The 72,089-nt window shown below is 38.7% G+C and overlaps 2 protein-coding genes across 2 annotated transcripts; one reads left to right on the top strand and one right to left on the bottom strand.

The window, feature by feature from the left end:
• Positions 1-13,798: 13,798 nt before the first annotated feature.
• On the bottom strand, positions 13,799-39,130 carry TWNK (twinkle mtDNA helicase). The gene is made up of 5 exons (XM_053691721.1): positions 37,677-39,130; positions 24,500-24,740; positions 20,150-20,257; positions 18,388-18,529; positions 13,799-14,071 (listed from the first exon to the last, which is right to left on the bottom strand). The coding sequence occupies exons 1-5, from the start codon at positions 38,971-38,973 to the stop codon at positions 13,820-13,822; spliced, it is 2,040 nt and encodes a 679-aa protein (XP_053547696.1). The 5' UTR covers positions 38,974-39,130; the 3' UTR covers positions 13,799-13,819.
• A 308-nt stretch (positions 39,131-39,438) lies between these two features.
• On the top strand, positions 39,439-65,198 carry MRPL43 (mitochondrial ribosomal protein L43). The gene is made up of 3 exons (XM_053692471.1): positions 39,439-39,641; positions 46,031-46,137; positions 64,116-65,198. Exons 1-3 carry the CDS (start codon positions 39,511-39,513, stop codon positions 64,346-64,348), a joined length of 471 nt encoding a protein of 156 aa, XP_053548446.1. The 5' UTR covers positions 39,439-39,510; the 3' UTR covers positions 64,349-65,198.
• Positions 65,199-72,089: the final 6,891 nt, after the last annotated feature.

The following is a 72,089-nucleotide window of genomic DNA, read 5'->3' as shown; positions in this document are numbered from 1 at the left end:
AGTAGTCTTCTTCTCCCAGCGTCGATAAGGAAATATCCCAGAACAAAATAAAAAGGTTGAGGAAATGAGGTAGAACAGGAACATAATAACCATAAGTTTCAGCAGCCACCAAACAGTTCAAAAGAAATACTCACAAGACAGAAAAGCAAATTGTCCAATCCTTCACAGGGGTTAAGCAGAGTTTTGTAATGAGCAGATGATCCAATTCTCACAGTAGTGAAGGGGTAAAACAGGAGAGTAGTCAGTGACAAGCAGGGTCAGGAATGATTGAGCAATCCACTGTATCACAGCAGTTTAGGGGTTAAACTGGATAGTCAGTGACAAGCAGAGTTCAGCAATGAGTAAGCAATCCAATGTAGCACAGCAGTAAAGGGGTTAAACAGGATAGTCAGTGAGAAGCAGGGTTCAGCAATGAGTAAGCAATCCAATGTATCACAGCAGTAAAGGGGTTAAACAGTATAGTCAGTGACAAGCAGGGTTCAGCAATGAGTAAGCAATCCAATGTAGCACAGCAGTAAAGGGGTTAAACAGGATAGTCAGTGAGAAGCAGGGTTCAGCAATGAGTAAGCAATCCAATGTATCACAGCAGTAAAGGGGTTAAACAGTATAGTCAGTAGCCTGGCACCTGACCGCATGACTGTTTGACACTGTCTTTAAAGTGAAGGAGCCACGTATGATGCCCACCAGACCATTACGGTTACGGTACACTAAGTGCACACTGAACAGGTAGGAGGGCGGGCGGGGGTATGGGGGTGGGCAGAGTGCAGAGGTGATTGGCCATAAGAAGCGGTAGGCACGCGGCCCGGGCTGTGCACTGACAGACTTGGAACAGAGTCAGAGAGAAGAATTTTCATAGTTTGTGCCTAAACCTTTTCTTTAGTGATTTATTTTTATAGTGCTCTGTTTATCTTTCATTTGATGCTCTGCTGAGCCAGGGAGCAGCTCTAGGCATGAGCTTCATAATGAATGCAGTGCAGTTTACATATTTTGTAAGTGTGTGTCTGAGTTTTTGTGTGTGTGTGTCTGAGTGTGTTTCCGAGTGTTTGTGTGTGCATCTGAGTATGTTTTTAAATGTGTCTGGGTGTTTGTATGTGTGTGTGCCTGTGTTTTTGTGTGGTCAGTGACAAGCAGGGTTCAGCAATCAGTAAGATATCCAATGTATCACAGCAGTAAAGGGGTTAAACAGTATAGTCAGTGACAAGCAGGGTTCAGCAATGAGTAAGCAATCCAATGTATCACAGCAGTAAAGGGGTTAAACAGGATAGTCAGTGAGAAGCAGGGTTCAGCAATCAGTAAGATATCCAATGTATCACAGCAGTTAAGGGGTTAAACAGGAGAGTAGTCAGGGCAAGCAGAGTAGGCAATTAAACATATGCGCAGGCAAGATAGAATATGGCACCCAGGAAAACACTAAGTAAACCTATACTTGGGCATCTAAAAAAGGAAACGGAGGTACTTAAATAGGCGCCGGTTCACCCAAAGGAGCAAAACACAGGTGAATGAGAGCGGCAATCTTACACAAGATGTTTTCACAGAGAGCTTGTAATTTGGCCAATGACTGAATTGCACTGCAATTGTACACTTCATTCAATCAATCAATTTGATTTTGTAACCTCTGAAGTGTGCTGATATAGGCCACATCGCCCCAGATATAAAGCAGCAAATTGGTTGTATCAGGTATTTTGGAGAAAAAAATAATAGGTATTTGACTACACGTTAAAAGGGACATTGTACACTAGATTTTTCTTTGCATAAATGTTTTGTAGATGATCCATTTATATAGCCCATCTGGGAGTGATTTTGTAACAATGTGTAGTTTTGCTCATTTTTTTTAAAATGATATTGTGCTGATTTTCAGACTCCTAACCAAGCCCCAAAGTTTCAGATGTAGACCCAGGTCTACGGATTCCTACGGCTACTGTTTGTGTAATCTTTTTTTTCATATGCAGGGAAGGTGGGAATGTCTGCTCTTTCTTTTTTCCCCAGCCCCTTTCACTGGGTGGAAAAGGTTTTATACTGGAATTTTATATTAGTATCTCAGCATATTCGTCTTTATAGTGGTGTCTATTACATGCAGTTATATGAAAAATTGGTGTGCACTGTCCCTTTAAAGTGAAGGTAAACTTTGGTGAATGAAAGCCCGTTTTTTAAAAATACTATGAAAAACAGGGGCACTTTCATTCAACAAAGTTTACAAAGCAGCCGTTTTGCTTACCTGATAAATTTATTTCTTTTTTGACACAATGAGTCCGGGGATCATCTAATTACTATTGGGAATACCTCTCCTGCCCTGCAGGAGGCGGCAAAGAGCACCACAGCAAAGCTGCTAAATATCACCTCTCCCTTCCCTTCCAACCCAGGCATTTGACCGAAGTAAAGGAAAGAAAGGAAGTAACAAGGTGCAGAGGTGTCTGAAGTTTATAATAAACAACAACCTGTCTACTCAAAAACAGGGCGGGCCGTGGACTCATCGTGTCAAAAAAGAAATAAATTTATCAGGTAAGCATAAATTTTCTTTTCTTTTTAACGACACAATGAGTCCACTGATCATCTAATTACTATTGGGAATCAATACCCAAGCTAGAGTACACAGATGATACGGGAGGGACAAGACAGGGAACCTAAACTGAAGGCACCACTGCTTAAAGAGCCTTTTTCCCAAAATCGACCTCAGCAGAGGAAAAAGTGTCAAATTTATAGAACTTTGAAAAAGTGTGAAGAGAGGACCAGGTAGCAGCCTTGCAAATCTGATCCACAGAAGCTTCATTCTTGAATGCCCATGAGGAAGCAACAGCCCTCGTGGAATGAGCCGTAACTCTCTCTGGAGGCTGCTGTCAAGCAGTCTCATATGCAAAACGTATGATACTCTTCAGCCAAAAAGAAAGAAGTAGCCGTAACTTTCTGTCCCTTACGTTTTCCTGAGAAAACCACAAACAAAGCAGAAGACTGACAAAAATCCTTAGTCGCCTGCAGGTAAAACTTTAAGGCACGAACCACGTCCAAATTGTGCAGAAGCCTTTCCTTCTGAGAGGTAGGATTAGGACACAGTGAAGGAACTACAATCTCCTGATTAATCTTCCGATCAGAAACAACTTTAGGAAGAAATCCTAATTTATTACGTAAAACTACCTTATCTGAATGAAAAATATGGTAAGGGGACTCATATTGCAATGCCGAGAGCTCTGACACTTCCAAGATAACAACTTAATATCTAAGGAATGCATAGGCTCAAACGGAGCCCCTTGAAGAACTTTGAGAACTAAATTAAGACTCCATGGAGGAGTAACTGGCTTGAACACAGGCCTGATCCTGACCAAGGTCTGACAAAAGGATTGTACATCTGGAACATCTGCCAAATGTTTGTGTAACAAAATAGATAAGGCAGAAATTTGACCCTTTAGGGAACTTGTCGATAATCCTTTCTCCAAACACTCTTGGAGAAAAGACAAAATTCTAGGAATCCTAACTCTACTCCAGGAGTAGCCCTTAGAATCACACCAATAGAGATATTTACGCCATATCTTATGGTAAATCCTTCTCGTTACAGGTTTGCGAGCCTGAATCATGGTCTCTATGACTGATTCTGAAAAACCCTGCTTGGATAAAATTAAGTGTTCAATCTCAAAGCAGTCAGCTTCAGAGAAACTAGATTTTGGTGAAGGTCTTTCCTCAACGGAAGTCTCCAATGTGGCAGAGATGACATATCCACCAGATCTGCATACCAAATCCTGCGAGGCCAAGCCGGTGCAATGAGGATCACCGAGGCCCTCTCCTGCATGATTCGAGCAATGACCCGAGGAAGAAGAGCAAACGGAGGAAATAGGTATGCTAGCCTGAAGATCCAAGGTACCGCCAGGGCGTCTATCAGTACCGCCTGAGGGTCCCTGGACCTCAACCCGTACCTTGGAAGCTTGGCATTCTGCCGAGATGCCATGAGATCCAATTCCGGCTGACCCCATTTGAGGATCAGGCTGGAAAACACTTCCGGATGGAGTTCCCACTCCCCCGGATGAAAGGTCTGCCTGCTCAGGAAATCTGCCTCCCAGTTGTCCACCCCTGGGATGTGGATCACCGACAGATAGCAAGAGTGGGTTTCCGCCCACTGAATTATTTTGGTTACATCTGTCATCGCTAAGGAACTTCTTGTTCCTCCCTGATGATTGATGTAAGCCACTGATGAGAAAATTCTGGGAGCTGTGGCAAGACCGAAGGGCAGAGACACGAATTGGAAGTGTTTGTCTAGAAAGGCAAACCTTAGAAACTTGTGATGGTCCTTGTGAATGGGAACATGCAAGTACGTGTCCTTTAAATCCACCGTTATAAATTGACCCTCTTGGACCAAAGGAAGAATGGAATGAATAGTTTCCATCTTGAAGGACGGTACTCTGAGGAATTTGTTTAGACTCTTAAAGGTCTAAAATAGGCCTGAAGGTCGCCTCTTTTTTTGGGAACCACGAACAGATTAGAATAAAATCCCAGACCCCGTTCCTGAATCGGAACAGGAACTATCACTCCCAGGTCGGAGAGGTCTCTTATACAGTGCAAGAACGCCTCTCTTTTTGTCTGGTCTACAGACAATCTTGAAAGCAGAAACCTGCCTCTGGGAGGAAAACTTTTGAACTCTAGTTTGTACCCCTGGGACACTATTTCTACTGCCTAGGGATTCTGAACATCTCAAACCCAAGCCTGAGCAAAGAAGGAAAGTCTGCCCCCTACAAGATCCGGTCCCGGATCGGGGGCAGAACCTACATGCTGACTTTGGTTCAATGGCAGGCTTCTTGCGTTGTTTTCCCTTATTCCAAGACTGAATGGGTCTCCATGAAGGTTTAGACTGTTCCTGCTTGGAGGCGGAAGAGGAAGAATTTCCCTTGAAATTTCGAAAGGAACGAAAATTGCTCTGTCGTCCCTTTTGTGACCCTTACCTCCCGTAATATCAGAGATTATTTCCGTCAAGCCAGGTCCAAACAAGGTCTTCCCCTTGTAAGGAATCGTTAAGAGCTTAGACTTAGAGGATACATCCGCAGACCAAGGCTTTAACCATAAGGCTCTGCGAGCTAGAACAGAAAAACAGGGCTTTTATTCTATCCTGGATTTCATCCAGATGAGTTTTTGTCCTAATAGCATCGGACAATGCATCAAACCAATATGCCGCCACACTAGTGACGGTAGCAATGCACACAGCTGGCTGCCATTGTAAGCCCTGGTGTACATACATCTTCTTGAGTAATCCCTCTAATTTTTTGTCCATAGGATCTTTGAAAGCACAACTATCCTCTATGGGTATAGTAGTTCTCTTGGCTAAGGTGGAAACAGCTCTTTCCGCATTGGGGATAGTTTGCCAAGCCTCCTTAACCGAGTTGGCTATGGGAAACCATCTTTTTAAATATAGGAGATGGAGAAAAGGGTATCCCCGGTCTCTCCCACTCCTTAGCAACGAAGCTCGGTCTGGTACCGGAAAAACTTCTATCGAAGAAGGTACCTCAAAATATTTGTTTAGCTTACTGGATTTATTAGGCTTAACAACGACCGTGGAGTCGCTGTTATCCAAAGTAGCTAAAACCTCCTTAAGTAACAAGCGGAGGTGCTCTAGCTTAAACCTGAAGGATACAACTTCAGTATCAGCAAGCGGAATTACACTGTCAGAATCTGAAATTTCACCTTCAGATGCTACTACGTTATCCTCCTCCTCAGGCTTCTGTGAGGGGACATCTGGAATAGCAAGAACTACGTCAGAAACCTCGCTTACTGAATTTCTAATTTTCCTCTTACGCTTACCCTGCAACATTGGGAAAGCAGACAACGCATCTGAAACTGCAGAAGACATGAGAGAAGCGATGTCTTTTAAAGTAACTCCTTTGGGAGTTAGAGAGGAAACGCAGGGCACTGCATGTGAGGGCGTTTAAATTTGGGACGCTTGAGGAGAAAGCTGCGGCATATATTGAACCTCATCATTAGACTCCTAGACAACATCCGCTTTAGAAAATGCTGGCTCAGAAATTTGTTTTCCCTATAACTTAAAGTTCTCTCAATACATGAGGAACAGAAATGGATTGGTGGTTCCACATTGGCATCAAAACACAAGGAACAAGTGACATTTTGTAAGGCCTCTTGGTCCATACTGGTTCACAATGGTTCAATTATCAATTAAAAACCTTTTTTTATAAAAATTTCTAAGTGAAAAAACGTTACTGTTTCTTTAAATTTTAAAATTAACTTTTTTACTGAAGCTTGCAAAAATACAAAATCAGGAGATTAAATAGAAATATAACACATCTAAACCTCAGCAGCTTTGCTGAGGTGCCTACCTGACTCGCTGTACCGGGGCTATACTGCTTTGTTTCAGAAGACGATCCGGAACTCAGCAGGAGGAGAAAGCAAGTGTTTCCCGGTCCTAGAAAAGCATGCTTGTACCGAGAGTCATGCTTTTCTAGGCAGATTATGAAGATCTCTTATCTGTGTATCTCACACTGAGGCTCAATAAAAGTGGCGCGCAAATCAGCTATGATCCGCCCACCGTGGGCGTCGCCATAAGGAACAATCTCCTGGTCGGTATTTTACTAAGTTAAACCGCCGGGAGAGTAAAACCACCAGAGCCATTTGCAATAACTGTCTCCCAGCCCCAGTGCCTGCATCATAAGGCTGTCAAAAGTCCTCTCCATCTAGGAGAGTTTACGTGTCCCACCACAATAATGAGCCCCTCTTCTATTCTGAGCCCTTCATTATGTGAATAATTGTTTGAAATGTAGTGCTCACTTCTTTCTGAGAGTTGTTTCTGTTGTCCCCAGAAATAATAAAGTTAGCACTTACCTTATACATCTGCCTGACAGCAAGGCAGCTCACAGGCTTGAGAGAGTAATTTCCCTCAGGCTTTGGGAGTAGGGCAGCATGAAATACATGGGAAGCGCAGTGAGAATTATGTCCCACCAGTTCCCATTGCTCTAAAGCCACCACTGCTCTACTGAAGAGACTGATGTGGACTACGGCTACACCCTAGAACAAAGCAGCACAATCTTGTACTACTTTAAAAATAAAAAACTCTTGATTGAAGAATTTTTTCTAACACCTAAATTTACCACCTCCTTGCACTTAACGTAGGCAAAGAGAATGACTGGGTTGGGAGGGAATATTTAACAGCTTTGATGTGGTGCTCTTTGCCGCCTCCTTCAGGGCAGGAGAGGTATTCCCAATAGTAATTAGATGATCCGTGGACTCATCGTGTCATTAAAAAGAAACTTACCTCTCTTCTTTGCACAGCCAGAGCAGCTTCCCCCTCCTGGAAATCCTCTCTTCACACGTCAGCAATGACTAATCCGGCTTCCTCCAATCACAGCTTTCCCCCCAGGGTAGTCATTGCCTGAGGCCATGCTGTGATTGGAGGAAGCCGGATTAGTCATTGCTGACGTGTGAAGAGAGGATTTCCAGGAGGGGGATGCTGCTCTGGCTGTGAAAAGAAAAAAAGGTAAGTTTTTAATCAAAACTGCCGCTTTGTAAACTTTGATGAATGAAAGTGCCCCTGTTTTTAATAGTAATTTTTTAAAAACTGTCTTTCATTCAAAGTTTACCTTCACTTTACCGTGTTCTATTAATATGAATTGATATAAACACACACATTTATACACAAAGCTAACAAACATCCATTAAACTGCTCTGCTGTTCATCCTACAGCTTGACTTTAGAGCAAATGCCCAAAACAAAAAGGGATTGGCCAAGAACACACAAGGTACATACATACGACACTGCCCACAATTCTCTGTCACACAACTTATATCTCCAGGTCGCAGAAGGCATACAGGAAACAGGGAGGTGTGTAAACATAGCCACAGGCAGCACAGACAGGTATATTAACCACTGGACGCTGTTAGGACGTTCCATGCAGTCCTAAAAGCGATGGGCTTAAACGCCTTTAGGACGGCATGGAACGTCCTAACGTTTGCAGTGTCCTACTCCATACTAAACCTAAACAGCGGTTGTTCCTACTGGGCGTGCCTAACATCGCAGGCAGTTCCCCAGGAGCCAAACAGCTCCGTTTTTGAAGCACATGATCGCAGTGACGATCATGTGCTTCATTTTACTTTGTTTACAACTAGAACTTGGGCAGATCAGTCCATCCTAAAGGGGTTAAATAGCAATTCATATATACAGGATTCACATGTTCAAACATAGTAATGATATACAGACTACATATAAAGAGAAAGTGTTAAAAAAAAAAACTGTTGGTGCAACCTTGTTATGTATGCCAAGAACCATTGTTTTAAATTTTAAAAAAAAAGTATTTCCAGTGCAGTAAATCCTAGTATTCTGATGTGGCATTTTCCCAGAAAGCATAGTTTTACGCACTTTGATAAAGAAATGCAAATTTCCTCTTTAAATAGTACATTAAATAACATTGCATTGGGGAACATGCCCCTACATTGAGTATTTTCAATCACAAAGGCCACTTTTCAGGTTCACCTCTATATATTAACCCTGCCTTAGCCACTCTGACAGACATCTATTTCAACAGACTCATCCTTAAAGGGATAGGAAAGTAAAATTAAACTTCCTGATTCATATAGAGCACACAATTTTAAACAACTTTCCATTATCTAAATGTGCCCAATCTTTTTATAAACCAAAGCAATCCAAAAGGAAAAATAGTCACTGCAGGGCTCAACTGTAATAAAAGCATTACTTTAATCCAGGTAGGGGCTGGTGCACACTTTCTGAAGCACCACCCCCTACTGAATATATTATATGCATTTTGTGATTGACTGATGACTGTCGCATGATGCATTGGGAGGGAACTTTGAAATTTGTCAGATAAAAATCTACTACTCATTTGAAATTTAAACTAAGTGCTTATGCATTGTCCTTTTATTATGCATTTATTGATTATGCTATTCTTCTGTGTTCAGTGGTCCTTTAAACACCCAAATGTAGTTGTATTCTGACAACTAGGACTCAGAATCAGTCTTAGTGGATAAGCAAATGTTAATGCCTATGTTAGACAGCAACGTCGAAATTAAACTTTCATGATTAAGATAGAGGCATCTATTTATCAAGCCGTCAACCACAAATACACTGGAATTCCGTAGCGTATTTGTGGCAAGCCTGATTCGCCTTAGTTATCAAACCCTACAGACCGGCAAAAGCAGAATTTTGTGACGTAACATACGATCCGCCGTGTTTGGTGTAATTGTAACTTAGGTTAGGTTTTATTTTACAGGTATATATTTGTATTTATTTTAACTAGGAAGTTATTAAATAGTTAATAACTATTTAATAACTATTGTACCTAGTTAAAATAAATACAAACTTGCCTGTAAAATAAAAATAAACCCTAAGCTAGCTACAATTTAACTATTAGTTATATTGTAGCTAGCTTAGGGTTTATTTTATAGATAAGTATTTAGTTTTAAATAGGAATAATTTATTTAATGAAAGGAATATTTATTTAAATTATATTTAAGTTAGTGGGTGTTAGGGTTAGACTTAGGTTTAGGGGTTAATAAATTTAATATAGTGGCGGCGGTGTAGGGGGGGCAGATTAGGGGTTAATAAATATAATGTAGGTGGTGGCGGTGTAGGGGCGGCAGATTAGGGGTTAAGTATAATGTAGATGGCGGCGGTGTAGGGGCGGCAGATTAGGGGTTAATATGTGTAATGTAGGTGGCGGTGGGCTCCGGGAGCGGCGGTATAGGGGGTAAACAGTATAGTATACAGGGAGTGCAGAATTATTAGGCAAGTTGTATTTTTGAGGATTAATTTTATTATTGAACAACAACCATGTTCTCAATGAACCCAAAAAACTAATTAATATCAAAGCTGAATAGTTTTGGAAGTAGTTTTTAGTTTGTTTTTAGTTATAGCTATTTTAGGGGGATATCTGTGTGTGCAGGTGACTATTACTGTGCATAATTATTAGGCAACTTAACAAAAAACAATTATATACCCATTTCAATTATTTATTTTTACCAGTGAAACCAATATAACATCTCAACATTCACAAATATACATTTCTGACATTCAAAAACAAAACAAAAACAAATCAGTGACCAATATAGCCACCTTTCTTTGCAAGGACACTCAAAAGCCTGCCATCCATGGATTCTGTCAGTGTTTTGATCAGTTCACCATCAACATTGCGTGCAGCAGCAACCACAGCCTCCCAGACACTGTTCAGAGAGGTGTACTGTTTTCCCTCCTTGTAAATCTCACATTTGATGATGGACCACAGGTCCTCAATGGGGTTCAGATCAGGTGAACAAGGAGGCCATGTCATTAGATTTTCTTCTTTTATACCCTTTCTTGCCAGCCACGCTGTGGAGTACTTGGACGCGTGTGATGGAGCATTGTCCTGCATGAAAATCATGTTTTTCTTGAAGGATGCAGACTTCTTCCTGTACCACTGCTTGAAGAAGGTGTCTTCCAGAAACTGGCAGTAGGACTGGGAGTTGAGCTTGACTCCATCCTCAACCCGAAAAGGCCCCACAAGCTCATTTTTGATGATACCAGCCCAAACCAGTACTCCACCTCCACCTTGCTGGCGTCTGAGTCGGACTGGAGCTCTCTGCCCTTTACCAATCCAGCCACGGGCCCATCCATCTGGCCCATCAAGACTCACTCTCATTTCATCAGTCCATAAAACCTTAGAAAAATCAGTCTTGAGATATTTCTTGGCCCAGTCTTGACGTTTCAGCTTGTGTGTCTTGTTCAGTGGTGGTCGTCTTTCAGCCTTTCTTACCTTGGCCATGTCTCTGAGTATTGCACATCTTGTGCTTTTGGGCACTCCAGTGATGTTGCAGCTCTGAAATATGGCCAAACTGGTGGCAAGTGGCATCTTGGCAGCTGCACGCTTGACTTTTCTCAGTTCATGGGCAGTTATTTTGCGCCTTGGTTTTTCCACACGCTTCTTGCGACCCTGTTGACTATTTTGAATGAAACGCTTGATTGTTCGATGATCACGCTTCAGAAGCTTTGCAATTTTAAGAGTGCTGCATCCCTCTGCAAGATATCTCACTATTTTTGACTTTTCTGAGCCTGTCAAGTCCTTCTTTTGACCCATTTTGCCAAAGGAAATGAAGTTGCCTAATAATTATGCACACCTGATATAGGGTGTTGATGTCATTAGACCACACCCCTTCTCATTACAGAGATGCACATCACCTAATATGCTTAATTGGTAGTAGGCTTTCAAGCCTATACAGCTTGGAGTAAGACAACATGCATAAAGAGGATGATGTGGTCAAAATACTCATTTGCCTAATAATTCTGCACTCCCTGTAGTGTGGGTGTTTAGTGACAGGGTACCAATAAAGCTGGGAAAAAGCCGAAGAGCAGCGAGATCGATGACTGTTAGTTAACAACAGTCCGCTGCTCATCGCCCCGTACTTGGTGCACGGCTTTTTGACAGCTTTTTTTTATAATTTTGGAGAACGTATTCAGGTCCGCGGCAGCGATGTTACGCGATCTTAGGCGAGCATATTGGTGCCGTCGAATGCAAGTAAGTTGACTGCTTGATAAGTAGATGCCAGAGCGTGCAGTTTTAAGCATGTTTCCAATTTAATTTGCTCTTTTGGTATCCTTTGTTGAAGAGCATATCTAGGTAGGCTAAGGGGCTTGTGGCCATGCTTTGAACACTATATGGCAGCAGTGTTTGAAATTTGTTTATATAAAAAACAAACAAAAAAACAACAACTTACCTTTCTACTATTCAATGACCCTGTGATTTAAGAAATGTATTAAATATTTATTAAAGTACAGGTGTGCTGTCATTTACTGACTTTCTTAGCATTGTCATTGCCAACTTACAGATCAAATGAAACCCAAAATGTTTTCTCTTTCATGATTCAGATAGAGACAACAATTTTAAACAACTTTCTAATTCACTTCTATTATCCAATTTGCTTCATTTTCTTGATATCCTTTGCTGAAGAAGCAATGCACATGAGTGAGCCAATATTATGAGGCATATATGTGCAGCCACCAATCAGAAGCTGATGAGCCTACCTAAGTAGGTTTTTCAACAAAGGATACCAAAAGAACAAAACAGACGATAATAGTAAACTGGAAAGTGGCTTAAAATTGTATGTTCTATATATCATTAAAGAACAAATTGAGTTTCATGCCCCTTTAACTAAACTTATAATAGACTAGGTTACAACTGTAAAAAAAAAAAAAAAGTGGTGTATGAAAATATCCGTGTTACTACTAATTAGGTTTACAACTGAACCAAAATGAAATCTTCATCAGTGTTTAGGAGGGTGTCTGCTTTGTGTATTAACCTTTTAGGGCCGTTATGGCGTTCTATTCCGTAATAACCCAGCCGGGCTTTAGCACTGTTAGGATGGAATAGAACGTCCTAGCCTTTTGGCTGTCCTGAAGACAACAGCGCTTCCTGGATGCAATTACGGTCTGGAGGGCGTGCCTAGCGTCATAGAGACGCCCCCCTGACCGATCCCATCATTAAAATCTTGTGATTTCAATTTGTTTACATTGGAGCGTTGTTCTGATGTAGACAAAGTAAACCGGTCACCAAAGGGTTAAAAAAACCCAACAACAACAACAAAAACAACACAAAGAAAGTAAACGACAATAGAACTTATAAATATAAAACACCATATTGTATTTCACATAATTAATCCAGTGATAGTGCCTCTAAGTGCCATTATGCTACACAGTAGCCAACCTGCTGAAATGTTTCAGTTATTTTATATGAAATTAAAAGGACATATAAACAAAGAAAGTCAGTTTCAGTAAAACAGAGGAACACTGAAAATGTGGCAGTTTTGTTGTCTTCGGGGCTCTTGATATCTGGTGTTTGCTGACATCACTATAATCATATTGTATCTTGAGTGAGGTAGGGAACAAGTGAAATGTATTGCTGGTGAGATCCTTAACATTTTATAAAACAAGATGTGCTTTTTACTTACGCGATGGTAGAATAAGTCACTGCATACATATCTAGGCAGTCAATGCAACCACAGACAGGTACATAACACTTTTAGCAAACATGGGCACAAGCATAATGATTAAAGAAACCTATGAAAATGTTTCTCTATATTAAACAAAGCCTTCGTCTCTCTCTCTCTCTCTATATATATATATATATATATATATATATATATATATATATATATATATATATATATATATATATATATATATATATATATATATATATATATATATATATATATATGTTCAAAATCAGCTATATTTACAACACCCCAGGCCCAATCTTTAGAGTATACAAACACTATGGTGCATTCCCACAGTGTCTGCTAAGACTTTGATTCTGATGATCTGTAAATAAAGATAATTAAATACAGCAGAAGGTATTTCTTTTTCAGAGAAACCTAACACAAAATTTCTAAAATCATTATTGCTGTGGGTGAATATCCCTAGTTATATTAATTATCAGTATTTTAGTAAAAATGTTACCTCAAAAAACTTGTCTGCAGCAGATGCCCCCAATAGCCCCCTGGGAGCTGTTTTTTTGTTTTAAATTTAAAATTAGCCGCTTGCAGTTCTTCCAATCGGAAGGTGACTGCACCCCCCAAGCTTTTCTTCAGTAGTGAGCTCACAGACACAGAGCTGCCGCACATAAGTATGACTTGGGGCAGGAGGACGCCTTCTGTTAGGCAGAACCAGACGCAGCCAATTTAAACTAAAAAAACAGCAGCGGCTACGAAAACAAGCGGCAAAGGACTTTTTTATGTGTAATTTTACTAAAATACTGGCACTTTAAATACTATTAAACGAGGCATGTTAGATTATTGCCTCAAAGCTATTGACGCAACGTTTTTCAGAATGTTGATAACATTAAAAAAAAGTGTTTTTATTTCTTATTTTTCAACGGTATTTCATCCGAGGGATCCTTATTTGACATTTCATTGTCTTTATTAACCTTCTTAACTTTTGCCTTGCTCTTTGCAGATGAGAAAGTAAGAGATGATTTGTTAAACTCCAGAGAGAATATACCCACATCTCCATCAAATCGGTTTTTAGCCACTTGCAGGTGCCTTTTGCCTGGCCCTGTAACCAGCTTCTTGTCTTGAAGTATGAGAACATTATCAGCCTCCTGACTTGCCTAGAAAAAACACAAAAGTTATTACATTGGTGTATCTGAAACTGTATGAGAAAAAAAGGTTAAATTAATTATTGTTTATATTTAATTATCGTAATAAAAACACGAGTTACTATTCTGTATATCCTATGACTCATATGTCCTATAAAATAGTATACTCTCATAAGTATTGTACTGGGTACTTGTAAAGCGCCGCTAATCACCCGTAAGGGTCTTAAGGCGCTGCTCATTTTATCAAAGAAAAAAACCCTATTGAGAGAATAGGGAAAAGTATGCTCTTTCCACACATAAAGTATATATTTTTCCACTTAAAATTTAACTTTTACTAGTATTAATTAAAAAAAGGCAGCAGAAATAGAAGTATCTGGCGTGCCAGAAAAATAGTTAAAAACACAACTCTGTAACTGTGACTTGTATAAAATACTTCAATGTTGCTGATTTTGAGTTGTTTATCACATATGAGGAGGGGGGGATAAAATCAATGATATTAGGTAAATGTAAGACCCTCTATTTAGGAACTGTGTCCTGCATTGCTCTATATTAGGGTAGATAAGCCACTTTTTTTACACTAAATAAGCTATAAATCCCTTCCCCACAATATGTCCCGCATGTTACAACAAATGTTACAACAACAAATAAAAATATCATTTAGTAGATAGTCTAAAATTAACAGAGTGCAGTTAAAATAAACACGAAGCCCCTGACACGGTCGCGTTTCACTTACACGCTTCCTCAGAGGGGGTGCTCATTTTATCGACCGCAGAAGGATGAAAGGCTGAGTGGACCTCGCCGGGGATCGAACCTGCAACCCTTGGGTTGCTACAGAGCTCAGCCGAATTACTTTGCATATTACCCGGATATCAGGTGAAATTTATTGTTACCAAGTTAACTATTTATTCTATCTATTAGCTGCATATGACCTCTCAACTGTAAAGTGTGTACTGTATGTTATTTATATTTTAACGCAGGTTTGGAACAGAAAAGCTTCACATGAGCTACTATAGCTCATCAAACTTTAACTGACTTATTTCACAAATTTGATCATACATAACACGAGCCTAAATATATCCCTGATATACTATTCAAAGCACCACTTTAGCTACATTTACCTGTAAATGAATCGCATAAAATAGAAACACTTGATCCCAGATGAGTATGGTCCACACTAGGGCTGCACGATTAATCGCATATGCGATTTAAAACGATTTTAAAACCGCGAGGAGTCGCAATTTTTTCCTACATAAAAAATTAATTTAGAAGTGGCTGTAATGCATTGATTTATTTGTGATTTCTTGCAAATCAGCTCCATCTAGTGGTTGCTTTTAGCACACATTTGTAAAATGGCTCTTTTACTTTCACTTTCTGTTCTCATAAGCAGCCGATCAATCTAGAAATCTAAAAGTAGAGCCCATGCAGGAATGAAGAGCAGAGAAAGCTACTTACTTATATTTCCCCCTAGGGACGTTTGCAGTCTGAAACTTAGGGTATGTAAACATTATGGAACCTCCCACACAATCTCCTGCTCTCTGAGAAACGGCTTAAATACATAGCAGATGCAGTTAACCCCACGGCTCCCAAAAAGGCTAAAACTGCAGTCCCCTCTGCTGCTGGGTTAACTGCATCTACAATGTATTTTATATCAGCAAGGCACAGCATTTCTGAAAGGAGCAGCCCCCCACCCCTACTGCTATATGCCTGTAATGGATTCCCGGACAGGAGCAGGGCTCATTTTCAGTCAAATTTAAAAAAGAAGAAGAAAAATAATTTATATATATGTGTGTGTGTGTGTGTGTGTGTGTGTGTGTGTGTGTGTGTGTGTGTGTGTGTGTGTGTGTGTGTGTGTGTGTGTGTTTGTATGTGGCTTACACTGCTTCATTTGTTAATCATACCACTGTCCACAGTTAGAATGACTATCCAAGAAAACATGAACAATGTTGTGTGTCATAAGACCTAATAACTGGCAAGTGGCTACTATTTAATCACATCACAGGCAGCAAATTTTATTTGAACTATTTTGTTGTTTGTATTTTTATGCTCCAAGAGTGTATTGGACATCAAGAAACATGTACATTAAGATTCTGTAGCGTTAAATAAACTTTATAATGCAAAATGAAGGTGTTATAGTTATTTATAAGAAAATCGCGATTAAATCGCAATCACGTTTAAAAAAAAAAAAAAAATCGCAATTTTTTTTTTGCCCATATCGCCCAGCCCTAGTCCACACTTTAGTTAAACTTACAGGGCACTTCTCAGAGAGCCATATACTTATACCTTATATGGGATCTCATGAATATAAAGGCTCAACTCATTGACAAAAGTAATATCTCGTTCATAATCCAACACCCCTGATTCACCCTTTTAGGCATCATTAAGTTTACACTGTGGTACTTAAGTGGGTCGATGTAGAACTAACTTATCAATTTTCAATAGCCAAGTATTAGCAGTACTCCTTAATTTTATATTACCTTAAGCAGTGTTTACCTGCTGAAAAACTAAATTAAATATCATTAGATCCCAGAGAGACCTTACATTATACTACATAACTCTCAAACTGCCTATTTGGTACTGGTTGCTTCTCAGATAGGATTCTATATCATTCACTATATGGTATATTCTTAAACCTAGGTCCCATTGGGATCAGCTAGTGGTTACCAAGTGAGTATTGTCACACACGAACCAAATGGCCCATATGTGGTCAGATCAGTAAACACCCATATGAAAATGTTATTTACATAAAAGAGGATCCAGAAGCCTGTCGTATCACAAGTTACATCATCTTTAACCCCTTGAGTGCTAATGATGGCTCTGAGCCGTCACAAATTGTCTCAGTCAGGTGATAATGATGGCTCAGAGCCGTCATGAGCACTCTCCCACTTTGAGGGAGATCTGGGGGCTCCCACCGGCTCCTACCCCGGCGATCGGGCCTGCATAGTGACAGGCATCGCCGGGGCTTCACGTTATGTGCGGTGACGTCATGCGCAATGACGTGATGACGTCACTGCGCAACTTTATTTAACATTAACAATGTTAAATATAGGAGCAGGGGGCATGCTGCTTAGAAGCCTGTATCTCAGGCATCTAAGCAGCTACAGACCCCCAAGACCAACCGTTGGAAAGGTAATCGCCTAACCTTTCCAACAGTGTAAGTCTTGGGGATCTGAAATAATAATAATAAATAAAAAAAGTAAAAAAAATATATTTTTAAAAATATAAAAGAAAAAGAAAACTTTAAAAAACCTTAGCACCCAGGTGGGAAAGTGCTTAGCATTCAAAGGGTTAACTCAATGTACGTATTCTACTGTTATATTTCACTTTTGACCTTTGTAACACAACTTTCGTTTGCTTATTGTTCTTTGCACACAACCTCAATAAAAGAATATTTAATTAAAAAAAACAAAAACACGAGTTACACATTTATATGGAAGCAATAGAGCAATAATAACATTTTCTTACACACAAGAGCACTTTTATGTCAATTTAACTTAAACACAAGTCAAAATAAACTCTTATGATTTAGAAAGAGCAGCAGTTTTAAAACACTTTGCAATTTACTTCCATTTTTAAAGTTTGCACAGTCTTTTAATATGCACATTTTCTGGGGAACAAGATCCTACTGGGCATGTGCACAAACTCACAGGGTATACGTATACTAGTCTGTGATTGGCTAATGTTTGTCACATGGGGCCAGAAAAAGGGAGAAAAACAAATTGTCAGAAAAAAAATCTACTGCAAATTTGAAATTCAGAGTAGGTGTTAAATAATTGTCTTTTTATAATGCACTTGTTAATTATGTAATTCTACTGCACTGAGTGGTCCTTTAAGACCATATAGCAATGATATTCCTTTTAGAATTTAAAGGGTCATATGACCCATTTTTTCTTTCATGATTCAGATAAAGCATACAATTTTAAATACCTTTCTAATTTAATTCTATTATCACATTTTCTTTGTTCTCTTGGTATCTTGTTGAAAAGCAGGGACGTGAGCTATATGCTTGTACATGTCTGAAACACTATTTGGCAGAGGTTTTGCAAAAATGGTATCCATATACAAGAGCACTAGATTCCCTGCCACATAGTGCTGCAGACAGCTACCCAGGTATCCCTTTAACAAAGAATCCCATGGGTATGAAGCAAATTTGATGATAGAAGTAAATTGGAAAAAAAATGATATGTTCTGTCTGAATAACAACAAGAATTGTGTTTCATATCCCTTTAAGAAATAAAATAAAAAAAATCAAAAAAAATCAGCAGGATCATAGAAGGGAGGAGAGGACAACACTTGGGCTACATTGGCAAATTCTTGGACTAGGAACTTACTTTTGCAGAGCCAAAAATAGAGGATGTTTGTAATTCCTTGTCATCGTCTTCTTTTCGTGGATGAATAACCAGTGTCACGTGGCAATTATGCTCTGTAGCAAATTTCCTGAAAGCCCCAACCATGTAATCCTGAAATGCAAATCTAGAATGGAGCAGATGAGATGAGAGGTTGTTAACTTATATTTAAAAAGGAACAGGAAATGTACTAGGGACATAACAATGGGTAGATGTCAACACATAAGATGACAGAATTCCTTGAAACATCCCTTCATAGTAAATTATTAACATTGGGAAGAGATCTGTAGGCATTTTTCATCTAAACCAGTGTTCTCCACGGAAAATTGTGGCATTATTAGCCAGAAAGGGGGAATAATACTCTGCCATATTATAACTTTTTCTGTTATTTATAAATGGTATTTAAGCTATCCAAAGCACAGATACATTACGTAATTTACCAAAAATAGATTTAATGTTAATTTGTTTAACAACCATTAATAAAACAATATTAGCAGAACTACATTTTAGCTAAGTGGTCAGTAAAATCAGTCAGGTGGTGTGCCCATTAAATAGGTCATAGGGAGAACACTGTAAAAACTCAAAATGTACAGCTATTAACACATACAAGTGACATTAACCCCTTCCAGCATCAGCCTTCATATGGCACGATCAGTGCTCCATTACCATATGAAGCCAGATCGTTACAGACCGCAACACTGTTTGTAATGATCATCTGTTGGTGACAATAAGAGGTGTGGGAGGGAAGGTAGGAGGGTTGGGTGGTCAGCCCAGCGGGCAAGGGACGGGAGTGGTGGGACCCTACACTATGGAAACAAAGAGAGAGGGATAGGTCGCTAAAGTACAGAAAAAAGGGTACGTCAGAGGGGGTCCCAACAAAATTATCGCAAGGAGGGACCCCTTCATTACAGAAACAAAATTAATAAATAAAACTTAGCTAAGATAGCTGCCACTAGTGGGAGGGGGAACGGTTAGAGAGCTGTTTGGGAGGGTTGAGGAGGGATCCCTGAATTGCGAAAAAAATAAAAAAAATAAAGAGGTGACAAGTGTGGGAGAGAATGCGGGAGGAGGGTAGGAGGTCCAGCTGGGTGAGAGGGGCGGTACACTACAAAAACAAAGTTTGGTAGGGAGAGGGAGGGATGGGTAACTAAACTACAGAAAAAGGGTATATCAGAGGGGGCCCTACAAAATTATGGTTGAGGGGGACCCCTATAATAAAGAAAAAACAAACAAAAAAAAACTATGTACTGGCAGATGGTTGCCACTAGTGGGAGCGTTGAGGAGGGATCCTTACACTGAGAAAAAAAAAAAACCCTAAACTGCATACTGCCAGTACTTAATATGGTGGTGAGGGGTGGGGGAGAGACATTTAGGAGGGATCAGACAAATGGGAAGTGTCAGGACGAAGGGTAAAATCTAAATAACAATACTTTTACCCTTTCTAGCTAACTAATTAATTCCTTCACTGCCAGGAATTCCAGAAGTGTGATGCGCAGCTGAAATAAGCGGTCTTCTCATTACCAAAAAGCAAAGGCAAAGACATGCATGTCTGCTATTTCAGAACAAAAAGGATCCCAGAGAAGTTCTTACAACCATTTGTATTATGACTGCACAAGTGCTATGTAAATGATTTCAGTGGGAAACCCAAAGTTTGTGAACAATTTTTTTATATAAATTGCATTTGGCATTTTTTTTTTTTTTAAATAGAGAGTTGTTCAGGGTTACACCCTGGAGATGATTCACTTACTTATCTGTAGAGAGATGCTCTTGTCCCATCATAAACTGAAGATTATCAATGATGATGTGACTGATGTCATGCATGTACACCGCATGTTGCATTGTATCTATCACTGCCCTGAAGACAAACAAGAAGTGGCACAAATAACAGGAAACACTAGGTTAGACAGGAAAATAATGCTGACAGTAAATGATGTATGGTCTCTGCTTATGTCAACATAAATAATACAGACAGACTTATTTATATAACATTATACCAGTTTAAATGGACAGTAGACAACTTGAGATTTAAATATACTTATTTTGCCACCCATGCATGTTACTTAGCTCTGGATTTTCTAATTCTCATAAGCTGTAAATGCACCTTGCTGACGTCTCAGGGATAACCTTGCTACATATCTTTCCCTAACTGACTTAAACAGGTAACAGGAAAATAATGCACATTATATTAACTACTAACATAATGAATGGGGTTAGCCTTGTCTATTCCTCTAATAAGCCCTGATTGGCTCCTCCAAATAAGTTAAGGGGTGGGTGGAGTTTAGCTATAGAAAAACAAATGCAGCCAATAAAAAGGAATTTGTTTTACAAGTGTTTGGAAATGGCTGATTTGCTATCCGATGACAAGGTAACAGAATGTAATTACAAGGTGCTCACTGTCCCTTTAAATTAACTATCTTTGTTATGGTAATTACACACTGCAGTTGTTACTTCTGACTAGCTCTGATGACAAATTTCTCCAATAGATTCAGTCTTCTCTAACTCCAAAAATATTCTACCTAGCTTCTACTTTTAATGCAAGTTTTCATGTTGTACACCCTGAGGCAGAACTTTTCTTCACTTTCCGCGATATAATTTTTTTAGTGAAAAAGTTTCTGCAAGTTATTTTTTAAATAAAATTCAATTTTAAGTTAGGCAGTTACACTAAGGCGCCAGTTCAGCAGCAATGTGTTGGTTAACTGAAGAATAAAGCCATTTTTAACGTTTTATAATATAGTGTAGTAGTAGAAAATTGCATCGCAAATTTATCAGCATACAAAAAAAGAAATTGTAAAATGTCTCTTGAAAAAATGTATTTCCTTTTCTCTTGGTCTAACATAGAAATGTAGTAATAAAAAAGATGCAATTCTCTTACGAACATCTTACATTCAGCATAAACAGCTTTGCAAACTGGGAAAGGCTAGGGGGCGGGTTTGAAAAAAATCTCTGAGAGACAGTCAACAAGCAATGCGCTGCTGCTTTGCAGAGCTACTGCATATTTGACTGTTCACTTCTAAACAGCACTTTGCTCTGGATGTACTGTGTTAAGGAAAACTTACACAGTGCAGTCAGAGCACAGCTCAGTTAGAAGAGAACTTTCTAATGTGGAGCAGCACTCCAGAGTTAAAGCGCTAACAGTTCCTGCATGTGTCCCGTTCTTTCTGCAGACATGCTGCATTTTCTGCGATGACATCTCAGATCACTGTATGTTCTGCCTTGGGGGTTGTACATAATAGCACATTTAAAAGGGACATACAAACAAAAAAGGTTTCTTTCATCATTCAGATAAAACAACTTTCCAATGTACTTCTATTATCAAATTTATCAACTATTATCAACTATTTATCTAGATATATCTTTAAAAGTGAATGTAAATTTTGATGATAAATTCGATTAAAAACAGGGGCACTTTAATTCATCAAAATTTACATTTCACTTGTGCTGTGAAAAAAACCTTAACTTTTAATCTTCACAGCCGCTCCAGCTTCCTCCACCCATCGCAAAGCCTCTTCCTGGGTCTAAAATGAGGAATCCGGCTTCCTCCAATCACAGCGTTGAATCAGACACTGATTCCCCCGGGGAGGGGGGAAGCCGTGATTGGAGGATGACCTATCCATCATTTTTGACATCAGAAATGGCTTGCAACGACCGGAGGAAACTGGAGCTGCTGTCAAGTTTAAAAGGTAAGTGAAATGTAAATTTTTGATAAATTAAAGTGCCCCTATTTTTAATCGAATTTTTAAAGAACGGGCATTTTAGCATCAAAATTTACATTCACTTTAACAAAGAATAACATGAGAACAAAGCAAATCAGAAACTTTTTTTAACAAATTGTATTCTCTATCTGAATCATAAAAGAAAACATTTGGATTTCATGTTGATTTAATTTAGCATTTTACAGATGTGTGCACAACCTATGTTAACAGTTAAAGGGACACTGAACCTAATTTTTTTCCTTTTGTGATTCAGCTAGAGCATGCAATTTTAAGCAACTTTATAATTCACTCCTATCGTCAATATTTATTTGTTCTCTTGCTATCTTTATTTGAAAAAGAAGGCATTTAAGCTTTTTTTGGTTCATACTCTGGACAGCACTTTTTTATTGGAGGATGAATTTATCCACCAATCAGCAAGAACAACCCAGGTTGTTCACCAAAAATGGGCTGGCATCTAAACTTACATTCTTGCATTTCAAATAAAGATACAAAGAGAATGAAGAACATTTGATAATAGGAGTAAATTAGAAAGTTGCTTAAAATTTCATGATCTATCTGAATCATGAAATAAAAAATTTGGGTTCAGTGTCCCTTTAAGAGTATCACTAACTATGATCTTTTAAGGGAAAAATAAACAGTAATTATCTGGCTTTATTTTAATTAACAAGAACATGAAATGTTTCCAAAATAGTTAAACACATAGTTAAAGCAAGCACCAAAGCAGCAATGCACTACTCAGAGCTAGTTGAACACATCATGTGAGTCAATGACAAGAGGCACATTTGTGTAGCCACCAATCAGCAGCTTGCTTCCAGCAGTGCAATGCTGCTCCTGAGCCTACCTAGGTATGCTTTTCTCCAAAGGACACCAAAAACACAAAGTAAAATTGATAATATAATTAAACTGAAAAGTCTTTAATATATGTGCTCTATCTGACATGAAAGTAAAGTATCCTTGATATATCAGTGCTGTCAGGCCAAAAAAAAACAACATATGGTAATAAACACAAACACATTCATCCAACTATCTAGCTTTTTCCCTCTGGACTAGTAGCTTTCAACCCCTGGCTAGTAAATATTTTTCAACCCTGACACTTTGCCAGCCAAGTGCCATTATGAAGTAGCCGGGTGAGGGCAGTGTAATACATACACAAATTCTGTAGCTTAAAGGGTCATGAAAACAACATTTTTATTTTTAATGATTCAGATAGATACAATTTTTAAAAAAAAATGTTCTCCCAATTTACTTCTATTATCAAATTTGCTTCATTGTCATGTTATTTTTTGTTGAAGAGATATCTAGATAGGTAGGGAGCACTATGCGACAGGAAATACTACCATCTAGTGCTGTTGCTAACGTATAACACTGTTACAAAACTGTTGCCATATAGTGCGGCAGACACGTGCACACTCCTGAAGGTACCTTCCTGCTTTTCAACAAAGGACAAAAACAAAGAAAATCTGATAATACAAGCATATTGTTTAAAATTGTATGTTCTATCTGAATCATGAAATAAAGATTTTGAGTTGTATGTCCCTTTAAGCAACCCAAGGCACAAATTGATTGCATAATGTAACAAATTCATTTAATGATAATTTGTGCAACAAATCTTAAGAATATGTAATATTATCCAATTGTTGGATTAATATTAACTTAAATTTTAGCCATGTGATCAGTAAATATGTATTGGGGAGAACACTGATTATATATACAGGTGGCCCTCGGTTTACAATGGTTCAGTTTGCACCGTTTCAGAATAACAACCTTTTTTTTCAGTCATGTGACTGCTATTGAAAAGCATTAAGAAGCAGTGCATTGATTAAAATAGCCAGTAGGTGTCGCTGTCCGCTTGTGTTGCAGCAAAGATATGCAAGCCAAGCAAGCTGAGATTAATGTTTAACCAGACCTGAGCTATCGAGCAGCTTTCAAAGGAACAAGATCATCCTGTCTATAAATCAGTCCAGATAGAAATGCAAGTAAAGTCTGTGTTGTGTGATTATTTTATTAGGTTTATAATGCTGTTTAGCAAATGTTTTGTTCATTTAACTTGGTTTAAATGTATATTCTGTGTTGTGTGAATATTTTATTAGGTTTAAAATGCTGTTTAGCATTTAAAGTCTTCATTTCAAAACTTTAAAAAAAAAATGTATTTGGTGTTACTTATGACAATTTTGAGAGGGGCCTGGAACCTAACTCCCTCACTTCCCATTGACTTACATTATAAAATGGGTTTCAATTTACAACGGTTTTGATTTACAACCATTCCTTCTGGAACCTAACCCCGGCGTAAACTGAGGGCTACCTGTATTTTATTTTTTTAGTCACAGTACAGGCTACATTCTGCCATGCAAAACGTTCGTATAAAGACATGCCCAGTGCATTACTTGATATTTTGCTGTCCAAAGAAGGTCATGAAATATAGGGGCAGGTCTTCAAATCGGTCAGCCCACTCATCATAGTTCTCCAGCTGCTCCTCCAAACGCTGCAGAGAGAACTGGGTCAGCATAATTTTAGCCAGACGAACATTATTTATTTCAAAACTCCCCCACAAGGTGTTAATCCCCTGAATGCACAGGTCCAGAGCATATTCGCTGATAAATGTAGTTTTTCCGCTGCCTGTGGGACCTGCAAAACACAACAAGAGTGTTAGCTCTGCATTATGAAGATAATACAAATTATTATTATGGAAATACAATTAATTTATTTAGTTTCCACCTAAGCTTGCAGCAGTATTACTGAAACCAGTTTTATTTGATAAATGTTGACTAAATGTGCCACCTAGTGGCAAAAAAAAGTTCTACCTTGCAACAGATGGACACAAAGACCTTAACCAGGATTCATTTATAAAATAATTAAACACTAAATAAAAGCTAGATATAATGATGGTCTAAAAGCAATTATGAGCCTGAGAATAAAATGCAGATGCATTAATTGTAATTATATTGGTTAAATGTAGAAAAATAAAAGTGTACTATATTTTTCATAAAGCAATGGGTACCCCGTGTTGAAACCAAGCATATCTTCTCTTCTGAGGCCAATTAGGGAAAGTTATAGAGGGATTACTAGAGTGTGCAACCAATAACTGTGTGTAATATAGCAGTGTTAAAAGGACACTGTACTATAAAAAATACTTGTTATACCTAATGTATTAAATGGGAATTAAAGGGACAGTCTAGTCAAAATTAAACGTTCATGATTCAGATAGGGATCAAACACCCCCTAAACTGCCACAATCCCCCCAACGCAAACTAGCCCTATATTACTTAAAGGGACAGTCTAGTCAAAAAACATTCATGATCCAGATAGGCCATGCAGTTTAAAACAACTTTGCAATTGACTTTTATCATCAAATTCGCTTTGTTCTCTTGGTATTCTTTGATGAAAGCAAAACCTAGGTAGATTCATATGGTAATTTCTAACCCCTTAAAGGCTGCCTTTTATCTGAATGCATTTGACAGTTTTTCACAGCTAAAGGGAGTTAGTTCATATGTACCATATAGAGAACATTGTGCTCACACCCGTGGAATTACTTATGAGAGGGCAAGAATGGCTAAAATGCAAGTCTGCCAAAAGAACTAAGATTAGGGGGCAGTCTGCAAAGGCTTAGATACAAGGTGATCACAGAGGTAAAAAGTATATTAATATAACCGTGTTGGTTATGTAAAACTGGGTAATGGGTAATACAAGGGATTATCTATCTTTTAAACAATAAAAATTCTGGAGTAGACTGTCCCTTTAAATGTAGGGGACACTGTTCTATTTCTGTTCTGTTTTATTTTTGCTTATTAAAACCATTACCTGTTCTCCAGGACATGCCCATAAAAATTGGATGAGTCTGCAGGTAAAACAGACCTGCTTATGTTATCTATGTCTAAAAAATAGTTTGGTATTGAAATGCTAATTAAGGCTGGGCAAAACCAGCTTTTTCAGACACAAACATCTATGTCTCTCCTAGCCACCCACTTGGAGAGTAATCAGTGCTATTATCTCTCGTTTAAATAGCTTTTCTACTGAGAATATGTTTGGTATTTATATTTGCAGTATAGGTGGTGGTCTCCACAAACAAAATCAGCTATTTCAAACACAAATTTGATTCAGTGATTTTTTTTCAGGATAAACAGCTCTATTAAAAAGTGCTTCAACAGTCCTATCTTTTAAGAAAGATTATACTGCTCTTGAGAAAGACTAAAAAGACCATTGAAAGGCATTGAGCACATTTTAATAAAGCGGTTTTATCTTGAATAAACCATTTAATCAATTGTATTGAAGCCGATTCCTGTGGTGAATAAAACCTCTTAAAGGGACAGTCTACCATAGAATGGTTATTGTTTTAAAAGATAGATAATCCCTTTATTACTCATTCCCCAGTTTTGCATAACCAACACAGTTATATTAATATACTTTTTACCTCTGTGATTACCTTGTATCTAGGAACCTTCTTCCAGCCCCCTGATCACATGACTGTGACTGTTTATTATCTATTGTCTTAAATTTAGCATTGTTTTGTGCTAGATCTTAAATAACCCCCTGTGCCTGAACACAGTGTTATCTATATGGCCCACGTGTACTTTCTGTCTCTTTGTGTTGAAAAGAGATTTAAAAAGCATGTGATAAGAGGCAGCCCTCAAAGGCTTAGAAATTAGCATATGAGTCTGCCTATGTTTAGTTTAAACTAAGAATACCAAGAGAAAAAAGCAAATTTGATGATAAAAGTAAATTGGAAAGTTGATTAAAATTAAAAGTCCTATCTGAATAATGAAAGTTTTATTTATACTAGACTGTCCCTTTAACAGCATATTCCTGTGTCCTGGTGTTCCGGATATCATGGAGCTATAAGACATCTTTCTCACAAGCAAACAAAAGATGCCTTCCAGGAAGAGTGCACCCTGACACTTGTAACTATTGTTTGGAGCAGGGCTGTAGACGCTTGATGGCTGTAACACTTGCTGAGGAAACATTTTATACCTTTAGTACTATATCTATACATCATGTTTTATTTATATTTAGTTGCATGGATTTTAAAAACTATGTTCACTATCCCTTTAAAGGAAAATAAAACAGTATGAACTAACATAAGTTTCTAAATATATAATGCAGCCAAAGCTTTCCTGCAAAAAAGTTTATTTTTTAATCCTCAATCACTTTAATTCAGGCATAATTTGTTTGCAGCAAGCTCCCCCTGCGCATTTCCATATATGGAAGTTGCTATACAGGCCATAGCTATGGCAGAATGCACCCATGCACATACACGGTAGGGGGCAGTCACATGACACTTGATTAAGCAGTGCACAGTATAATGCTGAAGCTTTCACAAAGCATGTGACATTAGCCCCATGGAAACAAGCAAGCCTCTTGGCAAACAATAGCCATATCTGATGTCCCTCCTCAACCCCCCCTTACTTGTAAAAGTAATTATCCTCACGTGCACACTTTGTTACATGATACCTCAGGGTTTTGAGTAAGACACTGATAAGGGAGGTGGAGCAAGCTACACTTGGCAACACTAAAGTGTAAGTACTTTTGCAGATTTTTGGAAATTTTATTAAAATACTGAACCCAATTTTTTTCTTTTGTAATTCAGATAGAGCATGCAATTTTAAGCAACTTTCTAATTTACTCCTATTATCAATTTTTCTTCGTTCTCTTGCTATCATTATTTTAAAAAGAAGGCATCTAAGCTTTTTTTTGGTTTCAGTACCCTGGACAGCACTTTTTTATTGGTGGATGAATTTATCCACCAATCAGCAAGGACAACCTAGGTTGTTCACCAAAAATAGGCCGCATCTAAACTTACATTCTTGCATTTCAAATAAAGATACCAAGAGAATGAAGAAAATTTGATAATAGGAGTAAATTAGAAAGTTGCTTAAAATTTCATGCTCCATCTGAATCACAAAAGAAAAGCTTTTTTTTCACACTCTTTTTCACATGCTGTTTTACCTCAGTTAATCCTTTTATAATATGCACATAATGCAAAATGTTTTCTGGCACTTTAAGTTGCAACATGGCAGTACCCATTAGTTTATTGACAATAAAACTTATTTTTGTCAATTTAAACAAAATACATTTGCATAATACTCCCAGGCTAATCTTTGCTTTTTATCCAGCAAAGTTTCATATTTCTTTCAACATTACAAAGTGGTGACTTTGCTTGGAAAATACAAGGTATAAAGTTTAGCTTAGCTGACCAGATAACTGGTCAACCAAACTTGTTCAGAATAGAGAACTTGCACATTTGTATTTATGGTCAGGGTTGAGTTTCCACTTTACAAGTGGCAGGAGCTCATCATTAAAGTCTATGGGAATTTGTGTAGATTAATAAGTTGATAACTTTGAATGATTGTGACCACCCCCCCTCCCCCCTCCCTCACAAGCACATGAGCTGCACAGCAATAATTCCAGCATGAAGAACTCACAAAGCAACATTTTTGTTTTCAAGCTTGCAAAAGGGGCAGATGCCCAGAAACGTCACTCTATGGGCTAATAAAGTTTTTCATGCTGTACATATTAGTGTGTTTTCTGCTATGTGTTTACCTATATTTTTAATTTAACCCATTTACGGGTGTTAATGTCCTTCTCTACAGCTACAAGCATTGAAGCCACCAGGCAGAAAATGGCCGGTCAGCCAATCACAAGTTGCAGTCACACTTAGCCTACAAACAACATCACTTTCCTGCTTAAGAGCTTAAAGGCTTGCGACTCCCGAGCAGGAATTTTACGGTGTGTTTAACCCAAGTAATGATTTTCAGTATGTTATTATTACATTAGAACTTCCCTTTAATGCACACAAAGAACAGAGTACAGAAAGTGAAGAAATCAAAGACATCGCCCTGTGCACACAGGAAAGACTAAGTATGACAAATCTATCACATTTTACAAATGAAAAAGGGTTGCTTGGGTTCAGTCATTTTGTCTCAATCATCTGAGATCCATGAAGGCCTTAAACAATATGGGTTAGAGCCCTTTACGTTTTCCGTTTTATCAGGTTCTGTTTAATCAACATAAGCTGCAGCATAGGCTTGCACTTCTTAAAGGGACAGAATAAAACAAAAATTAAATGTTTATGGTTCAGTTAGAAAATGTAATTGTAAACTTTACAAATTACTTTTATAATTTAATTAGCTTTTTTCTTTTGGGATCCTTTGTTGAAAAGCCGATAGGTGGCTGCACATATATGCCTCTTGTTATTGGCTCACCAATGTGTTCTGCTAACTCCCCGTAGTTCACTGCTGCTCCTTCAAAGGATACCAAGAGTGTGAAGCAAATTTCCTAATTGAAGTAGTTTAAAATTTTATGTTCTATCTTAACCCCTTAATGACAACTGACGTACCAGGTACGTCATGCATTAACTTACAGTTAATGACAATAGACGTACCTGGTACGTCAGTTGTCTAAGAGAGTGCTGGAAGCGATCGCAATCGCTTCCAGCAGCTCTCAGGGTATTGCAGTGATGCCTCCATATGGAGGCATCCTGCAATACCCTTTCAGAAGACTCCGATGCAGAGAGAGCCACTCTGTGGCCCTCTCTGCACCGGTAGCGATGGTGCCGGTTCGTTGGTGGGTGGGAGCGCAACAGGGAGGCGGGTGGGCGGCCCATCGCTACCCGGCATCCGGCTCCTGTAAGTGCAATGTGCACGCCGGGTGCCGGGAGCGTGCGGGGGCGCGCATGTGCGCGCGCGATTAGCTACCCACTGACACCAATGAGGAGGGAAGAGGGGGGAAAAAATAAATATATAAGGATCTGGGAGGGGGAGGGGGTTGGGGTATTGTGGGGGGCTGCTACACTACAGAAAACATTTAAAATGGGAAAAAAAGATAAAAAAAACACTTGTTTTTGGGGCAAATTGGGTACTGGCAGACAGCTGCCAGTACCCAAGATGGCGGCAATTAGGTAGGGGAGAGGGTTAGAGAGCTGGGGGGGGGGGGGATCATGGAGGTTGGGGCTAAGGCAGGAGTCCATCACAGCTAAAACATTTTATTTTTTTTTATTAAAAAAAAGAAAAACTCCTTTTATTTAGTACTGGCAGACTTTCTGCCAGTACTTAAGATGGCGGGGACAATTGTGGGGTGGGGGAGGGAAGAGAACTGTTTGGGAGGGATCAGGGGGTGGGATGTGTCAGGTGGGAGGCTGATCTCTACCCTAAAGCTAAAATTAACCCTGCAAGCTCCCTACAACCTACCTAATTAACCCCTTAACTGCTGGGCATAATTTACGTGTGGTGCGCAGCAGCATTTAGCGGCCTTCTACTTACCAAAAAGCAACCCCAAAGCCATATAAGTCTGCTATTTCTGAACAAAGGGGATCCCAAAGAAGCATTTACAACCATTTGTGCCTTAATTGCAGAAGCTGTTTGTAAATAATTTCAGTGGGAAACCTAAAGTTTGTGACAAAATTTGTGAAAAAGTGAACTTTTTTTTATTTGATGACATTTGGCGGTGAAATGGTGGCATGAAATATACCAAAATGGGCCTAGATCAATACTTTGGGTTGTCTTCTAAAAAAAAATATATACATGTCAAGGGATATTCAGGTATTCCTGACAGATATCAGGGTTCCAATGTAACTAGCGCTAATTTTGAAAAAAAGTTGTTTGGAAATAGCAAAGTGCTACTTGTATTTATGGCCCTATAACTTGCAAAAAAAGTAAAGAACATGTAAACATTGGGTATTTCTAAACTCAGGACAAAATTTAGAAACTATTTAGCATAGGTGTTTTTTGGTGATTGTAGATGTGTAACAGATTTTGGGGGTCAAAGTTAGAAAAAGTGTGGTTTTTTTCAATTTTTTCCTCATATTTTATATTTTTTTTATAGGAAATTATAAGATATGATGAAAATAATGGTATCCTTAGAAAGTCCATTTAATGGCGAGAAAAACGGTATATAATATGTGTGGGTACAGTAAATGAGTAAGAGGGAAATTACAGCTAAACACAAACACTGCAGAAATGTAAAAATAGCCATTGTCATTAAGGGTAAGAAAATTGAAAAATGGTCCGGTCATTAAGGGGTTAATAATGAAAGAAAAAAAAGTGTGTTTTCATGTTACAATAATAAATTGTGGCCACTGATGACCCAAGCACAGTCATGAAATAATATATCTTATATGGTGTGTGTGTGTGTGTGTATGTATGTGTGTATGTGTGTATGTGTGTATGTATGTGTGTGTATGTGTGTGTGTATGTATGTGTGTATGTGTGTATGTGTGTGTATGTGTGTGTGTATGTGTGTGTGTGTGTGTATGTGTGTATGTGTGTGCGCATGCGTTGCCATTATTTCCTTTCCCTTCTAAGAAAAGCTTGCTCCCGTTTAGCGCATGCGCAATACTGATTTCTTCAAGTAACCATTGAATACGTTGGCTTGAAAGACAAAGGATTGACGCCTGCACTTTGAGTTACAAAAGATTAGAGTAACGCACGCGCATAGGTAATCGTTGGCGAAGTGTCTTAAACCAGGATTATGGGAGGAGTAAATAATGGCACAGTAAGTAAATATAAATCGTTTTTAATAAAATAAGACATATTGAAATGCTGAAAAAAAAAAAAAGTTAGCGATCACACTATTTAGGATATAACGAATATAATTATGTTGAAAAAACACGTCCAAACTTTACCTTCACTTTAACAAATGCAGAGAAGTTCACATAGTAAAAATTATGGTAAATCTGAGCATTTTAAAAATAAAAAAACCTAGGGTTTACCATCACTAAAAATAAAATGTAGTTTAGTTATCACTTATTTTAAAAAAAAAGGGTGCAAAACTCATTCTGTCGGTGTTGTGGCAGCTCGCTAAAGTCAGAGCCTCTAGCCGCCCAGGGCACAGCGTTCTTTACCAATGAGGTGACGTTTCCGCCTCTAAACCAATAGCATACAGAACACGGTCAGATGACAAGCACGGCTATTGGTTTAGAGGTGGAACCTTCGCCTCATTGAGAGAAGAGGGCTGTGTCATGAGCAGCCGGAGGCTCTGACTTTAGCAAGCTGCTGTGGCACAGACAGAGCGAGTTTAGCACCTTTTTTTTAAATAAGTGATAAATTAAACTAGTTTACTTTTAGTGACGGTAAATCCTAGCAGTTTTTTTTTTTTTTTTTAATACATTTTTTATTGAGGAGATTAGATACAAATTTGAATACATAAGACACAATCACAGGAACTCTGTAGCATAGTCAAGAAGATGACAAAAGGATTATACATCTGATAAGGGTACATGAGTGTACAAAAAATACAAAATATCAATATTATTAGAATGGGATACATATTATAAGCTAAAGGAGAACATGGGTATTGTAAGTTCGATTCCTGGGTGTGAGAAATTAGACCTCTTCTTTTTTTTTATATACACCACATACTATCTAGCATAGAAAATAGAATTATGGAGTAGGTGCATGCGCACAGAGAACCTACTAGTGGGACAAGGAGTGTGCAAAGAGCTTGAGGTTTTAGGGAGGGGAAAAAAAAAAAAGGGGGAGGGTGTGCATAGTCGGGTCTGAAAGGGGGGAAATGTTTGTTGTAGAATTGTATTAGGCAAGTCTGGGCATATTAGTCTGGATATACAGACCAAGGTGTCCAGGTCTCAAAGCAGAAGTCCACTTTATCAAGAGCCTTGTGAGGGTACAATTCCATCTGTCTGATGTACTGTATCGTAGAGGTGATTTAGGAGAAAACCGGGGGGTCCCTATTTTTCCAATTTCTGGCTATTGCTAGCTCTGTAGCCATGAACAGGTAAATTGTGAGTGCTTTCTGGGCTGTAGTTAGATTCAATAAAATCAGGTGAAGGAGACAAGCTTCCGGGGTATAAAGGTATTTTTAAATGTATTTGGTTGAGAATTGTAAAGAGTCTTGACCATATAGGTTGGATTTTGGGGCAGAACCACCAAACATGGGAAGTGGTGCCTATTTGTCCACATTCCCGCCAACACATGGGGAAATGGGTACCGTAAATCTTGTGTAAAGTGTTGGGGACTAGGTGCCATCTAACCAGAATTTTAGAGTGAAGTTCCCAGAGGGTAGCACAGTGTAAGCGTCTATTGGTGACTGGTGTCTCTGAGTACCAGGTGTCAGTGTCGGTTGCAAAGCCCAGGTCCCGTTCCCAGGAAAGATATTGGGCAATCTTATGACAGCTATGGGGTTCAAGCAAGAGACTATAATGATATTATAGGGCCCTTTTGACTGTGGGAACTTGGGACCACTTGTGTTCCTATTGTGTTTCTAAGATTATGCTTAGGGTAACCCCAGTATCTTAGGAGAGAGCTGAGGAGATGGGCTTCGATTTTAGTGCGGGGAGGTTTCTGAAACTTCGCAGAGTTGAGGGTGCGGTATCCATTTATCGTGCTCAGAGAAGTCTGTGACATGAGTAGGGTGAAGATTCTGCCAGGTTTCTATGTGGGAGTCGGGTAGGCAATGGAGGGCAGTGGCTAGGGAAAGGACTGGAGAAGGATGGGGGGGGGGGGGGCTATCTTAAGGTTGTGTGACTTGATCCCAAAACTGAAGGGTATTCTGTATTATGGGGTGAACATTCCCTAGTTTTTTTCTATGATGTGTAGGTATCCAGGGGAGATCAGAGAGGTGGAGACCCGGCGTGAGAAACCAAGTCTCTATTCTGTGCCAGCACTGAACTTGTGTGTTCCAAATTCAATAGGTGGGAGAGCTGGGCTGCATTGTAGTAGAGAATATTGTGTAAAGCTAGGCCCCCCCTTACTAATTGTTCTTTGTAAAGTCTGTCTGGAAGTTCTAGGTTGTTTGCCCCTCCAGATATAGGTAGTGATACTACGCTGTAATATATTAAGTATTGGCCTAGGGATGTTTAGCGGAACGCTCCTGAAGAGGTAAGTTAGTTTAGGTAAAAAAGACATTTTAATAGCGGCTCTTCTTCCTGTCCAGGATATTTCTCTGTACTCCCAAGAGTTCAGTAGTTTTTGAAGTTCAGGTAATCTATGCGACAAAGTTTTAGAGATGGTTATAGAAGGATCTGCACTCAGGTGTATACAGAGTATTTTGATAGTCTGAGTTCCAAAAGAATTTGTATAAATGCTGTAGGTGGGCCAGGTCTTTAGTGGGCATGTTAATATGTAGGGCTTCCATTTTAGATAAGTTGAGTTTGTAACAGCTTAGACCACAGGTATTGAGGTATCCGGAGAGGTTAAAAGAAGGGTAATGTCATCAGCAAATGTGATTTTATGTTGAGAATTCCTTAAATGATATCCAACAATATTGGGATCTAATCTGATTGCTTGAGCTAGTGGCTCTATTGCGAGGGCAAACAAGAGTGGGGAGAGTGGGCATCCTTGTCTGGTGCCGTTGGCGATTTCATAGGTACTGGATAGGAAATCTAATCCTCTAACCTTAGCGGTGGGGAAGAAGTATAAAGCTTGGACCGCAAGTAAGAATTCGTTAGGTAGATTATATGCCCTCATAGTTTCCCAAAGATAATCCCACCTCACTCTGTTTAAGGCTTTTTCAGCATTGAGGGACAGAGCGAGGAAAGGAATGCCCTTACTGGAGAATGCAGTGAGGATATTGAGTATGCATCTAGTGGCGTCTGGGCCAACTCTATGGGGAATAGAACCCACCTGGTCTGGGTGGACTAAGGAGGAGATAACTTTAGAGAGTCTATTGGCTATGATTTTAGCATAGAGTTTTATGTCTAAGTTAATTAGTTAAATGGGACGGTAACTCCCAAAGTCCTCTGGGTTTTTGCCTGGTTTTAAGATTGTAACTATAGTGGCTTCCAAAAATTATTTTCGGAAGGTACCTTTGTGCATCACTTCATTCAACATTCTGCATAAGATAGGAGCAATCGGGGGTTGTACTGCTTTATAGAAATCAGCCGGTAAAGCCATCAGGGCCCAGAGATTTACCTAATTTTAGGCCCTTAATACTCCTTTGAACTTCTTCTAGAGTGATTGGGGTATAGAGGATTGAAAGGTCATCTGATGATAGTTGGGGTAGGTGAAGGGTGTTTAAAAATGTACAAACTTCAGTTGTCGAGTGAGGGAGGTTATTGAAATTGGCTTCTATATTGTATAGGGAATGGTAGTATGATTTAAATGTGTCATTGATATCTTTTTTTGACAGGCCCGTGCAGTGCCTTAGCTTAGCTGCTAGTAAAGAGGAGACTTTATTACCTTTATAATAGTGGATCAATTAAAACCTCTCCAGAGTAGACTGAACTTTCTGGTATTCTAGGGCTATAATTTGTTTGGTAATGGTTATAATTTTGTCAGTGTGTTTGAATAAGTTATATTAAGTTGATGTCTTAGTGTACTTAGTTATGAGGTAAGAGCGGAGAGGGAAGATCCCTGCTTTTTACACATGATTGCGTCTTTCTTAATGAAATGGCTTCTCAGGTAAGCTTTAAGTGATGCACAGAGAATCTCTACCGAGGTTTGAGAGTTATCGTTAAAGTTTAGGAACTCAGAGATGTTCTCCTGAAGGTCGAGCTTGCCAGTAGGGTTAGTGACTAACCAATCTGGGAGACATGGGTTGGCGAAGTGTGGGCCAAGAGATAGGGAATCGCAGTCTGACCATGAGATCTGGGAAATTCTAGTAAAGGATATGTGGTCAAGGGCGCGAGAGCTTGTAAAGAAGTAATCAATACGGGTATGGGATTTGTGAGGGGAGGAGTAAAAGGTAAATTCTTTATCATTTGGGTGAAACGATCTCCAAACATCGTATAAATCATATTGGCGAAAGAGTTTCTTGAAAGCGTCAGAGAGGGACTGGGCAGATCTTTCCAGTGAAGAAATATTTGGTCCCATTCTATCAAGGGCAGGGTCCCATATTAGATTAAGATTGCCCCGAGGATTAGTTCACCCTGCTTCACAGCCGACACTGACCCCAGAAGTTTCCTGAGGAACCGGATCTTGATAAAATTGGGGGAATATGCATTTACTAGAGTAACTAAATTATTATTTAGTTTGCAGATCAGAATAATAAAACGGGCCTGAGGATCACATTCTATATAGATGGGATGATATTCGACATTGGCACTGATGAGTAAGGCTATTATTATTATTATTAACAGGTATTTGTAGAGCACCAACAGATTCTGCAGCGCTAACTCTAGTTTTGGATTGGAAGGAGGCTTTTATAACTGTTGGGTATCTTTTATATGTATGTGTGGTACCTGGAGAAGAAAGCCAATGGGTCTCCTGAAGGAAGGCTATATCGACCTTGGATTTCTGTATGAAATTTAATAGATGGCTGCATTTTGTGGGTGAGTTGAGTCCTTGGGTGTAAAGCATCACTAGGCGAAGATCCATCATTCTGAAACAAAAATAAAAAAAGGAAAGGGGGGGGGGGGATGTCCTGGGAGCTATAGAATAGTCAGTCGCTCCTAATGAGTGGAAGGTGTAGGGTTAGTTAAATGAAAGATACACATACAAGTATAGGTGGGTAATAATAGAATTTGAATAGTAGTGTAAGATTTTGAATAGGGAAAATCAGCAGGCAAGAGCCGCTTAATCCTAGCGTTTTTTTTTTTTTTTTAAATGTTCGGATTTACCATCACTTTAAAGTCAACATAGCAGCAGTAATGCACAAGCTGAACACCGCTGTGTTGTGTATGCTGCAGCTGATTGACTCAGTGACCCTACTGGTCTCCAGATCAGAAGTGCATTGTTGATTCAGAGCAGAAGGAACATAAAATACAAAAAAAAAAAATATATATATATGTTGTAATATGATACAGCATTTTATTATTGCACTGTTGCTTACATAAAACTATGTGTTTAACCACAAACATAAGATTAGATCAAAAGCAACATCAAAATACTGGGAGCTAGCTGAACACATCTGGTGAATCAATGACAAGAATCATGTGTACGTAGCCCCCAATTAGCAGCTAACTTGCTCAAAGTAGTTGCTGCTCACGATTCTATATAGGTATGCTTTTCAAAAAAGGATACCAAGAAAAGAAAATTAATTTGATAACAGAAGTGAATTAAGTCTTAAAATGACATGTTTTGTATGAAAATGTAATGTTTAAACCATTTGCAAAAGATTAAACAGTTTTGTGCAAGCCAGAGTGCAATGATAAAATGCTATTAATTCTGAGCAGTTTATTATTGCTCTTTTTATATCCATTTCGGTAACCGTAAAGACAACAAATTTAACTGAAATAGCTAAGACATTAATTTAAGAATATGAACTAGCATTACATTTTTCTTTTCTGTTTTACTTAATCAACAGTATGAAAGTGCTACACTAAACTTTTGATGCAAGGGATATGAAACCTACATTTTTTTTCCCGTGATTCAGATAGAGCAAGCAATTTTAAGCAACTTTCTAATTTACTCCTATTATCAATTTTTCTTCGTTCTCTTGGTATCTTTATTTAAAAAGCAGGAGTAAGCTTAAGCCAGCCCTTTTTTGGTTCAGCGTTTGGGTAGCACTCGCTGACTGGTGGCTACATTTAGCCACCAACCAATCAGCAAGCGCTACCCAGGTGCAGAGCTCCTAAAATTCCTGGTCTGGCTCCTAGCTATTTGGTTTCTTTTACATACATCTTCAGTATTCTGTGAAGCTCTTAAGATTCACACAAATGTGTTAACACAGACTTACCTGTAAAAACAGTTAGTTCACCTTTACGGTGACCTTTAAGTAGCTTATTCAATTCAGGGAATCTTGCCCATTTTACCCCAGCAACCTGATCTACATTTTCTAGCTGTCCAAACACTTCCTCACGCAACTGGTGAAACGAGATAATAGACTTGTGACTAGCAGGTAGCGAACCTTTGAGCACCTTATTTAAGTTCATGCCTTCATTAACGGCTTGTAAAGGACTGGGCTGCTTGTCCCCAGGACGAATCAGTGAGCATCTCTTAATGCTCAGTTTACGAGCAAACAGTTTTGACGCTTCCCAGGAGCGCAAGTCATCTCCTAGCCATAGAATTATACGCTTAAACTGCTCCAGGTATGGCAAAAGCACAGGAGGCAAACAAGTTACCCCACGGGGCAAAGCAATACTGGTCACTCCAGTAGCTTGATGCACTGCTAAACAATCTAATTCTCGGCTAGTAATCACCACCTCAGTTTCTTTTTTGCCCAGTACTGCAAGACCAAATAAGTTATAGTAGAGGGCAGGTTTGGGGAAGGTTGTTTCTATATAATGGACATTGTTGCCGTTGCATTCAGCAGATAACAGCTTCAGCCCCCTCATTCTTGAATTTCTGGGGTTAAACCAAGGGAAGACCAAGCTTTTGGTTGGTTGAAAATACCTAACCCCATATTTTTTTAGGGTGGCATTGGAAAGTTTTAGAATACCGAACATGGTTTTAATGAGATGAGCATCATCATCTTCCAGCTCAGATATCCAAACAGCTTTTTCCCAGATTCTGCGCACCTCCATGTCACAAAACTTTGCTTCTCCTGATTCAATGTCACTCTCCCCTAGGTAGTTAGCCATGGTGTCTGGACTGAGATAAGTACAACCCTCTTTCTGCAACAGCTCCATGGTATCCTGAAAATCCTCCCAGCATCCCTCCAGTAATGTCTCTTTGCACAAAAAGCGACCTGTAGTCTTGTCTATAAAAAGATTATTTTCCATGCCTGTGGTGAAGGGGCTGGGCACATGTAGGCAGCTATAGCCATCATGGAAGGAGATATTTTTACTACGCAGGTACTGCCGGATTTCGGTAACTGTCACCGGTTGTAAAAAACTATCAAGGGATGAAAACAAGTCTTTCTTGAAATGTCTTCGTGAGGCGGCTCCACTGCTGGCATACTGGCGCTTAGGCGACTGCCCGTGGTGGAGGAACAGTCTAAACCGCCTGGTGGATAAAGGGCACCGTGAAGTTATCAGCCTGGGTATATTGTGAGAAAGACAGGAAGCTAAACACATTCCCGGCAGCCGCAGCATCCTCAGATCAGTTGTTAGGAGTCACACTGAGAGGAAGTCTGTCACTGCTCGCACATCTCACTGCGGTCTGGAATCGTTACATAGTTCACCATTTGCAAATTGCTACACACAATACATGTGCTTCTAGGGCGCCGCCATGACATTCTAACCTCCACAACATTAGCGCGCCAATGACGTCATTTTTCAGAACCCCGGAACATAAACATTGATCCTAAATTTTGTCGGCTGCCATATTTATTAAGGGAATAGTTCCCCAAATTGAAAGGTTTCTTGTTGAAAAGTGTACGAAGTCTTTGGCTGCTAAAGTGAAGTCGCATCGTCCCTACAAGCGTATCAGTTACATTTTGGAAATGTATAAATTGTATTTTAAAGTGTATTTTAATTATTTTCCAAATCAAACATGGGACACGGTGTCTTTAGAACAACGGCGTGTAGTTTGACGTCACACAAACGCGCTGAGAAAAAGTGACACAAGTTATATTTCCGGGTTGCTCTTTGCATGGTGTGAGTGACCCTGGATTGGTGTTGGTGGCAGATATGACCTCCCGGGGCACACCGAGCCGCTTCCTACAGAGTGTGCTTCAGAACGGTGTCGGCAGATATGTCTGTCAGCTGAAGCGGGTGTCACTGGTGTTTAGTAAGGACGCGCAGCCCTCCCGGGGAGCTAGGTGGGCTACAGCATGTCGTTCTGTGTATATGTGTTATCTGCAGCCTGTTTATCATGTTATACATGTAGTCTTTCCTAGGCACAGTGTCTGCTAAACATAATCTCATGGCTTCTAATTGTTAACGTCTGGCTCCTAATTTATTGTATTATTCTACATATTTACAAATAAACTTAATTTGGAAAACAAAGGGGCTTATTAATGAAGCTGTGTTTGCTGCTTAGAGCCATTGTGCAGGCTTGGACATGCAAATTAAGAGAAACACCATAAGAATGCATGCGGCTGTCTAACCTCTCTGCATCCAGATTAAAATCACATAGATTGGTCATACCGTGGTGATTGACAACCCCTGCTCTTGTGAGATTGGATGTGCAAGAATAGAGGGTAGGATTACACAAGAGAGCTCTTGTGCAATCATGAATTTCATGCTCTGGGAACTTGGCAGTTTTCTCTCTCACACGCTCACTCTCACACACTCTCTCACTCTCACACACTCTCACTCTCACACACTCTCTCACTCTCACACACTCTCTCTCTCTCACACACTCTCTCTCTCTCACACACTCTCTCACACTCTCTCTCTCTCTCTCTCTCTCCATTATTCAACTGGACTGTCCAGTATTTTATTAGGCTGTCCAGTAAAATCTATACAAAAATACTGGACACTTAAATTTAGTATTTTTAAAGCCCTCTGTCGGCTAAATGTAAAGAGCCTTCTAGGCTAAATATGGCTAAAAAAGGAGTAACACTGTGCATTTTCTATGATATGTGTTACAGGCAGCCATGGTTTTGTTAAAACATTGCTTGGTATGTGCTCCTGGTAGTGACGGGGGTCAAATCACTACTAGATATCTGTGTTACTGGCAACCAAGGGGATGAAATGACTGCTCAATTGTGAAAAATATATGTGGTGGTAGCAAGTTTGACCCCAGCTACCACCCGTGTCCAGTCACCTATAGGCTGTCCGGTATTTTATGATGAACACCCTGGCAACCCTAATCTATATCTATATATATATATATATATATATATATATATATATATATATATATATATATATATATATATATATATATATACCTTTTAATCTACACTGTTACACTATGGGCAAGATTGATCAATTTGCAAGCGGACAAGATTAAAATGTTGTTAACCTGACCGCATTTTATTGCAAATTGTGGGGCAAATGTCTTCCCCATATTTATCAGTGCACTAGGTAACACTTGCAATACTGCTACGGATGGGCGAATGTGTTTATATTCTAATTCAAATGTTAGAACGAAGGTTATTGTAGAAATTCGATTTACATAATCATGTTAAAGGGACAGTCTAGTATAAATTAAACTTTCATTATTCAGATAGGACTTTTAATTTTAATCAACTTTCCAATTTACTTTTATCATCAAATTTGCTTTTTTCCTCTTGGTATTCTTAGATTAAAGGATTACTGTCTTTAGCTTTTCTTAGGCAAAACTCACCCAACATTAAACATTGCAATTATAAATTAAATAAAATCTACCTTTTCATTTTCAAAAACGAAGCTCCCTTTAGCCGAAAAATAAACTTTTATTTCATGCCACTGACGTCACGTTAACCAGCCCTCAAATGTGGGCCGTCTAAGCAATAACATTCTGGCCAATCGTATCCCCAGTATTAACATGTAATTAAAATATAATTTAGTCATTAAACGCATGCGCAATCGTTTTCTATTAGTATCGCATGCGCATATTGCGGCATAGAAGCCGACAGCAGAGAAAATAACGCATGCGCACACTGCGCAGCATACTCATCTGAAGCTGGATCAACAGAGAGTGTCTTCTTAGCCCTAAGACGGTGACGTTGCCGATGACGTTGCGTGTAGTCGCGCATGCGCATTGTGTCCGTTAGTCGCCATGTTCCAACTGGAGTTGTCCTCCAGGATTGGAATACAGTTAGTGAGTATAAATACGTGGGTTTGGAAAAAGGTGAAAATTATTAAACTGATATATTGCAAACGACAAAGATTTGAAATAGGATGTAATTTAAAAAAGTAATTATTTATTGGTATACTATTGTTAGAACACAAGTGAATATTTGACTACAGTGTCCCTTTAAACTAAACCCAGGTAGGCTAATAGGCTAATTTCTAAGCCTTTGAGGGCTGCCTCTTATCACATGCTTTTTAAATCTCTTTTCAACAAAAAGAGACAGAAAGTACATGTGGGCCATATAGATAACACTGTGTTCAGGCACAGGGGGTTATTTAAGATTTAGCACAAAACAATGCTAAATTTAAGACAATAGATAATAAACAGTCACAGTCATGTGATCAGGGGACTGGAAGAAGGTTCCTAGATACAAGGTAATCACAGAGGTAAAAAGTGTATTAATATAACTGTGTTGGTTATGCAAAACTGGGGAATGGGTAATAAAGGGGTTATCTATCTTTTAAAACTATAACAATTCTATGGAAGACTGTCCCTTTAAGAACGAAAATTCTTAAAAAAAAATCTATAATCGAATGCCACTTTCGAATTTGAATGTTTATAATTACATTGATTGTCCACATTCGAAATTTTGAATGCAGCATTCGCTTTAAAGGGACACTGTGACCAAAAATAAACTTAACATAAATAAATTAAAAGATTTGAAAAAATACTTTTCAAATCACTCTAATTTTCAAATAATTACCGTTTCGCCACAATTATATTAAATTTTTTAAATATTTTCCAAACCCACTCAGTGGGTACTGTTGCTGGGTGTGCAATCCGGACGGAGAACCGAGGTTGGAATATGGCGGCACCTAGCCGCAATGCGCATGCGCAGACTTGCGGAAACGTCATTAAAGACGTCTATGCCTGGATAAAACAGGCTTCAGAAGCAGATGCGTGAGCTCAAGGGCGTAATGCGCATGCGCAAGCCGACAATTGCATATTAATGATATGCAACTAGACGGGCGCTGATTGGAGGAAGCAATGAACGATTGCACAGCCCATATCAGTGGGTTGTCGTTCATTACGTCATGACGAAAAATATAAAAACATTTTTTAATATGATAAAAAGATCGTTTCCCATTGAATGTAAGTGCATTTTGTTAGTCTCATATTAAAAAATGTTTTTATATAATCGTTGTACATACAAAAAATCTTTTCACAGTAATCCTTTAATGTTCATGTGGTAGGGAATTTAGTAAATAGATACAAATATATACATTTGAATGTTTCTATTTCGAATATTGCATCATTCGAATATTAACCTTTTAAAGCCGTTATGCCGTTCTATTCCGTCATAATTAGGCTGGGTTTTAAAGCCGTTATGACGGAATAGAATGTCATAGCTAACGGCTGTCCTGAAGCCTTCTGTGCTGTCAGGACTTGATCGCGGTCTTGGGGGCGTTCCTAGGGTTGTAGGGACGCCCCCCAGATGCGATCCAATAATTGAAATCTCGCGATCGTGTGCACGATCGCGTGGTTTCAATTTGTCTGCATCGGAACAGTTGTTCTGATGTAGGCACTTTAACCCTGACATGAAAGGGTTAAAGGGACACTGAACCCAAATATTTTCTTTCATGATTCAGATAGAGCATGCAATTTTAAGCAACTTTCTAATTTACTTCTATTATCAATTTTTCTTCTTTCTCTTGCTATCTTTATTTGAAAAAGAAGGCATCTCGGCTAAGGAGCCAGCAAATTTTTGGTTCAGAACATGGACAGCACTTTTTTATGGGTGCTGTCCAATCAGCAAGGACAACCCAGGTTGTTCACCAAAAATGGGCCGGCATCTAAACTTACATTCTTGCTTTTCAAACAAACATACCAAGAGAATGAAGACAATTTGATAATGGGAGTAAATTAGAAAGTTGCTTAAAATTGCATGCTCTATCTGAATCATGGAAGAAAAATTTTGGGTTCAGTGTCCCTTTAAATTTTAAGAAAGCATTAGAAATACTATATCAAATATATAAATTATAATTTTTCAAATGTGAATATTGCATCCTTCGAATTGAATTAGAAAATTTTGAATAAAATTTTACTTTGAAAGAAATCATTAGAAATACTATTACATTAAATGAATGTTGTACAAACATTTGAAATTCGAAAAACAAACAAATGTATTCAAATTAGTTTAATTTTTCAAATGTTGCAAAACATTAGTCCATCCCTAAATACTGACCCCCATACCCTAACGCAGCTTTAACCCCTTAACAACCAAGGACGTGTCGGGCACGTCCTACAAAAAAATAATTAGTGACCAAGGATGTGCCTGACATGTCCTCTGGGGTTTGAAGCTCTGGAAGCGTTTGTGATCACCTCCAGCCGTTTCCAGGGTTTTGCAGTTATGCCTCGATATTGAGGCATCACTGTAATACCTTTTTTAAGCCTCCGATGCAGAGAGAGCCACCCTGTGGCCCTCTCTGCCTCGGCCAGCGATTTAGCCAATCGTTGGTGGGTCGGAGCCATTGCATGGAGACGGGTGGGCAGCCCATCGCTGGTGCTTGTTCCGGATCCTGTAACTGAGTGTCCGTGGAGCGTGCAAGGAGGCGGGGCTCGGGAGCGAGCGTGCATGTGTAAAATTCTAAACGAAAGGAGAGGGATAGGGAAAGGGAGGGGGAATAATGGTTTGGAAAGGGATCAGATGGGAGGCTGATCTCTACACTAAAGCTAAAGATTAACCCTACAAGTTACCTAATTAACCCCTTAACTGATGGGCATAATACAAGTGTGGTGCGCAGTGGCATTTAGCGGCCTTCTAATTGCCAAAAAGCAATTCCAAAGCCATAAATGTCTGCTATTTCTGAACGAAGGGGATCCCAGAGAAGCATTTACAACCATTTGTGCCATAATTGCTCAAGCTGTTTGTAAATAATTTCAGTGAGAAACCTAAAGTGAAAAAGTGAACGATTTTTTTTATTTGATCGCATTTGGCGGTGAAATGGTGGCATGAAATATACCAAAATGGGCCTAGATCAATACTTTGGGTTGTCTACTAAATAAACTATATATACATGTGAAGGGTTATTCAGGGATGCCTGACAGATATCAGTGTTACAATGTAACTGTCGCTAATTTTGGGGAAAAAATGGTTTGGAAATAGCAAAGTGCTACTTGTACTTATTGCCCTATAACTTGCAAAAAAAGTAAAAAACATGTAAACATTGGGTATTTCTAAACTCAGGACAAATTTTAGAAACTATTTAGCATGGGTGTTTTTTGGTGGCTGTAGATGTGTAACAGATTTTGGGGGTCAAAGTTAGAAAAAGTGTGGGGGGTTTTCTTTCCATTCTTTCATCATATTTTATAAAAAAAAATTATAGTAAATTATAAGATATGATGAAAATAATGGTATCTTTAGAAAGTCCATTTAATGGCGAGAAAAACTGTATATAATATGTGTGGGTACAGTAAATGAGTAAGAGTAAAATTACAGCTAAACACAAACACTGTAGAAATGTAAAAATAGCCCTGGTCCCAAAGGGTCAGAGAATTGAAAAGTGCTCTGGTCACTAAGGGGTTAAAGGGATAGGAAACCCCAAAATATTCTTTCATGATTTGGATAGAATATATTATTTTAAACAACTTTCCAATTTACTTCCATTATGAAATTTGCTGTGTTCTCTTGTTATTCTTTGCTGAAGGAATAGCATTTCACTACTGGCAGCAAGCTGAACACATCTAGCTAGCCAATCACAAGAGACAAATGTGTGCAGGAACCAATTAGCAGAAGCTCCCACTAGTGTAGGATATGTGCATATTCTTTTTCAACAATGGATACCAAGAAAACAAAGCACATTTGAACATAGAATTGAATTTAATTGTCTTAAAATTACATGCTCTATCACAATCATGCAAGTTTAATTTTGACTTTCCTATCCCTTTAGTCAACATAGCAGCTGTATTGCACGAGCAGTCCTCAGCTGAATACAGTTGTGTTGTGTATGCTTCAACTGATTCACTCAGTGGTCATACTGAACTCTAGATCAGAAGTGCATTGTTGCTCCAGAGCAAAAGAGGACACCCTTGTCATGTGCCTCTAGATAACTGAAAACCGGGCCAGACTCTCCTGTTAATAATCAGCGTTGACTTAGGGTTAAATAAACTTCAAGAAATTTCCTGAGAAGCCAAGTCATAGTACAATCTTAGTGAAACACATGAACAACTAAGACAAACGGTATCAGACTTATTTTTAAAAAGGAATTTCACTAGGATCATTACAGGCTTTCACAGAACAAAATATACCCAACTGAAGCAAAACATTGTAGCTAAATATTTATGATGGCTAACTATTGTGTTCGAATGCAGTTTATAATGGTCTTTTATTTATTTATTTATTTATTTATATAAATATATATATTATCCACCCTGTCTGATATTCTTTTCCTGTGTTTATTATATATATATATTTTTTATTTTCAGAGAATTTATTGAAGAAAAGGTAGTTGATTTTGCCAAGAAGAACCCAAGCGTTGTGTTATATGTCAGTCCCAAGCCATGCAGAGTCCCTAAAGTGGTGGCAGAATACTGTAAGTATTTAATGCATTTTCACTTTACAGCACTGCGCCACATTAGACTGTTAAATTCAAACAGAGCTTTGCTCTTGGTAAAAAAAAAAAAAAAAAGTTTAATTTAAAATTTAAAGGGACAGTGTTCTGTAATATGTCCTCCCCTTTAAATTGTTTAATGTGTTCCCAATTATCAATTTTTATAGCTCCTTTAGTTTTTATGTTATCATTTGATATACAGGTGAAACTCGAAAAATTAGAATATCGTGCAAAAGTTCATTTATTTCACTAATGCAACTTAAAAGGTGAAACTAATATATGAGAGAGACTCATTACATGCAAAGCAAGATAGTTCAAGCCGTGATTTGTCATAATTGTGATGATTTATGGCTTACAGCTCATGAAAACCCCAAATCCACAATCTCAGAAAATTAGAATATTACATGCAATCAATAAAACAAGAATTGTACATACCTTTAGAACAATATCGGACCTCTGAAAAGTATAAGCATGCATACTGTATGTACTCCGTACTTGGTTTGGGCCCCTTTGGCAGCAATTACTGCCTCAATGCGGCGTGGCATGGAAGGTATCAGCCTGTGGCACTGCTGAGGTGTTATGGAAGACCAGGATGCTTCAATAGCGGCCTTCAGCTTTTCTGCATTGTTCAGTCTCATGTCTCATCTTTTTCTTGGCAATGCCCCATAGATTCTCTATGGGGTTCAGGTCAGGCAAGTTTGCTGGCCAATCCAGCACAGTAATCCCACGGTCATTGAACCAGGTTTTGGTGATTTTAGCAGTGTGGGCAGGTGCCAAGTCCTGCTGGAAAATGAAGTCAGCATCCCCATAGAGCTCGTCTGTGGAAGGAAGCATGAAGTGCTCCAAAATCTCCTGGTAGACGGCTGCGTTGACCCTGGACTTAATGAAGCACAGTGGACCAACACCAGCAGATGACATGGCTCCCCAAATCAACACAGACTGTGGAAACTTCACACTGGACTTCAAGCATCTTGCAGTGTGTGCCTCTCCATTCTTCCTCCATACTCTGGGTCCTTGGTTTCCAAATGAGATGCAAAATTTGCTCTCATCAGAAAAGAGGACTTTGGACCACTGAGCAACAGACCAGGTCTGTTCTTCTTTAGCCCAGGTAAGACGCTTCTGATGTTGTTTGTTGTTCAGGAGTGGCTTGACAAGAGGAATACGACATTTGAAGCCCATGTCCAGGATCCGCCTGTGTGTGGTGGCTCTTGTGAAAGTCCCCAACACTTTTGAATGGCCTTTTCCTGACAATCCTCTCCAGGCTGCGGTCATCCCTGCTGCTTGTGCACCTTTTTCTTCCACACTTTTCCCTTCCACATAACTTTCTATTAATGGGCTTTAATACAGCACTTTGGGAACATCCAACTTCTTTTGCAATTACCTTTTGAGGCTTTCCCTCCCTATGGAGGGTGTCAATGATGGTTTTCTGCACAACTGTCAGTTCAGCAGTCTTTCCCATGATTGTGATTCCTACTGAACCAGACTGAGAGACCATTTAAAGGCTCAGGAACCCTTTGCAGGTGTTATGGCTTAATTAGCTGATTTAGAGTGGGACACTTTGAGCCTAGAATATTGCACCTTTTCACAATATTCTAATTTTCTGAGATTGTGGATTTGGGATTTTCATGAGCTGTAAGCCATAATCATCACAATTATGACAAATCACGGCTTGAACTATCTTGCTTTGCATGTAATGAGTCTATCTCATATATTAGTTTCACCTTTTAAGTTGCATTAGTGAAATAAATGAACTTTTGCACAATATTCTAATTTTTCGAGTTTCACCTGTAGCTGGTTTTGCCTTTGAAACCGCTATCTACCCAGAGGCAGAACTTTTCTTCACTCTGCGATGAGATCTTTTTTTGAGAATTTTTCTGCAGGTCATTTTCAAATAAAATTCAATTTTAAATTAGGCAGTTACACTAGAGCACCAGCTCAAGTGCAATGTGTTTATTAACTGGAGAGTAAAGCTAAGTTTTTAAAATCTCTCAAATACATTTTTTTAACTTTTCTTTTAATCTAACATCAGAAGGTAGAAATGTAGTAATAAAAAAGGTACATTCAGAAGTCACAGCTTTGTAGGTCAGGAAAGGCTAAGGGGAAGGGTTGAAAGATTCCCTGAGAGCCAGTCAACAATAAATGTACTGCTGCTTTGCAGCGCTGCTCGATATTTGACCGTTCTCTTCAAACAGCACTTTGCTCTGGATGCACTGTTAAGGAAAACTAACAGTGCAGAAAGAGAAAAGTTCTGTTTGAATTTAACAGTCTAATGTGGAGCAGTGCTGTAAAGTGAAAATACTAAGAGTTCCTACATGTCTCCTATTCTTTCTGCAGACATGCTGCATTTTCTGCGATTACATCTCAGATCACTGCATGTTCTGCCTTGGGGGCTATCTATACTTAAATTTCAATACTGCAGTATTGGCTATATAAAAACTATGTAAACGACAGAAGGAATAAAAAAGCTCACAGTAAGGGATGATGGGGGAGCCCAGCCGATTTGAAAGGGTGTTCCTGTAGCTGTTTTGAGTTTAGTGAACTTTTATCAGCTGCTTGCTTGAGTACATGGTCTCTTTAATGATAGATTTAGGGCAGTCTGGTAAGGGGGCTTGCAGTTACTACAGTATATTGTAAAATGATAGATAAATAAACCATATGTATGTCAGCATCATTTTCACTTTTAAATCTTTTTTTTGTCTTCCTTCTCTAGTTTTGAATAACTAAACCAATGTTGTAAACAATCTTGTTTTAGATCATAAGTTTCAGCCCAACAAGAGTATCTTAAACAGACAGTTATTAAAAAGAGGATATTTTAAAGTGCATTAGGGTGTTTAAAGGGATACTGAACCCAATTTATTTATTTCATGATTCAGATAGAGCATGCAATTTTAAGCAACTTTCTAATTTACCCCTGTTATCAAATTTTCTTTATTCTCTTGGTATCCTTATTTGAAAAAGCAGGAATGTAAGCTTACAAGCCGGCCCATTTTTGGTTCAGCACCTGGGTACAGCTTGCTGATTGGTGGCTAAATGTACCCACCAATCAGCAAGTGCTATCCAGGCTGCTGAACCAAAAATGGGCCGGTTCATTAGCTTACATTCCTGCTTTTCAAATGATAGCAAGAGAATGAAGAAAAATTGACAATAGGAGTAAATTAGAAAATTGCTTAAAATCCATGCTCTATCTGAATCGCGAAAGAGCAAATTTGTGTTCAGTATCCCTTTAAGTTCTGATGACTAAAACTACTTTTCTCTGTTAATGCTTGTTGAGGTTTTTCCTTTTGCAAAAATAGCTATACCAGAGTTCTTCTCAGCTGATGAGCAACTGAGAATCTGGTAATACCTTGCAAATTAATATTAAAAGTTCAGGCATTTATGTCCCTTAGGACATAGAGAGATATCATTTCTATGATTTAAATTTATATACAATTCTGCAGAATCAGTGCTTTAATCTTAATTTTAGTAACATATTGGACATTAATAATAATAATAACAAAAAATATATACAGTGGATATAAAAAGTCTACACACCCGTGTTAAAATGTCAGGTTTCTGTGATGTAAATAAATGAGACAAAGATAAATCTTTTTAGAACCTTTTCCACTTTTAATGTGACCTATAAACTGTACAACTCAATTGAAAAAAACAAACTAAAATATTTTAGGAGCAGGTAAGTAAACAAAAAAAAATAAAATAATGTGGTTGCATAAGTGTGCACACTTATAACTGAAGATGTAGCTGTGTTCAGAATTAAGCAATCACATTCAAAATCATGCTAAATAGGAGTCGGTACACATCTGTCATCGTTTAAAGTGCCTCTGATTAACCCCAAATAAAGTTCAGCTGTTCTAGTAGGTCTTTCCTGACATTTTCTTAGTTGAATCCTACAGCAAAAGCCATGGTCCGCAGAGATCTCCCAAAGCATCAGAGGGATGTCATTGTTAAAAGGTATCAGTCAGGAGAACGGTACAAAAGAATTTCCAAGGCATTAGATATACCATGGAACACAGTGAAGACAGTCATCAAGTGGAGAAAATATGGCGCAACAGTGACATTACCAAGAACTGGACGTCCCTCCAAAATTGATGAGAAGAAAACTGGTCTGGGAGGCTGCCAAGAGGTCTACAGCAATATTAAAAGAGCTGCAGGAATATCTGGCAAGTACTGGCTGTGTGGTACATGTGACAACAATCTCCCGTATTCTTCATATGTCTGGGCTATGGGGTAGAGTGGCAAGACGGAAGCCTTTTCTTACCAAGAAAAACATCCAAGCCTGGCTAAATTTTGCAAAAACACACCTGAAGTCTCCCAAAAGCATGTGTGAAAAGGTGTTATGATCTGATGAAAACAAGGTTGAACTTTTTGGCCATATTTCCAAAAGATATGTTTGCCGCAAAAACAACACTGCACATCTCCAAAAGAACACCATACCCACAGTGAAGCATGGTGGTGGCAGCATCATGCTTTGGGGCTGTTTTTCGTCAGCTGGAACTGGGGCCTTAGTCAAGGTAGAGGGAATTATGAACAGTTCCAAATACCAGTCAATATTGGCACAAAACCTTCAGGCTTCTGCTAGAAAGCTGAACATGAAGAGGAACTTCATCTTTCATTATGACAATGACCCAAAGCATACATCTAAATCAACAAAGGAATGGCTTCACCAGAAGAAGATTAAAGTTTTGGAATGACCAAAATCTGTGGGGTGATCTGAAAAGGGCTGTGCACAGGAGATGCCCTGCGCAATCTGACAGATTTGGAGTGTTTTTGCAAAGAAGAGTGGACAAATCTTGCCAAGTCAAGATGTGCCATGCTGAAAAACTCATACCCAAAAAGACTGAGTGCTGTAATAAAATCAAAAGATGCTTCAACAAAGTCTTATGCAACCATATTTTATTTTTATATTTTTTCTTCCCTCTACCTAAAAGTTTTCAGTTTGTTTTTCAATTGAGTTGTACAGTTTATAGGTCACATTAAAGGTGGAAAACATTCTTAAATGATTTATCTTTGTCTCATTTTTTTACATCCCAGAAACCTGACATTTATCCACTGTATATCTTACTATCCTATAATCTATCTTTACATATACACCAATATTAATATATAATGCTTGTCAGGATTCCAACTTTAAACCAAGTTCTGGAAAGTTAAAGGGACAGTAAGTCAAAATTAAACTTAAATGTATTGGAGATAGTTTGACAATTTAAACAACTTAAAAATATTTGTATTATTAATTTTGCTTTGTTCTCTTGGTATCCTTTGATTAAAGAGTAATCCTAGGTGAGCTCAGGAGCGTACACGTGTCTAGCCTTCTGGTAGCAGTGTTTGCAACAATGTTTATAGCAATGTTATACAGCTTTGCGAACACTGCTGCCATAGAATGCTAGACACGTGCACGCTCCTAAGCTATCAACCTACCTAGCTTTACTCTTCAAGAAATGAACAAAGCACATTTGATTATACAAGTGCATTGTAAAGTTGTTTAAAACTGAATGCTCTATTTAAATTGTGACATTTTAATTTGGACTTTACTGTCCCTTTTTAACATTTTGCTGTCTTAATTCAGATAGAGCATGTCATTTTAAACAAATATCTTTCCAATTTACTTGCATTATTAAATTGTGCAATTTCAGAGGCACCAGGTCCTACTAAACCTGTGCAAGAGCTCAGTGTATGCATATGAGTTTGAAATTCGCTGATGGTTGTCCCATGATACAGGGAAATTTAAGGAATTTAAAATGTATCAGAAAAACCCCCACCACCACTTGTCATTTTAAATTTAGAGAAAGAGCTATTGCATTGTATGTTTACTATGCATTTGTTTATTATGCAGTACTACTGTATTTCCTGGTTCTTTAATTACCAGGACCAATGCTGTCTCTCCCCTCAGTGCTCAGAACAACCGCAATTATGATTGTGGTAAAGTACTGGTTTGTAATAACTTAGAACTAGGCTTCCCACTTGAACTTGGCGACAAGGCCTAAAATGCAGTGTGATTGTAGTCGCCCCTTCCTGTTTAGTAAAGAACTCCAGAATTCAAGCACACAGATCTCAGTTTTAAATGAGATGCATATTTTTATATGCAATAAATGTTTAGGTGTGTGGAAAGAGCAAAACTTCTTTAGGAAATGTATAGCCTTATCTAGGGCTGCAACTAACGATTATTTTCATAATCGATTAATCGGCCGATTATTTTTTCAATGAATCGACTAATCAGATAAAAAAAAAAATTAAAAAAATTCCTATATTTAAAATAAAATCCACATACTGAGTGTTTATAAATATAAATTTCTGACTAAAACTTTACTTTAAAACAACTGTTCGGCCATTTTTTTTAAGCAGCAGAACACATTTTTATAATTAAACAAAACCACAAACTGTTTGAAAAGAGGTAGAGCTAGAAAGAGGTAAACTACCACTTTTTATAACATTCTGTTGTTCACTCTTTCTGAAACTTTGCATTGAAATCCAAAAATGTCAACATTATGCACATGCTCCTGACTGAGGCTGGCTCTCTTTTTTGCAAGCTATTTTGCCTGCAGCAGAGGAGAGGCGCTCAGATGGTGTTGAGGTGCCTGAGATGCATAAATAGGGTTTTGCCAATTTCACCAAGGTGGGATATTTATCTTTGTTAGTTCTCCACCAATGCAAGGGACCTCTCAACAAAGTAAGCCTGGACTTCATTTTAACATAAAAATATCATGAGTATCTATATGCACTGGTAAATAACCAGCTATAAGGTGGGGGGGGGGGGATATCTAGTCCACTCTTAAAATAACAGATATATACTTACAGAGGTTGAATTTGGTACATATTCCAATTAATTAAAAATAAAAAGGCAAAAGGGCTAAAGACTATATCAGTAACAGGACACAGCCTTGCACATTTATCTATAGAGTGCATATATCAACATATATCGTATATCAGCAATAGCAAGGGATCTGCTAAAAATTGTGCAAACAGGTAATAGTGACATGAATTCATATAACAAATTGCTAGGTGTAAATAACAAGTTTGGCATTATATCATGCAAAGCACTGTCCCAAATCACCTGATTTTATATAAGCAATCCAAATTATGTCTCCTATTTTATTTTTGGGTTTCACATAAGACAGGAGTAGTTGTAAACTTAAAAATAAACTTAAAAGGCCATAATACTCATATGCTAAATCACTTGAAACTGATGCAGAATAACTGTAAAAAGCTGACAGGAAAATATCACCTGAGCATCTCTATGTAAAAAAGGAAGATATTTTACCTCACAATCTCCTCAGCTCAGCAGAGTAAGTTCTGTGTAAAAAGTTATACTCAGCTGCTCCCAGCTGCAGGTAAAAAAAAAAAAAAAAAAATGAAGAAATGAACAGCAGCCAATCAGCATCAGCAGTGCTGAGGTCATGAACTCTTACTGTGATCTCATGAGATTTCATAGTAAGCTTCCTTTACCTGATTGGTGAAATAATATGAGAGTGCACGATGCTCATCCCTTCAGATGTCCCAGGACAGACACACTAAAATGCTGCTTAGAAATCCTTTACAATGGGAGGTGGCTACTGAGGAACTTTTGAGGTAAAATATCTTTCTTTTTTACATAGAGATGTTCAGGTGATATTTTCTAGTCAGCTTTTTACAGCTGTGCTGCATCACTTTCAAGTGTTTAAACATTTGGGTATTATGGCCCTTTAAAGTGAAAAGTAAAATGCCTGTAGACGTCCTTTAGGCTAAGGGCATAACCATAAAACACAATACCATGTGCTGGAGCTCAGTGGAGTAAAGCAGCTGGTGCTGTGCACAGACCAACTAATTGCAAACCAACTAATCGATTATGAGATTCGTTGATAACTATTTTCATTATCGATTATAACGATTAGTTGTTGCAGCTCTAGCCTTATCCCTAAATGCATAATTGCCAACTCAGAGGCAGAATTATTTTCCACTTTCTGCGATGAGATTTGTTTAGTAAAAGAATGTCTGCAGGTAATTTTTAAATAAAATTCAATTATAAAGTAGGCAGTTACACTAAAGCACCAGTTCAATTGCAATGTGTTGGTTAACTGGAGAATAAAGCAATTTTTAAAGTTTTATAATAAAAAGATGTAGTAATAAAAAAAAAAAAAAAAAAAAAAAAAAAAAGGTGCATTGCTCATACAAATGTCTTGCATTCAGAAAAAACTGCTTTGCAGACTGGGAAATGCTAGGGGCGGGTTTGAAAAAAATCAGAGAGCCAGTCAACAATCAATGGACTGTTCACTTAAAACAGTACTTTGCTCTGGATGCACTGTGTTAAGGAAAATTTACACAGTGCAGCCAGATTACAGCTCTGTTTTAAGGGAACAGTCTAATGAGTAGCAGCGATGCAAAGATAAAGCGCCAACAGTTCCTGCATGTGTCCTGTTCTTTCTGCAGACATGCTGCATTTTCTGCGATGACATCTCAGATCACTGCGTGTTCTGCCTTGGGGGTTGCACACAGTCCCGAATCTCCCGGGACAATCCCAGGATTTTGTAGTTTGCCCCGGGAATGGTCCAGAGACTTGGGCTGTGTGGCCCACCCTGCTGTATCTGTCTGCACCAGTTTGCTTACAGTCTGAATTATTTAAGCTGTTAAAGGACCAGTCAACACTGTAGATTTGCATAATCAACAAATGCATAATAAGAAGACAATGCAATAGCACTTAGTCTGAACTTCAAATGAGTAGTAGATTTTTGTTAAATAAATTGCAAATTTATGACTATTTCACTCCCCCTGTATCATGTGACAGCCATTAGCCAATCACAAATGCATATACGTATATGCTGTGAATTCTTGCACATGCTCAGTAGGAGTTGGTGACTCAAAAAGTGTAAATATAGAAAGACTGTGCACATTTTGTTAATGGAAGTAAATTGGAAAGTTGTTTAAAATTGCTGCTCTTTCTGAATCATGAAAGTTTAATTTTTACTTGAGTGCCCCTTTAAGTGGTGATGATCTGGGGAGTGCATTTTGTATAACTACATGTGCTGTGCTCAGAGGTATACCTACCTCAGGGGGGTGGCTTTAATTATTCCAGATTGGAGGGTAGATAGCATTGCCTTGATGCACACACCCATTGGGTGGTATCTCTCCATCCATAATGCTAGTATTCAGTAACCAGTAATCTGTTTACTCATTTACGCTACTACAGCTAGCTTGTGTGCTGGCTTTGTTTGAATAGTAATACGGTATTCTAGGATTTTCTTTGTATGGTCAGTGTTGATTTGTCAATATAATCTCTCTCCCAGGAAGTAAACTAACCTCAAGATAAACAAATCCCACCACTTCTCCTTCTATACCAGTGGTGGCCAAAATGTCGACCACCTTGCAGTATGGATGTCAGCTGCACTATTGATCACAGCTGCACTTGCCAGCCGTAATTGTTCCTTGTTAGCCGCGCTATTATAAGAATTGTGACGCGGTCTAATAAAATCCAAAGTATTGCCGTTTATTAAACAGTACATTCAGTATTTCTTAAAATTTTATTTACCATCAACTCCATTTATTATTAAAAAAAAAAACAGAAGTTAATTTAAAAATTGCGTGTGTTATCTGAATAATGAAAGTTTAATTTTTACTTTTCTATCCCCTTTAGCAATCAGTATGGCTAAATATACTGTTCATCTGTATGTGCTTGTTTTGGGGTGGATTGGAGTGGGCGGAGCAATGCAAACCATCTATGGGCGTGGCTCTGCTGCGAAGTGTCCCTGGAACTTCTTTTTCAAATTAATGCAGCTAGGCTAAACGATAAACCATTCTCTCCCCAAAACAGTTTTCAAATCCAAAATTGTTTTACAAATTATGAAATGTAGCTTAAAGCTGCTCAAAATATTTTTATTTTTTTCCTTTGATTTTACAAGATCTATTCATTTTACTTTATCGGCTACATGTTACACTTATAAAGTTATTCCAAGAGAGCATTATTTATTCAGTGTAGACATAGTGCTGTGTAATATTGTTTGATGGCTTGCCGTTGTGGTGAATACTCCACTAGGTGGCGCTGCATGCTTAGTGTTTCATATATGTTAACAGAAAAAGCCTTCAGCGCTAAGTCTTTATGGTTTCAGAAATAAAGATAGGGTTTTAGAAGTAGCATGGATAAAGTAATGTGGCAGCTTGGCAGTTTATAGCTGCAGTGCATCAAAGAGAAAAGAGCTAGCTAAAATATTTTTGTGTGGGACAGTAACAGAAAACTGGGTGCATTTAAAGAATTAATACAGAGAGGTAGAATTTTTTTGAGCTATAGTATGTGGAGGTAATTGTAGTGTGTGTGTGGGGGGGGAATCTGCGCAACTAGATTCCCAAAAGAGATGAGACACATTTAAAATAAGTAAATAAAGGCAAGCGTTAGCCATGTAGATACAGGTTGAGGTGTGCGTTTTATGCATTTAAACCCCTTCTAAGTGAGATTATAACCTAATGAAAATAAGCTACATGGCCATTACAAGGAGTAGAGATGCAGGTATAGAGTAAGGCATGACAAATAACGGGCACCACTGTGCCATGGTAATTTAGAAATAAGCCCCAAGCACACACAAAAATCCCCTTGATAGTGTTGGCAAGGGAATTGTGTGGGTGTCACATCCAGTACCACATGAAGTGGCACAGCTGCTTGACATTTCTACCTGAGTGTAAAGTACAAATGGTGTCCATCAGCTGTCTCCACCTTTTTACCTCCCACCTTCAATTTCCTGCATATATCACTGACATCAGGGCGTAGTGTGCTACAAATAAATGAGGGAACAATTATCCAGGTAACGGACAACCAAGGGCTTGAATCAATGCTGCATTTATATTTGCAATTGGGGTTCTGGAGTTCAAGGAGTTAATTCATTTTTATGGTTGCTTCTGGCAACCAAGGGTCTAAACAATTGTAGCATGGATAATTCTCAAAGGATTTAATCACTGTTTTGTACATGTTGCTGTCAACAAAGAGTTAAATTCTAGAGGTTTGGTATTTACCAACAAGAAGTGTAATCGCCTCTATAAAACTATACACACACTGGTTTAAAAACGCTCTCCCTCATGCAAGTGCAATGCTATTTGACACAGCTGTAAATCATCCCCTTCCGATAACATTAGCAAACTCTTTCCCACTTGAGTAGGGGGTTCTATTTATGATTATTCAAATCAGCTGCCTCAATCAGCATTGCACTTGCATGAGTGAGCAAAAAAGGGGGGTGACTTTTCACTCCTAGCCACAAACACATACAGCAGTGAATTTACCTCCCCCAGGTTTCCAGCAGTGGTTTAAACCCCACATGTGGCACAGACACACATGTACAATCAAGAGGATTCAGTTAATACTATAAAGTACACTCACAACTGTGTTTTGAACCCCATGATTGTCGGAACATGTACAGCAGGAAAGTAACACCTGGGTTCAGCATCCTGGTTGTGATAGAGTTGCGTGTAAGAACTGAAGGGGAGGCCAAGCGGAGGGAGGGTTGGGCTTATCCAGGCTGAAAAACACTAATGCTTATAAGGAATATCCTCAAGCCCATGAGAAATGACTTTGCTTACTTGTAAAGTAATGTGGATTAGAATTCAGTTTTATGAAAATGTTTCTGTTTGATATTTTTTGACTCCCACAGCTTTAGTAGATATTCATCATTTCTCTTGGGAACTAATATTTAAAGGGTCATTATAGTGCAAAAATGACATGCTCAAATTTGTCGTGCGACTGCTGCTGCTGATTTGCTCGCTGGCAGCATCTGCTCAGGACAAGAAGCACTTTGCTGCTCCCAAGCAGTACATCGACTGTGTGCTTAACCCTTTTGTGGCCTTTAGAAACATAGTTGCATGGTCACTAGTACTATTTACATGCTCCAACAAATTAAGTATTTTTTGCAGTATAATGGCCCTTTAATGAATACGATTATACAATTTTAATACATTATTAAAGGAGCAGCATTGAGATGTTTATATTAAAGAAAATACTGAAACCGTAAAATGACATCAGATTTTTTCAGAATACATTATACGCAGTCCACAGAAACAAAAATAACTGTATGCTGAGCATTCCTTAAAAGTACATTTTTATAGCGTACTCAATACTCTGCTTGGAAAGTTGGGTAACCAATACAAGCCACCGTACTGAACCATGAAATTATAACACAATTAAATGGACAGTAAAGTCATAATAAAATGTTCATGCTTCAGATAGAGCAGGCAGTTTTACAGAATTTTACTATTTACTTATATTATCTAATTTGCTTTGTTCTACTTGTATTATTTGTTGAAAAGCACACCCAGCTAGCTGCTGGTTTCTAGCTGCACGTCTTTGTCTCACCAGATATGTTCAGCTAGCTCCCAGTAGTGCATTGCTGCTCCTTTAACAAATGATACCAAGAGAATGAAGTAAATTATTCTTTCTTTATACCAAGAGAATGAAGTAAATTATTCTTTCTTTAAGTATACATTTCTTACCTGCCTCATCTAAATGTGCGCCAGGCTGCAAAGTTCCATATAAACATGTTAAGCCCTGCCAAAGATACGTTATTTTCAGTTTGTTAAAGGGCCACTGTAAGTAAATATTTTCTATGCCTGTTACTAACTAACTACAACAAATACGCTTTTTATCAATAGCATTTCATTAACATATCTCTACCGTATATCAGAAATCTTGTCTGCAAATTTAATTGTTTTCCAAACCCACTCCGTGGGTTTCCTTTGCTCTGTACCAATCCGTTTACAATACCTAGGTTTCAAAATGGCGCTTTAAACACAAAGTTATTGGTTTAAGTATTTTGAACATGCAGTGCTGAAAATAGTGGGCAGGATAATGTGACATCATCGGCGAATAAAAGATATAACTTTTAGAACGTTATGAAACTTCGTTTTGGAGAAAATATAGGTCAGTAGGTTTTAATTAATGTTTATTAACTTTAATAGGTTAGTTGTTTAGCTTAAAAATTATAACAGAAAGTAATCCTTTAAGATTCTGCAATTAAAGGGACAGTAAAGTTAAAATTAAACTTAAATGGATTGGATACATCACAAAGTTTTAAACAACATAGCAATTTACTTTTAGCAATTTATCCTTTCTAAAAGCGTAATCCTAGGTGCAAGTTCAGGAGTGTGCACGTGTCTTTCGCCATGTGTCGGAAGTGTTTGAAACGTTGTTTATAGCAATGTTATACATAGTTAAAAACACTGCTGCCATAGACACGTGCACACTACCTAAAGTTACTCTTCAACAAGAGAAAGCAAACTTGATAACAGAAGTACTTGGGAAAATTGTGTATAATTGCATGATCTATCTGAACCACAAAAGATTAATTTTGACTTTACTGTCCCTTTAATTTGTCCTTTGGATAGTTTAAAGGGACACAAAACCCAATTTCCAGAATGGCTAGGCAGCTAAACCATTACATTGACTAGTGAGTCAGTCCTGACTTGCTGATGTGTAAAGTTTTTCTTGGATGTCTTTAGTTCAACTAATGCAGTGGATTATACAGCTCTGGACCTGTCAGCTGGCCCCATCTACTTTAGTTTCTTCTTTTCTTTGATTTTAAAGTCTCCAGCAAGATAAAATCTCCCCTTTTAACAATGTATTTATGTTCTACACTCGCTAATTTGGCCAATATTTTAGTTGTTTAAAGGAACACTAAACCCAAATTGTTTTTCTTTTATGATTCAGATAGAACAGGCAATTTTAAGCAACTTTCTAATTTACTCCTATTATCATTTTTTTTCTTCGTTCTCTTGCTATCTTTATTTGAAAAAGAAGGTAGTTAATCTAAGGAGCCAGCCAATTTTAGGTTCAGAACCCTGGACAGCATTTATCTACCAATCAGCAAGGACAACCCAGGTTGTGAACCAAAAATGGGCCGGCATCTAAACTTACATTCTTGCTTTTCAGATAAAGATAGCAAGAGAATGAACAATTGATAATAGGAGTCAATTAGTACGTTGCTTAATATTGTTGCTCTATCTGAATCATGAAAGATTAAAATTTGGGTTCAGTGTCCCTTTAAGGGCTATAAATAGACCTATGAACTATGGTCAAGGTCTGTTCATTTATGTTCTTTAATCAGAGTGATACTGTAAGCACGTTGTGAAATACACACTGAATATTGTATCCACTTCTGCTTGTTTAGGTGACTGATATTTTCCCTTTTAAAGGGGCTGTAAAGTCCAATTTAAACAAATGCATTGAATAGATCATGAAGTTTTAAACAACTTTCCAGTTTACGTCTATCATCAATTTTGCTTAGTTCTCTTGGTATCCTTTCTCAAAGAGTAATGCTATGAGCTCAGGAGTGTGCACGTGTCTTTAGCCATCTGGCAGCCGTTTGCAACATTGTTTATAGCAATGTTATATAAAGTTCCAGACACTACTGCCATAGAAACGTGCACACTCCTAAAATCCTATCACCCTACCTAGATGTACTCTTCAACAAAGGATACCAAGAGAACAAAGCAAACTTGATAATAGGACAGTTTAGTTTTTTTAGATTGCAAGCTCTACCTAAATCATGAAAGTTTCATTTTGACTTTACTGTCCCTTTAAGCTTTTCCAAGACTGCCATGGGGATTTTCTTCTTTCTGTGCCTATTAGAGCTTCTCTTTCAGTCTGGCACCAGAATACAAAGTAAAGGGTATTAGGTGGTGCTTTATTTCCAAAGAATCGGACAGAGCAACATTAATTGGCAACAAAACTGTTTGACATTTTATCCTGCTGCTGCTGAAAACACGAGCGCCCTAGGCTGTTTATTACTGTAACGTTTCACGACATTGCACCAGGGAAAGGTTTGAGGCAAACTACGTTGTTCTAGACTTTATTTGTACACCTCAATGTCACAAGGCTTTAAATCCTGGAAGCTGTTTGGAATTGATAACATCTGCATTGTCATTATATAGTGAGAGGTGCTAAGTGGTACCTGTTAGCTCTGTATATGTAGAAAAAAGTAAGGATTTCAGCTAAAATGTTGTTACTAGGCTCAGGTTACTTGTGATGTTGCTGTCATCTCACAGGAAATGATCTACTGTCAGCAGCCTGTCTTTATAATATCAAATACAAAGCTTCAATGAAGTAAAACGCAATATTTTAAGAATCACAATTTAAGCCATATAGTGCTATAATTAGGTGTTATTTTAAGCTACGCTCTGAAAAAAAAGTAACAGCTTCTGAATTTATGGAATCTTCCTTTTAATAGAAAGGTATTAAAGGGACAGTCTAGGCCAAAATAAACTTTCATGATTCAGATAGAGCATGTAATTTTAAACAATTTTCCAATTTACTTTTATCACCAATTTTGCTTTGTTCTCTTGGTATTCTTAGTTGAAAGCTTAACCTAGGAGGTTCATATGCTAATTTCTTAGACCTTGAAGCCCACCTCTTTCAGATTGCATTTTAACAGTTTTTCACCACTAGAGGGTGTTAGTTCACGTATTTCATATAGATAACACTGTGCTTGTGCACGAGAAGTTATCTGGGAGCAGACACTGATTGGCAAAACTGCAAGTCTGTCAAAAGAACTGAAAAAAGGGGCAGTTTGCAGTGGCTTAGATACAAGATAATCACAGAGGTTAAAAGTATATTATTATAACTGTGTTGGTTATGCAAAACTGGGAAATGGGTAATAAAGGGATTATCTATCTTTTTAAAACAATAAAAATTCTGGTGTAGACTGTCCCTTTAAGGTCTCAAGAAACGATAGCGTGCCTTTTTAGAATATAAGATTTTTTAATTTAAAGTTATATATAATATTAAAAAAAATCAAAATTCAGGGATGACTTGCACTTACATCAAATTAATATTGCTTATTAACAGTATTCACATGTAGTGACAGTTTAAGACTTGGGTATCGACCATTAAAAACCCCAGAAAATGACGCATAGAATACTAACATTTTAAGGAATCTGAGCCAAACAATATGAACCTAAACGCTGACCTGTGTAATAGTGAGCATAGCCACAAGTGTATAACCACTCTCATAAAGTCCTAGACAGTAAATGTGACAAAGAGAGGCTCAAATAACCAGCACCAAATTATTATGACAGCCACATTGCATGCTGTGCTGACACAGAGTGTGTAGTAGGGATAGACGAATGTTTTGCAACACTCGAAAAATGAAACAAATTTTTAAAACGTTCGTTCATTTCGAATGTTTGTACAACATTCTAACATTCGTTTAATGTATTAGTATTTCTAATGCTTTCTTTAAATGTTATATTCGAATAATGCAATATTTGAACTAGAAACATTCAAATTTATATATTTGTATCTATTATATATCAATTTACTAAATTCCCTACCACATGAACTATTGAACTTCTGAATAGTATTTGTAAAATCGAATGTTACATTTGAAATATCCAATTATGAACACCCGAAAACCAGAAATGGGGGCCTATCTATCAAGCTCCGAATTGAGCTTGAGGCCCCGTGTTTCTGGCGAGCCTGCAGGCTCGCCAGAAACAGCTGTTATGAAGCAGCGATCTAAAGACCGCTGCTCCATAGGGCGAACAGACATCGCCACAAATCAACCCAATCGGGTTGATTGACACCCCCTGCTGGCGGCCGATTGGACGCAAGTCTGCAGGGGGCGGCGTTGCACCAGCAGCTCAAGAGCTGCTGGTGCAATGCTGAATACGGAGAGTGCATTCAGTGATGTCTGTCGGACCTGATTCGCACTTTCAGATCAGGTCTGACAGACATATGATAAATAGACCTCATGACATGCAATTACTGAATTTTAATGGATTTTCATTCTTATCAGCATTCGACTGTCCAAAATGAATGTCCACAGGACTATTCGTTCTACTATACAAATTATACTTTTAGCACATTCGCCCATCCCTAATGTGTAGGTATGGTGGACTGTACTTCTGCTGTCAAAAGTATGTATTTTAAATCAGAATGCTTGATAAATTGTTACACACTAGATACAAACAAATCTATATGTGAATTAAAAACATAGTGATAAATAATACACACATAGTACAACTAATCCTGTATGATAACAAAAACGGTAAGGAACATGTACAGCTACCATTGACAGAATTAATGGATGACATATTTAATCCCAGTATATTAGAAATCAAGTCCCACTGAAGGACTAGCTTCATGACTAGCATTTCGGCATGTCTCTTTTATAATAAAATAACCACATTTATCACTGTGAAGCTTTAGAAACACAGATAAAATACCACTTGACTAAACATATACAGAGCTGATAACATAATACCAGTAGTTAGAAGTCAGGTAGATGAGACTACTGATGAAGGTGGTGGAAAGAATGTAAATACACAAGAGAGGAAACCCTGTACCCTCAAATGTATCATAATATAGACCAGTAAAAGGAGTGGGGTGTAGTCCCAATATGACCTATAGGCAGTCAATATAGAGTATGAAATAATATTACATTAAAAAATATGACCTCATAGAGGCAACCCGAGCCATAGTTGACCTCGACATAAGAATAAATAAATGTGTAATGAGCACCATACACTCATAACCTACATCCCATTTATAAAAATCACTGTGCCACCTTTCAATGGGGAATGTGTCCATTAAAGGGGACACTAAACACAATGCATTTCATGCACCATTATGGAGCCCAGGTTACACTGCAGGTATTTAAAGGAGAGTTGCTGCACATGTGCAAACAGGTCAGCACTGGAATGTAGTGATAGATTTTAACATGGCGGCACCCATGACTAGAGGGAGGCGGGGAATAACTTAATACTATGCTTATAAAAAAGGGACATTAAACACTAAATACATTTTCTATGTGGTTTTATGAGGGTGTGATGAAGTGGATTTAGCAATAAGTTTTATTTGACACTTTTACATTCTAAGAAATAACATTATGAATTGTTAGCGTCATTTGCCAGGCTACATTTACTTATTACCTGAATTTATTTATTATGAGTGTAGAAATATATATATATATATATATACCGATTCTGTGATATAACATCTGTCTTTTTGTTTTGTTTGTTAGTGAATGGAGCAGTGAGAGAAGAAGCGATAAATAGGAAAACAGCAGATGAAATTGTTCAGCTTATACAGAAAATGGCTGATCAGTCTGGTTTGGACATTATCCGGATCCGTAAACCTTACCATACCGACAACCCAAGCATCCAGGGACAGTGGCACCCGTTCACCAACAAGCAATCTGCACTTAACATAAAAACGTTTGAGAATGTAAAGCAAAAGACGGGAACTGGTGTATAGGAGGTGCAGAGCGTCAGCAAAATGTTATTGACTCTTAATTGGAATACTTTTTCGTTATGTTGGTTTTCATTAAAACCTGAAAAAACTGTCTGTATTTATTTACTATTATACAAAAGTGAAGGGAATAGAATTTGACTTTTGGAATAACAGAAGTCTAATGATAAATTATAAAACAGAAAGTAAATATTTAGTGAATACTATTTTATGAACATTTTAGTTATTTACTAGTTGCTCAGAGCACAGATGGTTTGCTGTATCTGAATGTGTTTATCTAAACTGGGGTGCGGTTTTTGTTTAACAAGATGATAAAAATAGTCAGACTATGGAAAATGGTTCTTATGAAGGACGATTCCCCATGGTATCTATGGTAACCACTTATTAATCTTCAGTGTGATTGGACAGAACCTCAGCACTTTCACAATAAACCAGGCCTCCCTAACAGACCAGATTTTCAGGGTTTACTTTTGGTGAGAGCAGGTTAATAGCCGTGCTTACTAATTAGCTGATTATTTCACCTGTGCTCCAGTTTAGCTATCCTGAAAATCTGGCCTGTCAGGGAGGACTTGGACAAGTTTGAAAACCCCTGGTCTACATTCATGGAGGCTCCTTGGGGGCCTCACTATTAAAGGGACATTAAACACTGTGTAATTGCAAGACAGATATACTAACAGCCTATCACATTAAAGCAGAGAATAATGTTGATCAGATGGAATCTGACTTCAGAATTCTTCAAGATATAAATTCCTTTTGGTTGATCATCTAATGTAAAGAAGAAGAAAAAATCCATAAAAAAAGAATCTGTGAACAACATTTTAAAAATAAATAACAACATTTTTGTTTAACTGATAAATTAATTTATTTTGTGGTGGTTTGAGTCGACGTCTGTTACTTCTGGGATTCCACTCCTTTGCATTAGGAGGAGGCACAAATTCCCAAAACTCCAAGAGTATTACATTTCTTCCACCTCACTGATTAGCCAGTCTTATATATAGCCAAGAAGGAGAAGTAGAAAAGGTAGGACAGTACATAAACAGGGAAATGAGGTGCAAAAACTAGAACTGCTTCAAGATTAATACAAATAAATAGGGCGGGCCTCATGTACTCTCACCACCAAGCAAGAAATTAATTGATTAGGTAAGCATACATTTTGTTATATTTCATAAGGTGGTGAGAGTTCATGAGTCCATTACTTCTGGGAAACTAATACCCAAGCTGTGGTTTCCATCCATGAATAATGAGGATGGGAAATAAACTTTGAAAAAGGGAGGCACCTAATTTCCAGACACTGCTGCCTGGAGGACTTTACTACCAAAACCTACTTCCGAAGAAGCAAAAACATAAAAGTGAAAATTAGCAAAAGGTATGTAGAGATGACCGTGTTACAAATTTGAAGCCTCATTTCTCTTGTAAGGTGTATCCAGTCCACGGATCATCCATTACTTGTGGGATATTCTCATTCCCAACAGGAAGTTGCAAGAGGACACCCACAGCAGAGCTGTCTTTAAAGCTCCTCCCCTAACTGCCATATCCAGTCATTCTCTTGCAACTCTCAACAAACATGGAGGTAGTAAGAGAGAAGTGGTGAAATGTAGCTGTTATTTTGCTTCAATCAAAAGTTTATTATTTTTAAATGGTACCGGAGTTGTACTATTTTGTTCCAGGCAGAAAAATAGAATCTGCCTGTGATTTCTATGATCTTAGCAGGTTGTAACTAAGATCCATTGCTGTTCTCACACATGACTGAAGAGAGAGATAACTTCAGGGGGGGAATGGCGTGCAGGTTATCCTGCTATGAGGTATGTGCAGTTAAGATTTTTCTAGAAGATGTGAATGCTAGAAAATGCTGCTGATGCCAAATTTATGTAAGGTAAGCCTGAATACAGTGATTTAATAGCGACTGGTATCATGCTTACTTTCTGAGGTAATACTCTTTTATATTTACAATATAAAATGTTTGCTGGCATGTTTAAACGTTTTTATATATACTTTGGTGATAAAACTTTATTGGTGCCTAGTTTTTTCCACATGGCTGGCTTAAATTTGCCTAGAAACAGTTTCCTGAGGCTGTGTTACTATGAGTGGGAGGGGCCTAATTTAGCGCTTTTTTGCGCAGTAACTTTTACAGACTGAGACATCCAGCTTCCTCCAGGAGTCCCCTGAATGCCATAGGACATCTCTAAAGGGCTCTTAGGCTTTCCAAAATCGTTTGTTGGGGAAGGTAGGCTGTTAAAAAACGTTTATATTGTTTTTTTGATCCGTTTTTTGAACTAAGGGGTTAATCTCTCCATTTGCAAGTGGGTGCAATGCTCTGTTAGCTTATTATACACACTGTAAAAATTTCGTTTGATTTACTGCCTTTTTCACTGTTTTTTAAATTCTGACAAAATTTGTTTCTCTTAAAGGCACAGTACCGTTTATTATATTTGCTTGTTAACTTGATTTAAAGTGTTTTCCAAGCTTGCTAGTCTCATTGCTAGTCTGTATAAACATGTCTGACATAGAGGAAACTCCTTGTTCATTATGTTTAAAAGCCATTGTGGAGCCCCCTCTTAGAATGTGTACCAAATGTACTGATTTCACTTTAAGCAATAAAGATCATATTCTGTCTTTAAAAAATTTATCACCAGAGGAATCTGACGAGGGGGAAGTTATGCCGACTAACTCTCCCCACGTGTCAGATCCTTTGACTCACGCTCAAGGGACTCACGCTCAAATGGCGCCAAGTACATCTAGGGCGCCCATAGCGTTTACTTTACAAGACATGGCGGCAGTCATGGATAATACACTGTCAGCGGTATTAGCCAGACTACCTGAGTTTAGAGGAAAGCGAGATAGCTCTGGAGTTAGACGAAATACAGAGCATACTGACGCTTTAAGAGCTATGTCTGATACTGCCTCACAATATGCAGAAGCTGAAAAAGGAGAGCTTTCTGTGGGTGATGTTTCTGACTCAGGGAAGATGATGCAACCTGATTCTGATATTTCTACATTTAAATTTAAGCTTGAACACCTCCGCGTGTTACTCAGGGAGGTTTTAGCTGCTCTGAATGACTGTGATACAGTTGCAGTGCCAGAGAAATTGTGTAGACTGGATAAATACTATGCAGTGCCGGTGTGCACTGATGTTTTTCCAATACCTAAAAGGTTTACAGAAATTATTACTAAGGAATGGGATAGACCAGGTGTGCCGTTCTATCCCCCTCCTATTTTTAGAAAAATGTTTCCAATAGACGCCACCACACGGGACTTATGGCAGACAGGGAGCAGTTTCTACTCTAGCAAAGCGTACTACTATCCCTGTCGAGGACAGTTGTGCTTTCTTAGATCCAATGGATAAAAAGTTAGAGGGTTACCTTAAGAAAATGTTTATTCAACAAGGTTTTATCCTACAGCCCCTTGCATGCATTGCTCCTGTCACTGCTGTTGCGGCCTTCTGGTTTGAGTCTCTGGAAGAGGCTTTACAGGTAGCTACTCCATTGGATGACATACTTGACAAGCTTAGAGCACTTAAGCTAGCCAATTCTTTTGTTTCTGATGCCATTGTTCATTTGACTAAACTAACGGCTAAGAATTCTGGTTTTGCTATCCAGGCGCGCAGAGCGCTATGGCTTAAATCATGGTCAGCTGACGTTACTTCAAAGTCTAAGCTGCTTAACATTCCCTTCAAGGGGCAGACCCTATTCGGGCCTGGTTTGAAGGAGATTATTGCTGTTATCACTGGAGGAAAAGGTCATGCCCTTCCTCAGGATAGGATCAAGGGCCAAACAGTCTAATTTGCGTGCCTTTCGAAACTTCAAGGCAAGTGCAGCATCAACTTCCTCTAATGCAAAACAAGAGGGAACTTTTGCTCAGTCTGGAGACCTAACCAGACCTGGAACAAGGGTAAGCAGGCCAAAAAGCCTGCTGCTGCCTCTAAGACAGCATGAAGGAATGGCCCCCTATCCGGTAACGGATCTAGTAGGGGGCAGACTTTCGCTCTTCGCCCAGGCGTGGGCAAGAGATGTCCAGGATCCCTGGGCATTGGAAATTATATCCCAGGGATATCTTCTGGACTTCAAGGCTTCCCCCCCAAAAGGGAGATTTCACCTTTCACAATTATCTGCAAACCAGATAAAGAGAGAGGCATTCTTACACTGTGTACAAGACCTCCTAGTTATGGGAGTGATCCATCCAGTTCCAAAGGAGGAACAGGGACAGGGATTTTACTCAAATCTGTTTGTAGTTCCCAAAAAAGAGGGAACCTTCAGACCAATTTTGGATCTAAAGATCTTAAACAAATTCCTCAGAGTTCCATCATTCAAGATGGAGACTATTCGTACCATCCTACCTATGATCCAGGAGGGTCAATACATGACTTCAGTGGATTTAAAGGATGCTTATCTTCACATTCCGATACACAAAGATCATCATCGGTTTCTCAGGTTTGCCTTTCTAGACAGGGATTACCAGTTTGTAGCTCTTCCCTTTGGGTTAGCTACAGCCCCAAGAATTTTTACGAAGGTTCTGGGGTCGCTTCTGGCGGTCCTAAGGCCGCGGGGCATAGCAGTGGCCCCTTATTTAGATGCCATCCTGATTCAGGCGTCAAACTTCCAAATTGCCAAGTCTCATACGGACATAGTGTTGGCATTTCTGAGGTTGCATGGGTGGAAGGTGAACGAGGAAAAGAGTTCTTTATCCCCCTCACAAGAGTTTCCTTCCTAGGGACTCTGATAGATTCTGACGGAGTCCAGGTTATCAAAACTTCTAAATTCCTGCCGTGTTCTTTATTACATTCCTCGCCCTTCGGTGGCTCAGTGCATGGAAGTAATCGGCTTAATGGTAGCGGCAATGGACATAGTGCCGTTTGCACGCCTACATCTAAGACCGCTGCAACTCTGCATGCTCAGTCAGTGGAATGGGGATTACACAGATTTGTCCCCTCTACTAAATCTGGATCAAGAGACCAGGGATTCTCTTCTCTGGTGGCTATCTCGGGTCCATCTGTCCAAAGGTATGACCTTTCGCAGGCCAGATTGGACAATTGTAACGACAGATGCCAGCCTTCTAGGTTGGGGTGCAGTCTGGAACTCCCTGAAGGCTCAGGGATCGTGGACTCAGGAGGAGTCACTCCTTCCAATAAACATTTTGGAACTAAGAGCGATATTCAATGCTCTTCAGGCTTGGCCTCATCTAGCGACAATGAGGTTCATCAGATTTCAGTCGGACAACATCACGACTGTGGCTTACATCAACCATCAAGGGGGAACAAGGAGTTCCCTAGCAATGTTAGAAGTCTCAAAGATAATTCCCTGGGCAGAGATTCACTCTTGCCACCTATCAGCTATCCATATCCCAGGTGGGAGGCGGATTTTCTAAGTCGACAGACTTTTCATCCGGGGGAGTGGGAACTCCATCCGGAGGTGTTTGCACAATTGGTTCTTCGTTGGGGCAAACCAGAACTGGATCTCATGGCGTCTCGCCAAAACGCCAAGCTTCCTTGTTACGGATCCAGGTCCAGGGACCCCAAGGCAACGCTGATTGATGCTCTAGCAGCGCCTTGGTCCTTCAACCTGGCTTATGTGTTTCCACCGTTTCCTCTGCTCCCTCGTCTGATTGCCAAAATCAAGCAGGAGAGAGCATCAGTGATCTTGATAGCGCCTGCGTGGCCACGCAGGACTTGGTATGCAGATCTGGTGGACATGTCATCCTTTCCACCATGGACTCTGCCGCTGAGACAGGACCTTCTACTTCAAGGTCCTTTCAACCATCCAAATCTAATTTCTCTGAGGCTGACTGCCTGGAGATTGAACGCTTGATTTTATCAAAGCGTGGTTTCTCCGAGTCAGTCATTGATACCTTAATTCAGGCACGAAAGCCTGTCACCAGGAAAATCTATCATAAGATATGGCGTAAATATCTTTATTGGTGTGAATCCAGGATATTATCTTTTCTCCAATAAGGGACAGATTTCTGCGCTATCTATTCTTTTGCACAAGCGTCTGGCGGATGTCCCAGACGTTCAGGCATTTTGTCAGGCTTTAGTTAGAATCAAGCCTGTGTTTAAACCTGTTGCTCCACCATGGAGTTTAAATTTGGTTCTTAAAGTTCTTCAGGGGGTTCCGTTTGAACCTCTTCATTCCATAGATATCAAACTTTTATCTTGGAAAGTTCTTTTTTTGGTAGCTATTTCCTCGGCTCGTAGAGTTTCCGAGTTATCTGCCTTACAATGTGATTCTCCTTATCTGATCTTCCATGCAGATAAGGTAGTTCTGCGTACCAAACCTGGGTTTTTACCTAAGGTGGTATCTAATAAGAATATCAATCAAGAGATTGTTGTTCCGTCTTTGTGTCCTAATCCTTCTTCAAAGAAGGAACGTCTATTACACAATCTGGACGTGATTCGTGCTTTAAAGTTTTACTTACAAGCTACTAAAGATTTTCGTCAAACATCTGCTTTGTTTGTTGTCTACTCTGGACAGAGGAGAGGTCAAAAGGCTTCGGCAACCTCTCTTTCTTTTTGGCTAAGAAGCATAATCCGCTTAGCCTACGAGACTGCTGGCCAGCAGCCTCCAGAATGGATTACAGCTCATTCTACTAGAGCTGTGGCTTCCACATGGGCCTTTAAAATGAGGCTTCTGTTGAACAGATTTGCAAGGCGGCGACTTGGTCTTCGCTTCATACTTTTTCAAAATTCTACAAATTTGATACTTTTGCTTCTTCGGAGGCTATTTTTGGGAGAAAGGTTTTACAGGCAGTGGTACCTTCCGTTTAAGTACCTGCCTTGTCCCTCCCTTCATCCGTGTACTTTAGCTTTGGTATTGGTATCCCACAAGTAATGGATGATCCGTGGACTGGATACACCTTACAAGAGAAATACATTTATCAGGTAAGCATAAATTATGTTTTTTGAAAGCCCAGGAAGTAGAAACTGATCTGGTAGAATGAACAGTAATATACTTTCGGGAGATTTTCTCACCAAGTAAGCCTTGCGGATTAAAAACTTTAACTACAAAGCCAAAGTAATGTCCAAGGCCTTCTGATCCTTCAGTGGACCTGAGAAATGAATAAACAAACTAGAACCTTATAATAATTTATGCTTACCTGATAAATTTATTTCTCTTGTGGTGTATCCAGTCCACGGCCCGCCCTGTCATTTTAAGGCAGGTATTTTTTAATTTTAAACTACAGTCACCACTGCACCCTATTTTTTCTCCTTTCACTGTTTGTTTTCGGTCGAATGACTGGATATGGCAGTTAGGGGAGGAGCTATATAGACAGCTCTGCTGTGGGTGTCCTCTTGCAACTTCCTGTTGGGAATGAGAATATCCCACAAGTAATGGATGATCCGTGGACTGGATACACCACAAGAGAAATACATTTATCAGGTAAGCATAAATTATGTTTTTTGAAAGCCCAGGAAGTAGAAACTGATCTGGTAGAATGAACAGTAATATACTTTCGGGAGATTTTCTCACCAAGTAAGCCTTGCGGATTAAAAACTTTAACTACAAAGCCAAAGTAATGTCCAAGGCCTTCTGATTCTTCAGTGGACCTGAGAAATGAATAAACAAACTAGAACCTTGCATACATTTCATATTAGCCTGAAAATAAAACTTGAACCAAATCCAAATGATGTAAAAGCCGAATTCTGAGGATTAGGACAAAGAGAAGGAAATCCAATTTCTCTATTGATGTTTTCTGAGAAAACTACCTTTGGTAAAAAAATCTAACTTAGTTCTTAAACCGCCTTGTCTTGATGGAA

The sequence above is a fragment of the Bombina bombina genome, chromosome 9 (assembly GCF_027579735.1).
Source record: "Bombina bombina isolate aBomBom1 chromosome 9, aBomBom1.pri, whole genome shotgun sequence".
Lineage (NCBI taxonomy): Eukaryota > Metazoa > Chordata > Amphibia > Anura > Bombinatoridae > Bombina > Bombina bombina.
This window is presented reverse-complemented; position numbering and strand designations above follow the sequence as displayed.

Excerpts from the sequence above, each read along its gene's own strand:
- TWNK (XM_053691721.1), bottom strand. The coding sequence starts at position 38,973 with ATGCTGCGGCTGCCGGGAATGTGTTTAGCTTCCTGTCTTTCTCACAAT. Across the intron at positions 20,258-24,499 it reads TTTGGACAGCAAAATATCAA|GGCAGTGATAGATACAATGC; the intron begins GTAATGCACTGG and ends GTTTGTCTTCAG. Across the intron at positions 14,072-18,387 it reads CTATTTTTGGCTCTGCAAAA|GCAAGTCAGGAGGCTGATAA; the intron begins GTAAGTTCCTAG and ends TGTTTTTTCTAG.
- MRPL43 (XM_053692471.1), top strand. The coding sequence starts at position 39,511 with ATGACCTCCCGGGGCACACCGAGCCGCTTCCTACAGAGTGTGCTTCAG. Across the intron at positions 39,642-46,030 it reads CAGCCCTCCCGGGGAGCTAG|AGAATTTATTGAAGAAAAGG; the intron begins GTGGGCTACAGC and ends TTTTATTTTCAG. Across the intron at positions 46,138-64,115 it reads TAAAGTGGTGGCAGAATACT|TGAATGGAGCAGTGAGAGAA; the intron begins GTAAGTATTTAA and ends TTTGTTTGTTAG.